This window comes from Macaca fascicularis, chromosome 4 (genome assembly GCF_037993035.2).
Source record: "Macaca fascicularis isolate 582-1 chromosome 4, T2T-MFA8v1.1".
Classification (NCBI taxonomy): Eukaryota; Metazoa; Chordata; class Mammalia; order Primates; family Cercopithecidae; genus Macaca; species Macaca fascicularis.
Genome location: NC_088378.1, coordinates 145,833,501 through 145,904,712, shown reverse-complemented (window position 1 = coordinate 145,904,712; position 71,212 = coordinate 145,833,501). Strand labels below are relative to the sequence as shown.

Here is a 71,212-nt window from a genome sequence, read left to right as displayed (position 1 = left end):
TCCTCGGGGGCGGGGGCAACCGCAGCCACTCCACGCCCTACTGCGGTCTTCGTCGGGCGGTGCAGGTGAGCACAAGGACCCAGGCGTCCACCCACTCTGACCACTGACTCCCAGGAGAACTCAGGAACTCACCCTTGTATTTCTGGCTTTTGACCTCTGGGGACATAGGCCCTTGGGCCCTGGCTTGCTGAGAAGAGAGGAGGAATTTATGTCTTATGTATGTACATTGTTCCCTAGATTGTCTTGCACAGCCTGGGCCAGAAGTGTTTAAGCTTTTCACGAGCAGAGACAGTGGCACAGCTGAGGAGCACAGAACCTCAACTGTCCGGTGTGGGTGACCGGCAGTGGTTGTACCAGACATGTACCGAGTTCGGCTTCTGTAAGTGACTGGCCTAACCCTAACTTTGTCCCCTCAAACAACCTTTTTACTGTGCCCAGAGAAGTCATCTTACAGGTGGTCTGGACTCATTTCGACCCAGCGGTCAGGATTTGTGTAACCTGCAGATGTTGGGCTGGAGAAGGTGGAAGCCATACTAGTGTGCGCATGTGCTTGGTCCTCACATGCCTCCTCACGCACACACCGAGGTCTCCACTTGAGTGATCTTCCCTTCAGCCTGTTCTTTCTCTGTGTCCCCATTCCAGGGATGCCCCCCTTTCCCCAGCCACCAGACTAGAAACTTGAGCCTTGTTTTAGTTGCTTCCTTCCCATTTTCTAGCTAGCCTGTCAATTACTGAGTCCTCCTCACTCTGCATGGACAACTCTGTAGTCCATCCCTTCTGCTTTCTGTGCCTACCTCTGCTGTCCTGCTAGGAACCTCCATCCTTTCTTGCCTGGATCCCTTCCCAGCCTCCTCTCTGGTCTCATGGTTTTCACTTCATCTCTACAATCCAACTTTCTCATAGCATCCACAGAGATCCTTGTAAGTATAAACTTGTCCCTCCTCTACTCAAAACCACAGCTCCTCAAAGACCCCAGGGTAAGGTTGCCAGATACAATACAGGATGCACAGTTAAATTTGAATTTCAGATATACAACAGATTTTTTTTTAGTATAAGCATCTCCCAAATACTACATATGGTAAAGTTAAATGTTCAAATTCCAGCTCCAGCTCCATTTTCTACTCGTGATCTTGGGCAAACTTGGGCAAGTGACTGACTTCTCTATGCCTGTTTCCACATCTATAAAGTGGGAATACAAACAGTACTTCTCTCATAGGGTTGTTTCAGGACTAAAAGAGGTAATATTTGTAACATTCTAAGAATAATGCAGGTCTACAGTAAGTATTCCATAAACCCTTGCTATTGTTATTATTATAAGGCTTTACATATTTTAACCCTCTTAATACATTAGTCTTCCTAACACCTTAGCATCTTTGTACATGCTGTTTACTTTGCTTAGATTATTCATCTTCAAGTCTCAACAGGATGTCCTCCCTCAGGAAGCCATGATCCCTCAAGATAAGTCAGCCTTCCCACCTCTGACTTCGATAGCTCTGTGTTCTCTTTAGCATTTTACACAGCCTGTCATCATACATTTTTTATTGCCTGTCTTCCCCCCTGGATTGAGTCCTGTGACAGCAGAACCTGGAGCTGTCTTGATTGCCACGGTGTGTCCAATAGTGTACAACATTTATCTGAGCACATGGTAGGTGGTCAACAAATAGGGAGGGAAGGGATGAATTAATCTGATGTTATGGGTTAGCTTTACCCTGAAAGCACAGTGAGCTACGGATTTTAAGCAGGGGAGACATAATACAATTTGAGCTCCGAGCATTCCAGACCTTTGCACATGCTATTTGTTATGCCTTCTCTCTCTATCTTTGTTTGGCTCAGTCCTACTCATTTCTCAAGGTCTTATCCTTTGCAGGATGCTTTCCCTGAGCCCATCTTGTTTCCTCTGGGATCCCTGCCTTCTGGCCTTTTTCCATTATAGCCCTGATCACTCTGGGCTGTCACTGTTGGGGGACTGTGTGAGTCTCTCTGCCAGGACTGTGAGCTCCTTGAAGGGAGTATTACAAATGTTCTGGTCATCACTGAGGAAAGCTCTGAAAATGATTATTAAAGGAGAGTGGTGGGCTGGCTGTATACCCACACTTACAGGTATCTCCCTACACAGATGTCACCTGTGGGAATCCCAGATGTCCTTTCTCCCAGCTCCCTGCACTACCCTCCCAGCTAGACCTATGTGAGAAGGTGTTTGGGCTCTCAGCCTTGTCAGTAGCCCAGGCTGTGGCTCAAACAAACTCCTACTACGGTGGCCAGACCCCTGGGGCTAACCAAGTGCTGTTTGTTAATGGTGAGCATGCTACCAAAACCTGGCTCCTAAACCTCCACCTAGCCCCAGCTCAACATAGCCCCATCCTCTCCCAGCCCCCATCTACCTAGCCCCATCCTCTCCCTTCTTTCCAGGGGACACAGACCCCTGGCATGTGCTAAGTGTAACGCAGGCTTTAGGATCCTCAGAATCAGCTCTTCTTATCCGCACTGGCTCCCACTGCTTGGACATGGCACCTGAGAGGCCCTCAGACTCCCCCAGCCTCCGCCTAGGGCGCCAGGTAAGAGAAAAACGTCTCTGAATAATTTGCATTCTCATTTGAATAATCACTTGCATGTTCCTTCCTTCTGCTGGTGCTGAAATCTGACTTTCAAAATTCTTCCCACCTCCCCACAGAACATCTTTCAGCAGCTACAGACCTGGCTCAAGCTGGCAAAGGAGAGCCAGGTTAAGGGTGAGGTCTGAATCTCATACCCTTTCCACTCCCTGCATGGTCACCTCGGTCCTGGACACACTTATTCACTGAACAAAAGAAAGCAGCTTGTTGTGAAAGAAGAAATTCCCAGGAATTGGGATTCAGCACCTGTTCTGCATGTAACCGGCATGTGTCTGCAAACATCTTTATTCCCAACTTCAAGTGCTTTATCTCAGAGAGTTATGGAAATATAAGTAGATGATTATTCTCATTGTAAATATTGGTATTTTGAATGTTAAATGTCAAACAAATGTGACTCCTCATGCTGGTGCCCTCCCCCTGCTGATCGGATTCTGGTTCAAATTCTGCCACTCCAGTTCCTGGGTTAGGGGCTTTGCTGTAAGTTTCTCTTTCTGGACTTTAGATCCTGAACCTGTCCTTGCTTCTCAGTTTCTCTCACTGTACCCCTTTCCCTCAGTCTCTTCCTCTCTCTTTGCCCTGTCACTATTTGTCTTTCTAGTTTCCTGTTTCTCTGAATATCTTCATTTCTATCTCTCTGTTTTTGTCTCTTTCTCTGTTTGTCTTTCTGTTCTTCAATCTGTGTTTTTGTCTCTGGCTCTCTGTCAGTGTCTTTGTCTCACCTCTCTCTCTTGCTCTGACCTGGCTATTTCCACTTTTCTATTTCTGACTGTCATTTTTGTTCTCTGTGTGTCTCCTATTCACTTTCTCTCTCACTCTATCTCTGTCTATATTTCCCTCTCTCCTCTGCTGTGTCCTCAATCTCTTTGTCTTCCTGAGGCTCTGTTTCTGTCTCTGATGCTCTTCTGTGTCTCTATTTATTTTCCTGTCACTTAATCTTTGTCCTTCTCTATCTCTCTCATTTAGTCTTCCTTCCACACCCTTCACTCACCATCTCTTCCCACAATCAAATATCACTCCCTGGTACTTCCAGCTTCCAACCCTAGGGATTCATCATTCTGGTGGAGACTCCTTCTTCCAGGGCCTGGGAGGACAGGGCTAATCCTAAGGGTGCCTGCTTAGGCTATGTTAACTGTGACAAGAACCTGCCATAGATTTGCACTGTTCTTTCCTAAAGAGCAATTGTTTTTAACAATAAATACTTCTCAGCTTTTTGTACATCTTTGTATGCACAGAGATGGTAGTTTTAGAGTTTTACCCAGTTTCATATTTCCTTGTTGGTAAGAGGCAACCTCCTCATGCTATCATACCAGAGTCAATCTCCACTACAGATTAGTTCTGCCTGTTCTCGATCTTTATATAAATGGAAACATGCAGTATATACTATATGTTTTTGTGTCTAGAAGTTTGAAATCAAGGTGTCAGCAGAGCCATTCTCTTTCTCACAGCTCTAGGAGAGAATCCTTCCTTGCCTTCTAATCCTTCCTTGACCAAAAATGAGAGGCAGAAATAGAGCAGTGGAAATAGCCAGGGCAGAGCAAGAGAGAGAGGGGAGACAAAGACACTGACAGAGAGCCAAAAACAAAATTACAGATTGAAGAACAGAAAGACAAACAGAGAAAGAGACAAAAACACAGAGATAGAAATGAAGATATTCAGAGAAACAGAAAGAGATTAGAAAGACAAATACAGAATGCTTCCGTGCCGCTTCCGTGCCTCTTCTGGCTTCTGGTGTTTGCCAGCACTCCTGTGTTCCTTGGCCTGTAGATGCATTACTCCAGTCACATGGCCATTTTCCCTGTGTGCCTTCACATCACCTTCCTTCTGCACGTGCCTATCCATATGTCCAAATTTCCCCTTTTATGAGAATACCAGCTATCTTGGGCTAGACCCAGCCTATTGATCTGATTTTAAGTTGGTTACCTCTGTGAAGACCCTGATTCCAAGGTTACCTCTGTGAAGACCCTGATTCCAAATATGGTCACAGACTGAGGTACTGGGGGTGAGGAGTTCATTGTATCTTTACTGGGGAGAAGGTGGGACACAGTTCAACCATAACGCCACCCAAATGATAACAAGTGAAGGCTATTTATTCGGAACTTGCTGTACCAAGACAATCCACCACCATTATTTGTGTTTGGCAGCAATTCACAACAGGCAGAGGAGTGGGAAAGCGCTATAGTGGAAAAAAGAGAGGATTCTTGGTATGCCTTAACTAGAGGCTATGGCATGGGGAAGCTGTGGGCAGGCTAACTAGAAGAGGGGCATCATATGTGATTGGTTGGGAGTACATGTATGGCTTTCCTTCATTGGTCCTAAGTTGAAAGCAAGGGCAAAAATTAGGGAATTCTGGCCGGGCGCCGTGGCTCAAGCCTGTAATCCCAGCACTTTGGGAGGCTGAGATGGGCAGATCACAAGGTCAGGAGATTGAGACCATCCTGGCTAACCCGGTGAAACCCCGTCTCTACTAAAAAAAATACAAAAAACTAGCCGGGCGAGGTGGCGGGCGCCTGTAGTCCCAGCTATTCTGGAGGCTGAGGCAGGAGAATGGCGTGAACCCGAGAGGCGGAGCTTGCAGTGAGCTGAGATCCGGCCACCGCACTCCAGCCTGGGCGACAGAGCGAGACTCCGTCTCAAAAAAAAAAAAAAATTAGGGAATTCTGAGTTATTATATTTACTAAGTGCTAGCCATTTGGAGCCAATCAGAACAGGGGTATGATTGTTTGTCTTCTCCTACTGTTTGCTACAGATAGTAGCTTGACTTCCTGGACTGGTTACTGTAATAGTAGGTTGGCTTTCTGTGCTGGTTACTGCAGGTTGTAGGTCAGAGGTCCATTTTTACTTTTAGTTTGGCCATTATCTGTTTGTATATTCAATCTCTCAAACTTTTTATCTTGGATTTCATGTGGCTTGAGGATTGCTCTCTAGTTCAGGGAGTTTACAAGTCTACTGTGCATTCAGCCAGAGACAGTATCCTTTCTGGTCTTTTCTGAGCAAGCCCACCCTTGTGCATGTGTACAGTCTTCCAGACCACCAGAGATGAGTGGGTGGTCTGTATGACTGTGCACTTGCACAAGGGTAGGGTGCCCTTCGGTCATCCCTAGATGTCATTTTTAAATTTCTGGTAGATTTCTAAATTGAATATATTAACTTGCATGCTTCTGTTAGTATCCTTGAGCTGTCAGTTTTCCCTGATTACTCTTCACTGTGACCTCTATTGTTTTCAACCTTGCCCTTGGGCCGGATTTTTCCATGTTCTACTCCAAATAAAGTCAACCCCTTCACACAGGGGCCCTGAGCAGCCAGTCATCAAGGTTTGCCATACCTACTAGGGCAGAACCTCTTTAACACAGAGTTGAAGCTTTAGGGAAGTGGGAATAGGAGCTTCCTTGCCAAGGAGTAGGAGTGGGGCTCACAGGAGCAATGGGAGTTACTGGTCCTCACAGATAACCCTTCATGTCTAGAGTGGGACTTCTACAACATGTTGGGAAGGGGAGAGATGAGCACAAACCCTGGCTTAAGTGCCACAGACTTTCATGGTCTCTACCAATACTCAGTAAGTGATTTTCAATATGCTGTAGAAATTTGGTCAATTTCCAGAGACTTTAAATGAAAATCCTACCTGTACCTGGGATAAGTGAGGTACTGCACTTGTAGAATGTGAGAAATTACTTTTAAGATAGAGTCTGGTGTATTTTTAAGTAAACAGCACAGTTAAAACAAGAAGATCTCAGCCAGGCATGGTAGCTCATGCCTGTAATCCCAACACTTTGGGAGGCCAAGGTGGGTGGACCACCTGACGTCAGGAGTTCAAGACCAGCCTGGCCAACATGGTGAAACCCCCTCTCTACTACAAATAGAAAATTAGCCAGGTGTAGTGGCCGGCTCTGTAATCCCAGCTACTTGGGAAGCTGAGGCAGGAGAATTGCTTGAACCCAGGAGGTGGAGGTTGCAGTGAGCTGAGACCGCACCACTGCATTCCAGCCTGGGCACCAAGAGTGAAACTCCTTCTCAAAAAAAAAAAAAAAAAATACAAAACTAGACTCTTATAGTTTGCAGATGAGAACAATGAAATCTCAAGAGATGATCGAGCATCTCACAGAAACAAAGGCAATAAAACTCATACTTAAACCTACTCATCTAAATTTATGTTCAAAGCTTTTATTTCACTACCAGGGCTATAATGTGGCCTGGAACACATGGCATGTATGTGTGTGCATATGTGTGTGTGTTGGCCAAAGAGGTTGGAGGAAGTTTTTGATACTGGATCAAGCACTCTCAAAAATTAAAATTCCTACTAATGCTTCTGCCAACCAAATTCAAGACTATCATTTTTCCTGAGGAAAACCTGCCTGGTGGTACATGCCTTTGTTAACATCAAATTCATTAAAATTAAAATTACACACACACACACACACACACACACGTCCCTCCTGAATTAAACAGTTTTCTGCAGTGACTGGGAGTCACCTCCAACCATCCCAGGGGGGCAGTTTTATTTTTGTTTTTTGAGACGGAGTCTCACTCTGTCACCCAGGCTGGAGGGCAGTAGTGGATCTCAGGTCACTGCAACCTCTGCCGCCCGGGTTCAAGCAATTCTCCTGCCTCAGCCTCCCGAGTAGCTGGGATTACAGGTGCCTGCCACCACGCCCAGGTAATTTTTGCATTTTTTAGTAGAGACGGGGTTTCACCTTGTTGCCCAGGCTGGTCTTGAACTCCTGGACCTCGTAATCCACCCGCCTCGGCCTCCCAAAGTGCTGGGATTACAGGCGTGAGCCACCGTGCCTGGCCCAGGGGCAGTTTTAAACATTATCTCCATAGTCAGTGAAAAAGGCCAGGCTGCTCCGCACCTGGCAGGGCCAAGGTGTCTCCTGCCTGCCGCCTGTGAATTTGCCCAACTTGAGTCTCAATGCCTACAGCTTTTCCCAAATTTTGATGTTTCTCTTAAGGGAAATGCCCCGACTCTGGATGCACCCTGGCCTCGAGTTCTTCGTGGCATTGATTTGGGAGTCTAGGTTGTGCCCGAAGATGGGGAGAACTCAGAGTTCTGGAGACAGGCCGTCCCACACAGTTTTTAAAACCCCACCTGCTGGATTACCTGAGGTCAGGAGTTCAGGACCAACCTGGCCAACATGGTGAAACCCCATCTCTACTAAAAATACAAAAATTAGCTGGTCGCAGTGGCGGACACCTGTAATCCCAGCTACTCGGGAGTCTGAGACGGGAGAATTGCTTGAACCCGCGAGGCAGAGATTGCAGTGAGCCAGATTGCACCATTGCACTCCAGCCTGGGCGACAAGAGCAAAAATCCGTCTCAAAAAATAAACACATAAATAAAAACAAAACCCACCCATGCAGGACCATTCAGGGTCGCGGTGCCTGGAGAACCACCCTGAGCCCAGGCAGCGAGAGGCTGCAAATTCCCTGGTTCTGAGGCCTCAGGGAAGAGCCCACCTGCCCGGTAAGGGTCTCCAAAAGTGAAAAGGAATCTGCACCCTGCCCTAGGGAGCCGAGTCCTTTGAACCCTGCAGTGGCTTCGTGGTTGCTTCCCTGATCCACTTGCCACAGTCTCAGGGTTGGAGCAGCTTGGCGTTTGCTCCCGGGCCTTCCCCAGATGGGAGAAGGAAGCGTGCGTGGGAACTTGAAGTTTTTCAGGTCAGAATCAGGTAGTGGTAGTGCTGGTGGTAGTGATAGTGGTAGTGGTAGTGGTAGTGGTAGTGGTAGTGGTAGTGGTAGTGGTAGTGGTAGTGGTAGTGGTTGTTTGAGACCAAGTGAGCCACCGTACCCAGTCAAGAATCGGCTGTTTAAGAAAGACTACTTTTCTACATAAGAAGTAGGGTTCTTTGGGCCAAATGTTGAGCTTTTCTCTTTCCTTTTTCCTATCTGCTTGATGAAGAGAATGCAATAGGAAGAATGTGAAGATTTTTAAAAATTGTTTTTGGTTGTTTCACGTTTGGGGATTTTTTTTCCCTGCAAGGAAAAGAAGAGTTAAAGGGAATAAAGAAAAAACTCGTTTTGTTTTCCTTTGCATATAGCAAAGGGGCCACAATTCTCATCCTGCCGGCTGGTTAGCTCGGTTGGTTAGTGTTGTGTTAATCATGCTAAAGGTTGTGGGTTTGATCGCCTTACGGGCCACATGAGGGAAATTAGTTCTTTACCACTTTTGTTGATCACATCTCCTGTGAATTCTGCTTACACTTTCTCTGAAAATAAGCTCTATATCGCCACTACTGAACTAGGAACACAGTCTTTTAAAAGAATAATGTGACCAAGGGCGGTGGCTCACGCCTGTAATCCCAGCCCTTTGGGAGGCCGAGGTGGGCGGATCACTTCAGTTCAGGAGTTCGAGATCAGCCTAGCTAACATGGTAAAACCCCGTCTCTACTAGAAATACAAAAATTAGCCAGACATGGGCAGGCGCCTGTAATCCCAGCTACTTGGGAAGCTGAGACAGGAGAATCGCTTGAACCCAGGAAGGAGAGGTTGCAGAGAGCCAACATTGCGCCATTGCATTCCAGCCTAGCTGATAAGAGTGAAACTCCATCTCAAAAAAAAAAAAAAAAAGAAACGAAAAGAAAAAAGAAAAGAAGAGGAAAAAAAGTAATGTGAGAGCTAAGATGGAGGCCTTCATTTTCGTTTTTAAGTAAAATTGAGTAAGGTAAGGCGTGTGTGCTAAGGGAAGGGGAAATAGCATTAAACAGTTTCCAGCTTTGTTTTAGACAAAACTTTTTGAAACATCGTTTCACGTTAAACTTGTGAAAGATGAAAAAAGATTCTATTTGTTGTGACTGGTTAGCTCAACTGGTTAGAATTCTGTCATAGATTCCCATTTGTCCCTGGCTAAGCACACTTCATGATCTTGCAAGTCCTCTCCAAGGTTTAACAAGATCCCCAATAAATCTGTAGAATCTGATGGCTGTTCCCTCACAATTTAAGTCTTTGCTTTTATTTCCATCTTCATATACAGAAAATTGGCCTGTGTGAATTGTCTACATCTGAGAAGAAATTGTAAAGTCATCTGCACTTCCAATCACTTCCACACCTGGGTTTTCACCGGATCACATGAAATAGGATTTTTAAATGACATATGTGAACAATTTTCATTAACATCAACACACTAGGAAAACAAAAAAAAAGCTAAAAGCTTCATTTTAAACTGAAATGACATATAAAAGACATTGTTGTTTAAACGTCTAATTAAAGTTTAATCTTAGGATAAGAAATATGGTGGGTGCAGTGGCTCATGCCTGTAATCCCAGCACTTTGGGAGGCCGAGGCGAGTGGAACACTTGAGGTCAGGAGTTCGAGACCACCCTAGCCAACATGGTGAAACCCCATCTCTAGTAAAGATACAAAAAGTAGCTGGGTGTGGTGGCACACGCCTGTAATCCCAACTACTCTGGAGGCTGGGGCTTGAGAATCGCTTGAACCGGGAGGCGGAGGTTGCAGTGAACCGAGATCGCAACACTGCACTTCAGCCTGGGTGACAGAGCAAGATTCTGTCTCAAAAAGTAAAGAAAAGAAATATATTCACATTTCAAAGTTAAAAAGCATAAAAAGATACAGTGAAAAGTCTGTTCTTATGGCTTATCCACCCATAAATCATTTCCAATGTCCATAGGTAAACTCTATGCATAGTTGCTTATGTATCCTTTCCAATATTTATACAAATTCTGGTTTTCTCTCGTTTTTTATTTATTTATTTAGAAAGAGTCTGGCTCTGTTGCCCAGACTGGTGTGCAGTGGCACTGTCTTGACTCACTGCAACCTCTGCCTCCTAGGTTCAAGCAATTCTTGTGCCTCAGCCTCCCGAGTAGCTGGGACTACAGGTATCTGCCATCATGCCCAGCTAATTTTTTGTATTTTTCGTAGAGATAGGGTTTCACCATGTTGGCCAAGCTGGTCTTGAACTCCTGGCCTCAAGTGATCCACGCACCTCGGCCTCCAAAATGCTGGAATTACAGGTGTTGAGTCACCATGTCTGACTGTCTCTTTTTATAAAAGAACACATCATGTTGCAATTTGCCTTCATCACTTCACAATGTAACTTGGAATCACTATTTTATCAGTATTTAAAGATCTAGCAAATAGCACTTTGCAGTTGGCAAAATCAGAGCTCATTTTCAAGAGTTGGCATATTCAGCAGAAGTTGAACCTGAAATGTTCTGTTTGCATCACTGAAGGAGGGAATGTACACAAGAAGGAGACTTTGAGAAACTTGAAAGTCGGAGAGATGATGACAGCTATAATGTTCTGCTACAAAGGAGGACAACACGTTTTCTGCCTAACAGCATAAAATAGTACAAGAATATGTATTAATTTAGCAAATATTTACTGATTTCTCCACTCTTTAGAATGCAATAATTAGTTGTTATTCTACGTCTGGTAGTTGCTGTTGAGATATTGTTATGTGGAAAAAACAGAATCCAAAACAGTTTTGCAAGATTATGATTTTTTTATTTAAAAAAAACTTTATTATGGGATGATTTACATATGATAAAGTATACAATTTGATGTTTTGGCATATTTATACATATATGTAACAACTACCACAATCAAAGTAGAGCACGTTTCCATGATCCCAAAACGTTCCCTTGTGGCCTGTGATAGTGAGAATAGTGGTCCCCCAACAATGTCCACATTCTTATCCTTGAAACCTGTGAATGGTATCTTTCACAGCAAAAGGAACTTTGCAGCTGTGATTAAATTAAGGATTATGAAATGAGGTGATTATCCTCAATTACCTGGATTGGGCATTATAATCACAAGGATCCTTTTAAGAGGGATCATTGTCAGAGAAGGAGATGTGACAGTGGAAGCAAAAGTTGGAGTGATGAGGCGGGGCACAGTGGCTCACGCCTATAATCCCAGCACTTTGGGAGGCTGAGGTGGCGGATCACCTGAGGTCAGGAGTTTGAAACCAGCCCGGCCAACATGGTGAAACCTCATCTCTACTAAAAATACAAAAATTAGCCAGGCATGGTGGCATGCGCCTGTAATCCTCCCTACTCAGCAGGCTGAGGCAGGAGAATTGCTTGAACCCGGGAGGCGGAGGTCACAGTGAGCAGAGATCGCGCCACTGCACTCCAGCTTGGGGAACAGAGTGAGACTCCATCTTAAAAAAAAAAAAAAAAAAAAAAAGGTTGGAGTGATGCAGGGCGATGAGCCAAGTAATGCCAGCAGCCTCTTCTAGCTGGCGAAGGTGAGGAAACAGATTCTGTAGAGCTTACAGAAGAAAGACAGCCCTGCTGACTCACTCTAGACTGCTGACATCCAGAGCCGTGAGATAAAAAATTTGTGTTGTTTTAAGCTATTAAGTTTGTGGTAATTTTTCACAGCAGTAATAGGAAACTAACACATGCCCTTTCCCAGTCAGTCACACTCCAACCACACAATTTCCAGTCAACTATAGGCCCTTTCCATTATGATGGTTTTGCCTTTTCTGGAATTTACATGGAATTATATGCTATGTACTCTAGTTTCTGGTTTTTGCTCAGAACATTTTTGAGATTCATTCATGTTGTTGCACATATCAGTAATTTATTCCATTTATTAGCACTTTATTGGTAAAATGTATTCTATTTGTACAGACATGCCACCATTTGTTTTTCCATTCATGTGTGGGTGAACATTTTTATTATTTTCACGTTCTAGCTATTATAAATAGGGCTGCTGTGCACATTTGTGTAACAAGTCTTTGTGTAGACATATATAAGCCAGAGTTCTTCAGAAACAGACAACCAATAGTATGTGTTTGTGTGTGTATGTGTGTGCACGCGTGCGTGTGTGTGTGATTTTAAGGAATGGACTTACATGATTGTAGAATCTGGCCAATTCAGATTCTGCACGGTATGCCAGTAGGCTGGAGATCCAGGAAAAGTTACTGTGGCAGCTAAAACTCAAAGGCAGTCTCCTGGCAAAAGTCCCTCTTCCTGGGGAAAGAAGTTAGTCTTTTTTCTCTTAAGTAGTTTTCAACTGGTAGGAAGCAATCTGCTTTACTCAAAGTGTACTGATTTAAATGTTAATCTCATCTAGAAGTACCTTCACATCAACGTCTAAACTAGTGTTCGATCAAATATCTGAGTACTATGAGCTAGCCATGTTGACATGAAAAATTAACCATTGCATATGTTTTCACTTCTTTTCCAGGAAATACCTAGAAGTGGAATTACTGGTCATTTAGTAAGTGGGTGTTTAACTTTATAAGAAGCTACCAGTGTTATCCAAAGTGGTGGTGCACTTTACATTCCAAAAAGCATTGTATGAGAGTTCCGGTTATACAACCTCCTCAGCATTTGTTGTCAGACTTAATGTTTGTGAAAGATATCCTATGACATCTTTGCCTATTTCATAATCATGATTTTCTCCTATATTTCCTTCTCAGAGATTTATAAATTAGCACTTTCGTTTAGGCCTATGATCTATTTTCAGTTAATTTTTTTGTGTATTCTAAAATAAGGGTCAAAGTTAATTTTTTTTCCATATGACTATCTCCTTGTATCTGCACCATTTTTTAAAAGACTATCCTTTCCTTATAAAGCACATAGGCACCTATGTTGAAAGCAAAGTTATTATACATGTACATCTATTTTTGTAGTCCCTATTTTATTCCATTAATCTATATGACTCTCATAAGTATACTTTAGAGTAATTTGTGGGCCAATTAGGATGGCTATTATCAAAAAACAGAAAATAAATTTGTAAGGATTTATTGGTAAGGAACCCTTGTGTATTGCTGGTGGAAATGAAAAGCGGTGCAGCCACCTTGGAAAACAGTAAGATTTCTCAAAATTCTCTTTTTTTTTTTTTTTTAGACAGAGTCTTGCTCTGACTCCCAGGCTAGAGTGCAGTGGTGTGATCTCGGCTCACTGCACCTTGCCTCTGCCTCCTGAGTTGAAGCAATTCTCCTGCCTCAGCCTCCCGAGTAGCTGGGACTACAGGGTCGCGTTGCCATGCCTGGCTAAGTTTTTTTTTGTATTTTAGTAGAGACCAAGTTTCACCATGTTGCCCAGGCTGGTCGTGAACTCCTGAGCTCAGGCAATCCGCCCATCTCAGCCTCCCAAAGTGCTTGGATTACAGGCGTCAGCCACAGCACCCGGCCAATCCTCAGTTAAGTGTAGAATTACCATATGATCCAGCACTTCCATTTTTGGGTATATATCCAAAAGAAATGAAAACAGGGGCTCAAACAGATTCATAGCAGTGTTATTCACGATATCCAAATATCCATCAACAGATTTATGGATAAACAAAACGTGGTATACACATACAATGGAATATTCAGCCTTGAAAGGAAATTCTGGCTGGGCGCAGTGGCTCATGGGAAATTACAATGGTGAAACTTTAGGAGTAGGCTGATTGAAATCTTATAAAACTTCATCATAATTGTAGTTTGCCAAGTTAACAGTTCACATGTTAAGTATTTCAAACAAATTATTGGACCATTTTGGGTGGAAACTTGATATTAATAACTAGTGTAGGGTTCTTTGCAGTTTGTTGAAAAAATTGTAGGCTAGGCACAGGGTTCATGTTTAGATTTTAAGCACCTTTATAACAATGAGAAGTTCTTTTTTGGAGATGGGGAACTGTCAACAGTTTGTTAACCTGACATCTCTGCTGATTTAGTTTCTGGGCAGAGTTCCTGTGTTAGCATTCTCCTCTTCTTTTGCATTTATCAAGTTGTTTGGTAGAGGTGGAATCTAAGTGGTTTTGTCTCAACCACTCGGGAAAATACTTGCAAGTTGACCACTGTCGGATTTACAGAATATAATTTCTCTAAATCCTCTCACATATTTCTTTCTTTCTTTCTTTTTGAGATGAAGTCTCGCTCTGTCGCCCAGGCTGGAATAGTGAAGTGCAGAGTAGAGTGGCCCTATCTCACTGCAACCTCCGCCTCCCGGGTTCAAGCAATTCTCCTGCCTCAGCCTTCCGAGTAGCTGGGACTACAGCCGCACACCACCATGACCCGGCTAATTTTTGTATTTTTAGTAGAGGTGGGGTTTCACCATGTTGGTCAGGCTGGCCTCGAACTCTGACCTTGTGATCCGCCTGCCTCGGCCTCTCGATTGTGCTAGTATTACAGGCGTGAGCCACCGCGCCCGGCCCACATATTTCTTATATAGATTTATTTCTGTTCTCTCTTTTTAAAATGATCACTGAAAAAAATGCAGGTGTGCTTGGAATATGGATTTGTATCTAAAAGAAACTTTTATATTAGTTCCAATAAATAAGATATATTAGCTACTTCATAGAGAAAACGGAAAAGACAAAAACAGTGAAAAATTATTATTATTTTTAAAGGGTAACTGATTTACAAAATCAGATACATGAAATGATTCTCAATGAAACTAAAGTAGTTCTCAGGGCATATAATAAAAATGCTAACTTCTATTTCTCCAAATACACTTTAAAGTTAGAACGTTAACTATTTGAAAAGGTGAAAAAAGCCTACTTATCTTGATACAATTGTAGGGTCACTAGGATTTTATAATTTTAGTATAAATACCATAAGATCTAATTGAATTAGTGGCTAAATATTTATGCCATAATAAAAGCAGCTAGGATACTCAATCTCCTGAGAATTTCAAAGAAAGCAGCTTTTAAAGATGTACAGAAGCAACTCTTTCTAACACCACCACCGATAGATGTAAAATGTAACTTTTGCAAGAAAGGTAATTTAAAGGTCGTCAGCTAACAACTTACCAAAAATCATCTAGTCCACAAGCGAGTTCACACAGATCTCTGGTCTCCGTACCCTCTGTTGTGGGGAAGGACAGGGACTGAGCGGACTCGCTGTGGGGAACTCAGGTTCTGGGCGGGTGGCATTCATCCACTCACAATCCCCTAGGCTGTGCCAGATGGCAACCACCCTTGGGGCCTCCTAGGTACAGACGCTGGGAGGACCGCCCAGATTCCCTTACCAGAAGACGCCCATAGAGTGCAGAGGCGAAGGTGTTCCAATTTCCTCAGGTGAAGGATATCTACTGGTGGCTACAGGGCACAAATAAAGAAAAAGTGTGTGGATCCCACCTACCAGTTGATGTCCAGCAGAGATCCGAATGCCTATTTTAGTTATATTTGACCCTCCGGACCCCTGGTCCCAGAACCTGCCCTCCCCCAAGCTCTCTCTCTACCTCTGTGCCCACTCCAATCAGTCAAACAGAGCATTTCGGGGCAAACCCAAAAGAAGAGCAGGCAATTTAGCCCCCCTGGGGCCTGTAGCCTGAACTCTTCAGACATGTTGTCCCAGTCAGAGCCTGGAGACGCAGCTCAGTATCTGCCTGCCCCAAGAATCCTGAGGCTGCAAGATCTCCGGACAGCCCTGGGAGACAGGCCGCTGCACTTACATAATAACAGGGTCCTCTCTGGTACCAAAAGCCTGCAACGCTTAGCAGAAAATAGCTCCTCCAGATAGCTCCTCATCCTCCAAATAACTGGGAGATGATTCTAGTCAAGTTGGAATAACAGGGATCAGATTTACATTCCTGCTGTAAAGAACCAAAACCTAACAAAAAAGATGAAATGACACTTTTCAAGACGTACAATATTTGGTAAGGAAGAATAATAACCCCGGAATCACAGGGGAAAAAATGAATGATTGGAGAGAGGGGGAGGTGAACACCAGGATTAGCCCCTAACTATGGCCTTGAGTTTCCAGGCCCCAATGCAGGAAGACAGAACCCAAGCAGAGCCGGTGGACTCCCAGAGTTGATGAGGAGTTGATAGACTGGGAGACTAGGGCAGCTACAGTTAATATGACAGCATACCAGAAAGAAGAGAGCTGTAATAAGAGATAACTCCAGAAAAAACTTCTGCAGTGTTCAGCTTAATACTCATGAGTATGTGCAGGTATGGAAACTATACAGGACAGAAAAGACTACCCAGAATCATCAGAGGTAATATGATATTGAATTGTCTAAAGTAACTAAGAAATTGTTTCTCCTTGTGAGACAAACAGGAATTATATTGCTGAATTTAATGCTTTCACCAAAAAAAGATAAGGGTCTAGATGAATGGGGTGGGAGGGGGAGGAAGAGACCCAAAACTTTGGCTGTTGGCCGGTTAGCTTAGCTGGTTAGAGCGTGGGGCTAATAACACAAAGCTCGCGGGTTCTATCCCCGTATGGGCCACATGTTTTCCTCAGTACTTCTGGGTAATTCTAGAGAAACTCGTCGGTTTTCAGCCACCGAAGAGCTAAGGGTAATTAACAATGCAACTCGTCGGTTTTTAGCCAGCGAAGAGCTGAGAGTAATTAACAGTGCTCTCAGACGGTCCAAATTCCCTGCCATCATTTCTTAATCTCTCTGAAACCTAACTCCGTTCCCGAATCCCCCAAATGTCTACATCTCCTCAGGTAAAGTTCTTATTCTTTTCCTCCAGGTGTAAGGGCTGGGGACAGAAAGCTGTTCAGGGCAAAGGGCCCAAAATCGGGAGTCCTGCCGAAGGGAAAAAAAAATTAAAAATTAGAATTTTACCGGCTTTTTAAAAATTATTTAAATAAACCTTAGTTGATTTCAAACTGTCCTTCCAAATTACTACTGAAACCAACCTTGTTTCTCAAATTTACAAGAGATACGAGATAACAGAGAAGAAATATTGAATTGCCCTTTCAAGTTGGAAGCAGTATGCAATATGCATGTTTATTAATCACAAGAGGCCAGCTTCGACTCCTGTCTAGTTCATCCTTTCCTAAAAACAAAACAAGAAACCAAACCAAAATAAACCAAACCAAGTCTGTGCTCCATGTTCAAAGCGATAGCTTCCTCTCAGGGCAATCTTTTCTGTCAGTTAAATCTGAAAGAGTCTTCAGAGACATATAATAACAATCTCCTAAGAATGTCTTCCCTTTATCTTGTATCTTTTGACAATTTGAGGAAGAAGGTTGGTTTCAGGAGTAATTTGGAAGGACAATCTGAGATCAAGTGAGCTTCATTTAAATAACTTTTTAAAAGCCAGTAATCTTCTAATTTTTTTTCTTTCTTAGGCAGTGCTCCCAGTCTTGGGTCGTCTGCCGTGAACAGCTTTCTGTCCCCAGCCCTTACACCCAGTGGAAAACAATAAGAACTTTACCTGAGAAGATGTAGAAATTTTGGGGATTCGGGAATGGAGTTAGGTTTCAGATGGATTAAGAAATGCCTGCGGCGAATTTGGACCGTCTGAGAGCACTTGTTTATTATCCTCAGTTCTTCGCTAGCTGAAAACCAACGCATTGCTTTGTTAGTTATCTGTAGCCCTCAGCTGGCTGAAAACCGACGAGTTTCTCTAGAACTGCTCCCTGAAAAACTGCTGAGGAAAACATCTGGCCCGTACGGGGATCGAACCCGCGACCTTGGCGTTATTAGCACCACGCTCTAACCAACTGAGCTAACCGGCCCTCGGTAATGCCGGTCTCTTTGTCTTGCATTTAATCTCGACCTTCATCCCTTTTTTGGGAAAGCATTAAATTTAGCAATATAATTCCCGTTTGTCTAACAAGAAGAGACAATTTCTTACTTGCTTTACACTCTTAATTTAAAAAAATGAGAAACTTTCTCTTAAAACAAAAGCAAAACAAGGAAAGAACATTTTTCATTTATTTATTTTTATTATTTTATTTTTTAAGCCATGTTCCTAGAGTTGAAAAAGGACGCTTAAAAATTCCAAACTGCTGCGAATAGTCCAGGAATCCATGGAAACATTTGTTGCTTTCTAAATGTCTGGTAATCAGTACGTGCAGACAGTGAATCAGACTCCGTGAAATATTAGTGAGTCCTTGTTTTTTAAGGGCCGTTCACTAACACAACCTAGAAATTGGCATCTGAAGGACATTCCCGACGAGTCTGTTTTCGATGGTCCCACCGTCGAGATCGTCCTAGGTTTCTTATGCCCGGAGCCTCCATTTGGAAGTTTCCCTACCTGTTGCCTCAGACTTCCAGAGTGATCTCAAATCAAAGCCCACTTTGAAGACCTTGGTATTGGAGAATTCTAGAAATGTGGCTCTACACCACTCAGGGACAGTTAAACCGATCTTTCTACCCAGCCATTGTCTCCCAAAAATATTATCATTGTTTTTTGTATCTTCTTTATTGTTTCAGAGATTTTGAACACATAGACAAAGTTAAACAAATGTTTTCTTTTTTCTCTTCACAAATAGTGGCATTTTATCCACTGTTGTGGGAAGTCAGGGACCCTGAATGGAGGGACTGGCTGAAGCTGCGGCAGAAGAATATAAATTGTGAAGATTTCATGGACATTTATCACTTCCCCAATCAGTACTCTTGTGATTTCCTATGCCTGTCTTTACTTTAATCTCGTCTTAGGACCCTGCGATGATTGCATTAACTGCACAAATTGTTTGTAGAGCATGTGTATTCAAACAATATGAAATCTGGGCACCTTAAGAACAGGATAACAGCGATTTTCAGGGAACAAAGGAGATAACTTTAAAGTCTGACTGTCTGGGCCAGGCAGAACAGAGTCATATTTCTCTTATTACTGAAAACAGGTGAGATAAATATCACTGACTTGTTTCCCCAGTAAGGAATATTAATAATTAACAGCCCTGGGAAAAGAATGCATTCCCAGGGCGGGGCCTCTAAAATGGCCGCCCTGGGAGTGTCTGCCTTTATGCAGAAGTAGATAGGAATGAAACACGCCCTGCAGCGCCCCCAGGCTTGCTAGGATTAGGAAATTCCAGCCTGGCAAATTATAGTAAGACCGGTTCTCTGCTCTTGAACCTTGTTTATCAATGACAATGCATGCACAAGTGGACATGGAAGTTCATTAATGATTCTAGTTTCACCCTGACTTTGTGATCTCGCCCTGACATCCTGCCTTGTGATCTTTTGTCGCCCTTAAAGCATGTGATCTCTGTGACCCACGCCCTATTCGTATACTCCCTCCCCTTTTGAAAATCGCTAATAACAACTTGCTGGTTTTACCGCTCAGGAAGCATCATGGAACCTGCCAACATGTGACATCTTCCCTGGACACCCAGCTTTAAAATTTCTCTCTTTTGTACTCTTTCCCTTTATTTCTCAGACCAGCCAACGCTTAGGGAATAGAAAAGAACCCACGTTGAATATTGGGGGTGGGGGTTTTCTCCGATAATCCACTTTTAAACCCTTTGCTTTTTTTTTAACTCAGAATATATTTTTGCAATTCTTTCATATCAGAACAGAAAATGTTCTTCATTCTCTTTTAAATATTCATAGGATTCAGTTATATGTGTTTATACCATAGTTCAACGGGCATAGCTTAGACTTCCATCCTCCTATTGCAAATTGTCCGTATCTATGAGCATACACTGTATCTGATGTATGCCATGATACTTTGCACATGTGGAAAGGCTGCATCAAAGAAAATTTACATTGGTAATTTTGATGGCCATTGTCCCCCTGTGCTTTAGAGGGTTGATCCCAACACTCTTTTTGCTTGCTTGTTTGTTTTAACTATGCTGAGCACAAATAGGATCCTGGACACATTTCTACACCTTCTTCCTGAATTCCCTGCTACAAATTCGAAGTGAAACTAGGCAATCAGTGTGTAGACTGTCTAGTTGGGACATATTATATTCTGGAATATTGTTTTGGGGTTACAAGTAGTGATGTAAAGGGACTGTGATAGAATCAGGTGGGAGAAGGAAGGGGCTGAGTGGAGAGCAGGGAGAAGGAGACAACAGTGGCCTTATTTTGTGAACCTCAGAGAGAACAACACGGGCAGAAACACCTGAGGGAGAGAAACTAAGACACCTCAGTCTGTCTGGAGATTAAGACTGAGCTGCAGAGTGGTACAGGGCGACTAGTAGGAGATGAAGTCTGAGGAGGAGAGAACATGTATTAATATATGATGCAAAACCCTCTAGTAGATTACTATAAATTAATCAGAATACTTGATGGTAAAGTGGATGTGGCACTAAAAATAAATTGGCAGGGTGCAGTGGCTCACGCCTGTAATCCCAGAACTTTGGGAGACTGAGGTGGGCGGATCACCTGAGGTCAGGAGTTTGAGACCAGCCTGGCTAACACGGTGAAACGCCATCTCTACTGAAAATGCAAAAATTAGCCAGGCGTGGTGGCAGAGGCCTGTAGTCCCAGCTACTCAGGAGGCTGAGGCAGGAGAATGGCGTGAACCTGGGAGGTGGAGCTTGTAGTGAGCCAAGATAGCACCACTGCACTCCAGCCTGGGCAACAGAGCAAGACTCCGTCTAAAATAAATAAATAAATAAAAATAAAAATAAATTATCAGGTGTTAATTGACCTACATTAAGTCTAAACTAAGAACTATGATCACTATAGGCCAAGTTAAGGATTTTTGAATTGGTCCTAACAACAATGGGAATCTATGCAAGGATTTTAGGCAGAAAAGTCACATGGACAGAGTCACATTTTAAAATTTAGTTTATTATTTATTTTTGAGACGGAGTCTGGCTCTATCCCCCAGGCTGGAGTACAGTGGCACAATTTTGTCTCACTGCAAGTTCCACCTCCCAGATTCAAGCGAGTCTCCTGCCTCAGGCTCCCTAGTACGGTACCCAGTAGCTGGGATTACAGGCATGTGCCACCACACCCAGCTAATTTTTTTTTTTTTTTTTTTTTTGTATTTTTAGTAGAGATGGAGTTTCGCCATGTTGGCCAGACTGGTCTGGAACTCCTGACTTCAAATGATCCACCCGCCTCGGCCTCCCAAAGTGCTGGGATTACAGGTGTGAGCCACTGTGCCCAGCCAGATTCACGTTTTAAAAAGATCTCTTTAACTTTGTGTAACAACTACACAGGTCCAGTTCTAGACACTTGACAGGCATCAGGGAACTATAGCAACGCATCAGTAGTACTGTGCCAATGAAATATCTGCCCTCATAGAGGATGGAAACAGAGATAAATAACAAACATAACAAAAACATAAATTATAAAATATGTAAGAAGGTGTTAAATGTGATTGGTAAATAGAGGCAGGTAGGAGGAATTGGAGTGATGGGAATAGGTTGGAATGCTAAACAGAGCTGTTAGTGCAGCCTTAGTAAGATTGTGACTGGAAGAAAATGAGCAATCAAGCCATCTGACATGTGAGGTGTTAGAAGCAGAGCACAACCACTATAAAAGTCTAAAGGTGGATACTCGCATGGAATGTTTGAGGAACAGTAAAAGGGTTCAGTGGCCAGAGCACAAGGGAGGAAGAGAGTCATAGAGATGAGATCAGAGAGAGATAGAGGATCGGAGTATGTAGGATCTTGTAGGAGGTCTTAGGACTTTGGCTTTAGTTCAAGTAAAATGGGAAGCTATTGTATAATTCTGATTTTAGGAGAGACAAATCTGATATATGCTTTAAAATGCTGTTTTTAGTAGGTCTTTTGTAAACAGACTCTAGGAGATTGTATTCGGTTTTATATTAAGATTGCATTAGCCAGGTGCGGTGGCTCACGCCTGTACTCCCAGCACTTTGGGATGCTGAGGCGGGCGGATCACGAGGTCAGGAGTTGAGACCATCCTGGCTAACATGGTGAAACCCCATCACTACTAAAAATACAAAAAATTAGCCGGGCGTGGTGGTGGGCGCCTGTAGTCCCAGCTACTGGGGAGGCTGAGGCAGGAGAATGGCCTGAACCCGGGAGGCGGAGCTTGCAGTGAGCCGAGATCTCTCCATTGCACTCCAGCCTGAGCGACAGAGCTAGACTCCGTCTCAACCAAAAAAAACAGAGTGCATTAGGTTTTTGTATTCCATGAGAAACAGGCTCCAGGATATAGTTTTCACGAAGGAAGTCTATTGTGTATCCAAGAATGATATACAAAAGAGGACTCAACCATTCCCATGGGGAGCTCTGGAGCTATAATGATCCTTTAGAATTGTCCCGAATTGGGGAAAAGGAGCTGGGTCATTGTATCCACTCATAGACGTGGCTTTAGATGTAGGCTGATCCCAGAGAAAAGGTATAACCTTAAACAGGGTAGCTTTCTTTAGCTTAGAACAATTCCTGGGAAGAGCTCAGCTTTGAGTTAGCAGCAAACAGCACACCAGGATGTTGGATGTCTGCGTACCTTGCCCCACAAAACATTGGGCAATGTAGAAAACCACTGGGTTCTAGGTAGAACACCATCATATCCATTACAGTCTACCACTTGCCCTACTCAGAGCCGCTTCCTTCATTAATGAATTCATCCCACCTGGGAATAACTTTTCTAGGATTCCAGTTGATCTCTTCGTGAATAAATCTGAAAAGAGGCGAGTGGCTGTTTGGCTCCTTCTATACCTAAAAAAAAAAAAGAAATCCACAAACGGGTCCATATATCCAGAGCCAGTAGGCTTCATTTACCCACAGGGGCTGGCCTTGGCCTGAGTGCAGTAATCTCCGAGCTGGACTCTTGAGTCTGGATGGGGAGGGAAACTCAGCGAGAACATCTGCCAGCCCAGGTTCCTTTCGAGGACCTCAGTACATGTACATATAGGAAAACACCCTAATCCCACTCCTAATCTTCCTGGAGCGTCCTGAGTCTAAGTGGAACCTTGTGATGATCCCATGGAGCGAAACTTAGGAGCAGCGAGTGAGCGACTGGAGCCCAGCCTGCACCTGGAGAGGCAAGTCTGGCCCAGTGCTCCCGGAAACTGTGGCTTTCAGCAAAATCTCGGCCTCGCATTGACTCTGCAGGAAAAATGTTCCTGAAATGAAAGATCGTTCAAGTTGCCTGCGAACCGAGTCCCTGAGGTCTTTTGGGGACCAGGCGATGAGAGCATCAATTATAATAATAATACTTTGCTCGGCAAAAAATTGCTTGGGACTGTTCGTGTCCACCTGAGAAGACATGGACTCTTGGCTTTGAAGAGGACTTTTTCCGTGTCGAAAACGGTAGGGGCTCTGGTGGGAGAAAGGCGGCAGGGGTACTTTGGTTTATATTCACACCACAGGTGACAAGGACAACCTTCTCTCCTAAACGGCTAAAGATGGTGCGGGGGTGCAATTCTAAAAACGTGCACTGAGAAATTCAGCTAAGGATTCCTCAAAAACGCAAGTTGTTTCTACCCGGTTTCGGACTGGGGACCTTTCGTGTGTGAGGTGAACGTGATAACCACTGCACTACAGAAACCCTCATGTTTGACAATTTTTCTCCCAGGGGGAGAAGAAAATTTTTCTGGGTATCCCAGATTTGGTAACATCGAATTGATCTTTTCTTTCAGGAAATTATCAAGGTTGATAAGCTTTTCTATTTATTAAAATCAGTAATATTGGAGTTCAGGAGTCACACAAAGAAAATACTACAACTTGTGAAAAATTTTCTTTTCAAACACAGCACAGAAATTTTACTTAGCCCCCCAGTAGAGTACATTTTTTTCTGTTTAAGTGCTCCCTCTGTTAGGCCTTCTCCAACAATAGAAGGCTCTGTGATCTCCATCTCTTGGGAGGCAGAAAATTACCCCAAGAAAATTACCAGGAGCCAGTGGATTGAACCCTGGAAACGGCCCACTCTTTGTGTTGGGCAGTGCTCCAAGGGAAGAAATTGAGGGCCCAGGAGTCGAGTGTGTCCAGTTGTCTGCCAGGCAGGATAAGGACTGGGAAAAATGAAAAAAAATTCCTAGACATACACAACCTACCAAGCCTGAATCATGAAGACATAGAAAATCTGAACAGACCAATAGTAGATAAGGAAATTGAATCAGTAATAAAAACGTCTCCCGTCAAAGAAAAGCCCAGGACCTGTAGCTTCTCTGGTGAATTCTATCAACTATTTAAAGAACTAATACCATTTATTATGGAAAACAGTATGGTGGTTCCTCAAAAAATTAAAAATAGGGATACCATATGATCCAGCAAACCCTCTAGTGGGTATATAGCTAAAGGAAGTGAAATCAGTATGTCCAAGAGATTATCTGCATACTACCAAGATATGGAAATTTTTTTTTTTTTTTTTTTTTTTTTTTTTTGGTGGCACAGAGTCTCCCTCTGTCGCCCAGGCTGCAGTGCAGCGGTGTGATTTTGACTCACTGAAACCTCTGCCTCCCGGGTTCAAACGATTCTTGTGCCTCAGCCTCCCGAGTAGCTGGGATTACAAGCCTACGTCAGTATACCCCGCAGATTTCTTTCTTTCTTTCTTTTTTTTTTTTTTTTGTATTTTTAGTAGCGACGGTTTTTCACCATGTTGCCCAGGCTGGTCTTGAACTCCTGAGCTCGCCTCGGCCTCCCAAAGTGCTGGGATTACAGGCGTGAACAACCGCGCCCAGCCAATATATGGAATTCTTGTGTTCACCATTGGATGAATGGATAAAGAAATGCATTTAGCCTCCCTGTGCCTTGGAAGTATAATTTCCAATTTATCATCTGTGTGTACATTTTTATTGGTGTACACACAGTAAATTTTATTTTTTATTGTTGGCTCATAACTAATTTTTGCAGTCTGTTAATCTACCATAGTTTCAGTTTTGTTGTATTTTCTTATATATTTATATTGTGTACTGACGATGTGTGCATGGATTAGTAATGAGTACTCTATTATTTTTAATTAAATGTCATAAAATACATGAAAATACATTTTTCTGTATAATCACATGATTTCCTCCTACTATGAATAAAGACATAACTCACTAAGGGGAAGAATCTTGGCCAAAATGTGTGATAAATCATGCAACAGTTAAAAGTGTGCAAAAACAAACAGTAAAGATGAAAGGCGGCACAAATTTAATAAAGTTACTCCATAAATCATAATTGACATTAAATGTTGGAATGTAGGAACTGATTTATTAACCTCATAAATTTAAAACAGACATGTTATCTTTTGACAAATTGTTTACCTATTTTAGTTTTCAAAGTGGGCAAAATTAACACCTCAAAACATAAAAGTGTTTTAAGAGAAGAATCAGAGAGAGAGAGAGAGAGAGAGTGTGTGTGTGTGTGTGTGTGTGTGTGTGTGTGTGTATAATGGTAATATGTAGACTTAACAGCACCTTTTTGCCTAAATGACTAAATGGCCTAGACCAAATCTGGCAGAGTCCTTTTTCTAGAAGAACTGGGAAAACCTTTCATATTTAAGTTTGGAACAACAGAGAGAACGGGAAGACTTTGGCATTTAGGGAATGTGATTATTTGTATTTCTCGATAAAGTGAGAAATCTTTTTGGAAAAGCTATTGTTTTCATCAGTTTCAAATCTGAGACCCCTTTCTTGTAGGCAGATGTGCTAACCAGTACACCCCAAAAAACTTTCTCTTCTGTGCAGCAATCCATAGCAGAATGAAAGGAGGATTCTTTGGATATACGCAAACCTAGTAACTTTTAATATGTTTTCCTTTTTAGCATATTTTTATCCACAGGGTGTTTCTTCCTTCATACTGTCTTTTTTTTTTTTTTTTTTTTTTTTTTTTTTTTTTTTTTTTTTTTGAGACGGAGTCTTGCTCTGTCACCCAGGCTGGAGTGCAGTGGCCAGATCTTAGCTCACTGCAAGCTCCGCCTCCCGGGTTTACGCCATTCTCCTGCCTCAGCCTCCCGAGTAGGTGGGACTACAGGCGCCCGCCACCTCGCCCAGCTAGTTTTTTGTATTTTTTAGTAGAGACGGGGTTTCACCGTGCTCGCCAGGATGGTCTCGATCTCCTGACCTCGTGATCCGCCCGTCTCGGCCTCCCAAAGTGCTGGGATTACAGGCTTGAGCCACCGCGCCCAGCCCCTTCATACTTTCAATTCGTTAAAATTAATATTTAGGTTGGTGCAAAAGTAATTGCAGTTTCGGACAGTGAATTTTTAAATCATTATGACTAGGCTCAAACACATCTTTTTTAGTCAAAATAGGAACCATTAAAATCAACACATTTTTGCCAACAAGAAATAAGTTTGTTTATCCCTGGAGGGTAAAAACCTGTGCTACGGGATTGGACAGTTAGAAAATGCTTGCATCCCGCTGGTTGTGGAAGCGTTTTACCTGCAAAAAGTTGTGGAGATGTTTGAAGAAGTGGTAGTCGGTTGGTGAGAGGTCAGATGAATATGATGGATTAGGAAAATCTTCGTAGCCTAATTCGCTCAACTTTAGAAGCGTTACTTGTGCGACTTGCAGTCGAGTGTTGTCGTGAATAATTGGGCCCTTCCTGTTAACCAATGCTGACTGCAGGCGTTGCAGTTTTCGGTGTATCTCATTGATTTGAGCATACTTCTCAGATGTAATGGTTTCACGAGTGTTCAGAAAGCTATAGTAAATCAGACAAGCAGCAGATCACCAAAAAGCGAATATGACCTTTTTTGGTACAAGTTTGGCTTTGGGAAGTGCTTTGGAGCTTCTTCTCGGTCCAATCCCTGAACTAATCGTCGCCGGTTGTATAAAATCCACTTTTCATCGCACGTCACAATCCGATGGAGAAATGGTTCGTTGTTGCGTGGAATAAAGGAAGATGACACTTCAGAACGGCGATTTTTAAAAAAAAATTTTTGCTCAGCTCATGAGCCACCCATTTACCAAGCTTTTTCACCTTTCCAATTTGCTTCAAATGCCGCATGGTAAAATGGTCGACGCTGAGTCGTTTGGCAACTTCTCTGGTAGTTGTAAGAGGATCAACTTCGCTGATTGCTCTCAATTGTCTTGCCACTACACTCTTCATCTTCAAGGCTCTCCTCACCTTCGCAAAACTTCTTCAACTACCACTGCATTGTACGTTCATTAGCAGTTCCTGGGCCAAATGCGTTGTTGATATTGCGAATTGTCTCCGCTGCTTTACGACCCATTTTGAACTCGAATAAGAAAATTGCTTGAGGCCGGGCGCGGTGGCTCACGCCTATAATCCCAGCAATTTGGGAGGCCGAGGCGAGCGGATCACCCGAGGTTGGGAGTTCCTAGACTGGCCTGACCAACAAGAAGAAACTCCGTCTCTACTGAAAATACAAAATTAGCCGGGCGTGGTGGTGCATGCCTGTAATCTCAGTTTCTCGGGAGGCTGAGGCAGGAGAATAGCTTGAACACGGGAGGCGGAGGTTGCGGTGAGCCGAGATCGCGTCATTGCACTCTAGCCTGGGCAACAAGAGCGACATTCCGTCTCAAAAAAAAAAAAAAAAAGGTGAAGAGAGAAAAAAATAGTTTTTTGTTTTGTTTGTTTTGGTTTTGGTTTTTTTTTGGGGGGGGAGGGGGGACGGAGTCTCGCTCTGTCACCCAGACTGGAGTGCAGAGGCGCAATCTCGGCTCACTGCAAGCTCCGCCTCCTGGGTTCACGCCATTCTCCTGCCACAGCCTCCCGAGTAGCTGGGACTACTGGCGCCCGCCAGCACACCCGGCTAATTTTTTGTATTTTTAGTAGAGACGGGGTTTCACCGTGTTAGCCAGGGTGGTCTCGATATTCTGACCTCGTGATCCTCCCGCCTCGGCCTCCCAAAGTGCTGGGATTACAGGCGTGAGCCACTGCGCCCGGCCTTTTTTTTTTTTTTTTTTTTAAACATATATGTATCTTGTTAAGAGGGAAGTGAACTTCGCGTCACGACCGGTTAACTTAATTGGTTCGACCGTTGTGCTAATAATGCCAAGGTTGCGGGCTGGATCCCCGAACGGGCCACAGTGGGTGTTAGCTTTTCATCATTTATATCGATCATCTATGAACGCTGTGAACGCAACCAATATGTCTGAATACAAACTATAGATTGTCACTGCTGAATCCAAGCACAGTCATCAAGATAATTTCACCTGCCAGAGGGGGTATTAAGTAACACTTAATACCTTAATTTGAAGAAACGATATCGTTTAGTTGTCGTCATATATATACATATATATATATATATATTGTTTGTTTGTTTGTTTTTGAGACAGAGTCTCTCTCACTGTCCAGGCTGGAGTGCAATAGCACAACTCGGCTCACGGCAACTTCCACCTCCTGAGTTCAAGCGATTCTCCAGACTCAGCCTCCCGATTTATTTTCCATAATCTTGATTCTTGAAGATTAGCTTAGCTTGTTATATAATTCTTGGTTCACACTTTATTTCTATTTTTTAATGCTGATCTAATTTTTTATATTACTGTTCAGAAGTCTGATACTAGGCTTCTATTTATAGAAATTTCCTTGGATAATCGTTTCAATGATTACATCTACTCTATTGACTCTTTTCTTTCTTTCAGGTAATCCAATTAAAGTATAAATTTTCTGAGGCCTTACCTTAAGGTATGCAGAAAAGCTTTCCTTGCTCCTTTGTCTCCATATTTGGTCCCCTAAATTTCTCATTTGCATAGCAGCCATTGAGACTTTAGCTTGAAAGGAAAATATAACTTTTCTTCTTCAAACTTTCCTAACTCTCCACAGCACATCACACTAAAGTGTTAAGTGAAAGATACTCCTCTTTCTTCCTGCTCTAACCCTTATTTTCTCATTTTGTCTTATTTGCTCCTACTCCCTGCCTCAAATTTAGAATTCCTTGGAGTCTCCGCAAACACTGACTTATTTCTCCATGCTGCCTCTAATGACAGATTCCCCTAACCCCTCCATCTCTCATCAGCCAATTTCTTACTTTTCATCTATTAAGTCTTGGATCAGTTATCACTTCTTCTGAAAGCTTTTCCTCATTATTTGGAGTGACAGAGTTTCCCCTTCTCTATGTTTCTGTGATAGTGCATGAGTATTTATCTCCGAGGTTTCATTTGTCAATTTAAAATATAACCACCCTGTTTTGGGTAATTTTATAATGAAAATCAGGGCTTGAGCCCTTTGTTACCTCGGGCACGTCCATTTTTTTCAGGTTATCTGTTACCTCTAGAGCCTAGCTCAGGATGGGGCATATTGTAGGCTACTCATTAATTTCTTTGAAATAAATGTCTAATCAAATTGTTGAAAATAATAAACTCATGCCATTTATACTTCAGATTTAATGTCAGAAAAAAATCATAAGACTCCAGATCTTGCTAACTGGGAAATACTGTCTTTCTTCTCTGTTTCCTGAAACATTGTGATCAATCCAAGTTTTAGCTGCCAAGAGCAGGAGTTTTCCACTTTGCTATTTGTCAGAGATTCATAAGTGGCACTGTCCTGTCATGTCAACAGATTTGGAGGAAGAGCACCATCTCACTGTTGAGCATCTTCCAGATACCCGGGAAATGCTGGAAAAGGAAAAAAGACAGTGACAAATGTCAGTTGAAATAGGAAAAGAAATAAAGAATAGACGAATGTTGTACATCATCTGTCCATTAAACAGATTGACGTAATCACTGAGCATATGCTTTCCAGAGCAGTATGAGTGACACAAACAATAGAATGACTGATGACTCCTAGACACACTCACCACACATGAACTCCCAGTCACATGAATTCGCAGATACCACCTCTTTTTTCATCACCTTCTGACAGTCAACTGGGCACAGCCCACCCCTCCCCCATCACATCCCCTGCTCAGCAGTGTCCTCCAGACAAGCATTGACTTTGCAGAAGCTTGAGTGGTCTCCAGATCTTAGTGTGTTGGATCCTCCTGGCTCCTCAAGGTCAAGAAGAGAGTTGGAAATCAAAGCCATAGGAAAACATTGAAGAGTTCCTTGAAATCAAATCCCTGTGTTTATTCTGCCTAGCTTTGGGGGAGAAATTTAGACTCCAGGTATGAGCTGTATTTGGTTATGAATCATGGAGTTTCTATAGCATTAATTTTAACAAATAGAAAGTATGAAGGAAAGGGCCAGGTGCGGCAGCTCACGCCCGTAATCCTAGCACTTTGGGAGGCCGAGGCCAGCGGATCACGAGGTCAGGAGTTTGAGACTAGCCTGGCCAACATGGCGAAACCTTGTCTCTACTAAAAATACAAAAATTAGCCAGGCATGGTGGCGCACGCCTGTAATCCCAGTACTCAGGAGGCTGAGGCATGAGAATTGCTTGAACCTGGGAGGTGGATGTTGCAGTGAGCTGAGATCGTGCCACTGCATTACAGCCAGGGAGAGAGTGAGACCCCATCTCGGGGGGTGGGGGGAAGAAAAAGAAAAAAAAAAAAAGCATGAAGGAAAGAAACACACGTGGGTAAAAATATAAAGAAAAAACGTGGCTGGGCACAGTGGCTCATGCCTGTAATCCCAACACTTTGTGAGGCCAAGACGGGTGGATCATCTGAGGTCAGGTATTCGAGACCAGCCTTACCAACATGGTGAAACCCTGTTTCTACTAAAAATACAAAATTAACCAGGTGTGTCAGCATCTGCCTGTAATCCCAGCTACTTGGGAGACTGAGGCGGGAGACTGAGGCAGGAGACTTGCTTGAATCAGGAGAGAGAGGTTGCAGTGAGCTGAGATCGCCGCAGCACTGCACTTCAGCCTGGGCAACAAGAGCGAAACTCCGTCTCAAAAAAAAAAAAAAAAAAAAAAAAAAAGAAAGAAAGAAAGTAAGAAAAAGAAAAAAGAGAAACATTAAAAGTTATTAGGTTTCAGTATATCCAAAGAATCACCATCTCATTCTGCTGTGAAAGGCCTGATTGTAGCAGGGAATTTCTGTAATGTAATAATTAGCATGTCCGCCTAGCCTGTGAAAGGATTCTGGTTTTTAAATCCAGTGGAAACAACAGCTTTTCCAAAAAATTTGTCTCACGAATACCTTCTTCCAGTCTGAGGCTGGCGTTTTCTCTCTCAATAGCCTTTTAATGAAAATAACGTTTAGTTTGGATGAAGTCCATAGTTTCAATCTTTTTAAAAATGCTTACTTGTTTTGTCAAATCTACAAAACATTTGACTATCACAAAGGCAAAAAGGATTTTTCTAAATTTTCTTTAATAGGCTTTGTTTTCATTTGCACTTTAAGGTGTATGGTTAAACAATTTGAACACGAGCTTCACAAAGACAGCCAAATGGCTACTGAACAATTTGCAATTAGTCAAAAAAAAAAAAAAAAAAAAAAAAAAGAGAGAGAGAGAGAGAAGAGGGTCTAAACAAGTAAACAAACGAAAAATGAGAGACGACGCTACCAGGTGTCATCCATCTCTGGCAAACATTTATTGTTGTTTTTTCCTTTACAGAATTATTTTCAGAAACCTTCCGCAGGAGATTTGTGCGTGGAGGGGATGGGGTGGAAAGTAGTAGGGGATAGAGAAGATTACTAAGAAAAGTTTCCTGTTTGGAACTGCGGCAGATCTCTTTGGATAGAGATGACTACTTAACCTCACTCTGCTTTCCTTCGCCGCGGTTGCCGCCGCGACCCTGCTCTTACCACCAGCAATTCCTTCAGGGACTTGGTCAGCAGCCCAACTTGATCTGCGTCTCTCTGCTAAGGTGTTTCCGCAACAGGGTCAACTCCGAGCCTCACCTTTCTAGGAATCCCGGGAGACGCGCAGGGGTCTGGAGTCCAGGCAGAGGCTTCCCTGGGTTCGGCGGCCACTCTGCCAGAGGTTGTCAGTTATCTAACTGTCACTAGAGTCACCGCTCTAGCGAGTTTAATTTAGGCACGGAATAGTCCTGCCTGGGTTGAGGTTGGCTTAGGATGAGTTTACTTGAGTGTGTGATTTAGAAATAGGTCTATGGAACAGACAGACATGAAATCCGGCACTGGGGCCCTCGCAGGCAGGGTATCTAGACTGGCAGCAGCTGGTGCAGGATATTGCCAAGGACTCGACATCCAGCTCAGCTCAAGGTGGGGATGAAGACGTCCTGGTTGCAAGGAGGGAGCCCTACTCCGCCCGGAATCAGAACTGTGCACAGCGGGCTCTGGATTTGCCAGGATGTTTGAGGGAATTTGAAATGAGAAAGGAGAGGAGGAAATGGTTTAATGGTGTATTGAGTTACTGGAGTGTATTTCAGTCACAGATTTTGGTTTTAAAAAAAAGAGAACTATGGAGTGCAGGATTTCTGCTTGATTGAGTACAAGACTAGAAAATAAGTGCTACTACCTCCCTAGTCCACCTACACTTCAATGTCTTAAATCCTAGTGCATCTGCAGAGCCCAGCACCGGATGGGGTAGGGGAATTGGGGCGGAGAGAACACAGAACTGGAATTCTAGGCAGGGGAGTCAAATTTGCTGGGCTCTCAACTGAAACCATCGCCTTTGTTCTTAGTTGGCTAAGGGTATACATATGATCTGAATTCCTCTGAGTATTCCCAAATTATTTGGGGGAAATTTTAGCTGGTTTTAACTTAGAGATTAGGTCACACTAGGTCTCACATCCTATGTACTTTGAGAGAACGAAAGGATAAAGGGCAGAAACTGGCATTTTAAAAGAGCCGATTATCACACATTTTATAGCTATTTAATAATGTAATCCTTAATATTATGACCTGAAATTCTCTCCACGGCTGACTCTCATGTGTTCAGCTTTATTTCATACCCCACTGCCCCTTTCTCTCCAACCACACTGTCCTACTTGCAAATCAGTCCCTCTTATTTACCATGGGTTTGGGTACATATGATTTCTTTTACCTTTAACACTCTTTTAAACCTAGTTAACATCTCCCCAACCTTCAAACTTGAGCAGAATCATTATTTTCTGAGAGAAATCTTCCCCTAAACTTTCTAAATTAATCTTCATATATTAAATGAGAGCACTATATGTCCCTCTTTTCTTGGACATGATGCATTAATTTGGATGACAACTTGATTACTGTCTGTCTCTCACAAGAACATAATTTCCAAGAAGACAGGTGCAGTGCCTGGTTTCGTTTACTAATAAAACCCTACTGTCCATTGCAATGCCCATATATGCAATGGGCACACAATAAACACGATTTGAATAATATGTGAACCCATACCATTCTATAAAGTAACGTTAATCTTGAGACAAGGAACTGAGGTTAATAGTTAATTGTCCAAATTGCAGAATTAGTAAAAGAGTAATTTCCTATTTTTCTCAGATTTGGGACTCAATTGCAGAAACTGTGTAATCAGTAGGGAAAGAGGAGTTGAATTCTTCCCTTTAAAAAAGACAGATAATAACAATGGCCTTCATGGTCAGCATCTTTAAGGAAAAATGCAGACTGGTGTATTTGAACAGGATTTTCACAATCACCCCAGTGAGACACTAATTAACTACACAAATTGAATGCTGTATAGAGAGGTATTTGATAGACAATAGAACCTTTCCACTTTCCTGATAGTCCTCTGCCCTTACCAAATTCTGTAAACATGCTTACCTTCGTGATATATGCAGAACAATATGAAGATCTCCAGACAGGAAACGCAGACATCTGGTCATCAAGATAGGAGATACATTCACTTTGAGCCTCAACTTAAGTTCGCAATATTCTGGCCACCACAACCCTTCCTTTTACACTATGTAGAATCTTGTTTACTACATTACATCTCCTTATATTTTTTTCCATAAACATCAACAACAACGAAATCACACTCTTCTGAATTCCTGCCTCTGCCCCGTGAAAAGAAAAAAAAAAAGAAAAAGAAAAAAAATCAACGTCTACAGTAAGGAGCCTCGCATCTCAGGGGAAATTTTCTTAAATTCTCCAGTCACGTCTGAAAAAAAAGAAAAAAGTTTTAATGAAGGACTTTGTAGTAAAGAAAAGCATAGTAAACTTGATAATTTACTGAAAGGAAAGGCCAATCAACTCGACGTTACCAAAGTTGAAAGAGAAAAATTTATTTCTCCCTTAACGAAGGAAGCCAATGGTGCACATCGGTTTCCGTAGTGTAGTGGTTATCACGTTCGCCTTACACGCGAAAGGTCCTCGGGTCGAAACCGAGCGGAAACAGCTTGTAATTTTTCGGGGTGTTTCTGTTTTTCAAGATTCCCTTAGCTTACCTTGTCAGTGGACGTCCTTACAAAGGCACCATTGCACGATCTCTCGAACACTCTCAGCTTTCAAAAAGCTTTAATACTGTTCTATTAGGTATTTCTCTCTGCATGTTGTCAGCAGTGTTCTGAATAGGAGGAGGTTCCTGCCTTTAAAGGGGGCGAGATTGGGGGTGGAGGGGTCTCTGCTCTCTTCCTAATGCGAACTGTTGCCTGCCGGCTTTATTCAAAGAGAGGCTCTTGGGGATTTCCATAAGTAAAAGTCTCTGCTTCTAGACCAAGAGTCCCTGACCACTTGAGTGAACATTACCAGTCTCCAGCAATTCATTTATTGTCAGACAATATTTTCAAACATCACATGACTTTTAGGGAAGAAAAGAAGAGAGAATGGGGAGGGAATACGTATAAGACAAGATTCTGCAGGGAGAGCTCAATTAGGGCAGAGGCTACTGCGTCGCCTGTTTCTCCACGATCCTTTCCCTTGATGGTCCCATCTCCCGATCGCCACAAAGACCTCAGGGATTACGTTCGCAGGAGCCTTGTTTAAGGGCCTTTTGGCTCGGAGCATTTCCACTGCGGGATCAATGCCTAGTAGCACTTTTGCTGGAAGATAGCGTTGCATGGAACATTGGGCCGGACATGCCTCTCCAGGTCCAGGCTGGGCTCTGGTTGCTCACTCGCTGCTGGGAACCTGGCTCCCACCGGGGCATGGCAAAGTTCCACTTAAGGACGCTCCAGGTGGATATGGGGTAAAGTTAGGGTGTTTCCCTACATGTACATACACTGGGGTCCTCGAAAGGAACCTAGGTGGGGAGATGTGTGGACACAAAGCGTGAAGATATTTGTGTCACAAGTTAAGTTAACCAGAGTGCGTCCACCACAGAACTAAACAAGTAACTAACTGGAATGATTCTACCAGTTTTTGTCAGCTAGCCTTAATAATTAGCCTCTACAGTGCTGGCAGATTGATTACATGAATTGAATAGCCTAATGTCAGTGATGGAAGCTAAGCATGGGCCCGGTAACAATGGGCTTGTCTGTTACAGGAGCTTAAAAAGATCTTTTCAAAATGCAAATCTGTTCATGAGACTTCTCTGCCTAAAATCCTTCCATGGATTCCCATTGTTGGTAGGGCCAATTCAAAAATCCTTAACTTGGCCTATACAGAGTAATCATAGTTCTTAGTTTAGACTCAATATAGATCAATTAACGCCTGTTAATTTTAGTGCCCCATCCTCTTCACCATCAAGTAAAGTATCCTGATTTATTTATAATAATCTACTAGAGGGTCCTGCAGCATGCACATGTTCTCTCCTCCTCAGGTCTCATCTCCTACTGCTTGCACATCACTCTGCAACTCAGTCTTAATCACCAGACACACTGACACTGTCTTAGCTGCTCTCCCATCAGGTGTTTTTGCCATGTTATTCTCTCTGAGGTGCACAAAGGAAGGCCTCTGCTGGCCCTTCTCCTTGCTCTCCATTCAGCCCCTTCCTTCTCCCACCTGATTCTGTCACATTCCCAAAGTCTTGCCTAACTGAGAGAAGGTGATATTCCAGAAACAAACATTCCCCAGTATGAATTTCTCTACATTTTCACTGACTGTAATTCAGGAAGAAAGAGGGGTAGAAATGTGCCCAGCGTCCTATTTGTGCTCAATATAGTTAAAACAAACAAGCAAGGAAAAAGAATATTGGGATCAACCCTCTAAAGCACAGGGGGACAATGGCCGTCAAAATTGCCAATATACGTATTCTTTGATGCAGCTTTTCCACATGAATGCGTGGTATCATGGCAGATTATCAGAGATGGTGTATGTTCATAGACATAGTTTGCAATAGCAGGATGGAAAACTAAACTAACTGCTCATTAAACTATGATATATACTAACATAATTGAATACTATACCTTTTTTTTTTTTTTGAGATGAAGTCTCACTCTGTCACCCAGGCTGGAGTGCAGTGGCACAGTCTCCACTCACTGCAACTTCCACCTCCCAAGTTCAAGTGATTCTCCTGTCTCAGCCTCCTGAGTAGCTGAGATTACAGGCGTGTGCCACCATGCCTGGATAATTTTTGTATTTTTAGTAGAGATGGGGTTTCACCATGTTGGCCAGGCTGGTCTCCAACTCCTGACCCAGATGATCTGCCCACCTCAGCCTCCCAAAGTGTGGTGATTACAGGCGTGAGCCACTGCTCCTGGCCAACTACTACTCGTATATTTTTTAAATTATTATACTTTAAATTCTGGGGTACATATGCAGAATGTGCAGGTTTGTTACATAGGTATACACGTGTATAGTATATATAATACTATACATATTTTTAAAAGAATGGAGAACACTTGTCTATTCTGATATGGAAAGGTTGCAAAAATACATTGTAAGTAAAAATTTAAAAAGGCAAGGGATTTAAAAAGTGTATAAAATGCTACTATTCGTAAAGAGAAAAAAAGAAAACACTTGGGTAACATTGTCTATGTATTCAAAATCTCTGGAACGATAAACAAGATATTAAAAACAATGGTAATGCTTTTGGGAAACAATGGCTGAGTAGACAACGATTCGGTTTAACGGCCCCTGGAATGGTGACTAGAACCACATTTCTAGCATTTTCCAATACCAAGGTCTTCGAAGCGACCTTTGATTTGAGGTCACTTTGGGAATCTAAGGGAACACATAGGAAGACTCCCAAATTGAGGATCTGGACATAAGAAACCTGGGACGATCTTGATTGTGGGACCATCGAGAATCAGACTCGTTGGGAAAATCCTTCAGGTACCAATTTGTATGTTGTTTTAGTGAACGGCTTTTACGAGGCAAAGATTCGTTAATATTTCACCGAATCTGATTCATTGTCTGCATGTATTGACTAGACATTCAGAAGGCAGCAAATATTTCCATAAATTCTTGGGCCATTAGCCACAGTTTGAAAGGTTTAAGCGTCCTCTTTCAAGTCTACGAATACAGCTATTTTGTTCTGTTTTTGCATTGAGAGGAAATTTCTCGTTTCTATTAAGACTCTAAAGCAACTGACAAATTGTTCCTCCCTGTAAGACAAACAGGAATTACATTAAAGAATTTAATACTTTAGTGGAGCAGTGGCGGGGATGCGGGTGAGAAGAATAACAAAGCGGGATAATCGGGAGCGGCCGGTTAGCTCAGTTGGTTAGAGCGTGGTGCTAATAACGCCAAGGTCGCGGGTTCAATCCCCGTACGGGCCACTCGCTTTCTTTTACCCTCCTCCGAGAAATTTGGTTTTCATGCTCTAAGATGATTCAAATTCACTGTCCCCATTTCTTAATGAACCTAGAACCTAAGTTTGTTTCCGAATCATCTGAAATGCTACATCTCCCCAGGTAATGATGTTCTTTTTTTTTGTTTTAAATGTTCTTTCTGTTTCCTCTAGGAATAAGGACTGGGGACAGAAAGTTGTTCAGAGCAGAGACCTCCAAGATTGGGAGCCTGCTTAATGAAAGTGGGGGTGGGGGGCGCGGAAAGAGTTCAAGGAGTGGAAAGATAACTGGCATTTTTTTTAAAAAATAAAGCTTATTTGACTTCACATTTTCCTTCCAAATTAGTCCTGAAACCTACCTTCTTTCTCAAATTGTCGAGACACAAGATAAAGAATAAATTCTTAGAATGTTGTGGATGTGTGTCTCTGAAAACCCTTTCGAATTTAACTGAGACAAAATTGCCCTGTGAGGAAGCTATCACTTTAAACAAGGAACACAGACTTTGTTTTGTTTTGTTCACAGAAACCGATTGTGTGTGGGGTGTGTGTGTGTGTGTGTGTGTGTGTGTGTGTGTGTGTGTGTGTGTGTGTGTTTTCACATGGTCTTCTGTGTGTATCACAAAAGGATATGCGAGGGAGAAGCAGGGAGTTTTCTTTGTGTCCGTTTGGAAGTCTACCCTGTACATATTTCCCATTGGTGAAGGGCAGTGGAAGGACCAGGGGAGCTGTGCACTGTCCTGGGAGACTCCAGAGGGACCTTTGTCTACTCTTCCCCTTCTTTCCCTGAGTTGCTATCCTAGGGTTGCTGGGATCGTCCTCTAACCCTGTAGTTCAAATGCATTTATTTCAGTTTTCTGTAAACAGCAACGTGGCTCCCCTGTGACTTCGGTAAAATCTTTCCATAACGTGTCCTCAAAAACGCTACATGTTACCCTGGTAAAAATGATTTTTGAGAAAACAATTCGATCTATAACGAAAAGGAGTAAAGCATCTCAGGTATCTGACTCAAATTTCTCACCTGTAAAATAGAAATTATGGGTCCCATCTCACAGCGTGGTTGTGAGCCTCACAGGTGAGGTAACAATAGAAAACACTTGTCACAAAACCTGGCACACGGTAACCTGGTATACTGTGTGCCTGGCACCTGGCACACAGTCTTGTTTAACAATCTCACTTGTTTTCCACTGATGAAATAGAGAGACCCGAGGACGGGGCGCCAAGCTCTTAAACCACTTGAAAGGAAATACAAGGATGAGAGGACTCCGGACATTTGGAAGTCAACGTTTTCCATTAAGACTCTGGTGTAAAAAGTGTTGAATGTAGGCATGTGGCAGGTAAGCGTCTTTTTGACTTAATCCTCCAAGAGGAAAAGCAGAGTGTACCCATCACCCAAACTTCGGGGCAGAGGGAAGCAACCTAAGGTGGCGAAATAGGTCACCTATGACTTTAGGAAAGACTGTCGCAGATGTAGGTTCCATGGTTTAATGGTTAGCACTCTGGACTCTGAATCCAGTAATCCGAGTTCAAGTCTCGGTGGAACCTTAGTATTTTGTCCTCTGCTAAAACTGAGGCTGATGAGAAGAGGAAAGGAAGTTGGGTGATAGTCACGGACAGAGAAAAATTGGGATGGAAACTAAGGAAAGGATTTACCCACGTAATGGGTCTGGAAGAGCTGACAGTCGCCGAAGCCGAGAGAAAACTGTCCTCAGACAAGACCACAAGGGGATACAAGCTCAACTTCTGAGGGCTGGGCCGATAGAACAGGTGACGGGAAGATACAACTGGCGACAGTCAATAGTCAATAAAGATAGATGCTGCTTCGAGTTTGCACAAGCAAGTTTTGCTTGGACAGAGAAGAGGAGGAAATGAGCTGAAAAGACTCCCTGTCCCAGCATAACAGTGTTTACTCTACGCCCCCTCCCCGCCCACTCTCCCCAACCCGCAAAGTCCCTCAGCGTTTCCTAGTAAGGGTTCCCTGAGCGCATTGCTGGGCGCGCAGCAACTCGGCTTTCTTGGCATTTCCACGTCTGGGCATGGACCAGCTCCTGAAGAAGGGATTTCAGAGCTCGGACCCTCTTAGACAGATTGGAGAAGTTCGATCACCCGGAAATTGCTGGGGCGTTTCGGTTTTGGAGAGAGGCGGGGACGAAAGAAGAAAGCGGTAAGCCAGGAGAGAAGGCAGGGAATGTGATCAGGAAAAAGTTCTTGCGCTTTTTCTTCTCTGAAAAAGGAATGTCAGAGAAGCCAGCGCCCGGTGCAGCAGAGAAGCTTAGCGACAGGGTTGCTGGACCGGAGACCACGAGATCCTAGAGGCTACAAAGAAACATTTCCCCAAATGTGTCTCCCCTACCGCGCATTAACTCCCTGTGGGATGTGAATGCTCCCTACTTCCGTCTTCCCCTGCGAATCATTCTCGCCTTTTAGATAACATCTTACTGTGACAGAACAATTGGAAATGCTGGTGTCTCCAAAGTCTTCTGTAAACAAGACACAGGGTTGCGTGTCTCAATTGCGTATTTTACATGATTTTATGAAGGAACTGACAAATTCCTCATTTACTTCCGACTAATAACATTCCATTTTTAACAAATCGGAACGTACATATTGGGCCGTGGAAAGTTAGTGTTTTCATTTTTTTTACAATTATTGAGACTACTAGGAAAATTCTTTGACTTTTATCAAATATGAATATCCGTAAAGTTATATGTTTTGTGTGGTCCCAAGTTTCCTGCTAGGTTTCACTTTTATTTACTACTACCATTTATTTATTAAACTAGATAAACGTAATGGGAATGTGTTGAAGGTTCCACTTTAAATAATGCACCTTAAATAATCATAAAAACACCTTTTGGAAGCCTCGGACTTATTCAAAACCACAATCTACTGATCTTTTAGTTGTTAATTCCACCGAACCTTTCTTATTCCAGCTATAAGAAGTATTTATCCGCGGACACATGAATTGATGGAGAAAAAACATGTTAACAGCCATTGCACTAAAAGATGCATTTCCAATGCAACTCTACTTTTCATATATACTAAATTACTTACCAAAATTGTTGATTTGTGTTTGTTATTGTGTGCCACCATTGAATATAAAGGTAATTCAAACCAGAAGAAAAACGGTGAAACTCTTGGGGATTATTAATGGAAATAAAAAAAAATTAGAGGTTTCAATTTATATAAGTATTTTCCGTTGCTGCGCGTTATGACAGGGTCTTTACGCATAAAAATACGTAATATTGGGATAAAATTCTGTGGCAGAAACAGAACAGAAATACATTTGCAACAGAAAAAGAGTCCCCCCCATCCTCCCCCTCCACCCCCAATTTTCAGCGGCTTAGCCTTCAGTAAGAAGGGCTGTAAGGCCTAACTTGAGATCTGAGAAATGAGTGATGAACTAAGGCAGGTGAAGTGAGGGCAGAGAGAAGAGTTAGGAGTGCTGCGGTTAGAAAATGAGAAGGAGAGCATGGAGCTTGGGGAGAAAAAAAATTCACTGTAGTTGGAAAGTGAGAATGGATACGGAGGAACGATGACACTCAAGACTGGACACACAGGCGTTGGGCAGGATCATCAAACTGTAAAAGGTTCTCCATACGAAGGTGGAAAGAACTTGTTTTGTGTAAGAATTCTTTAAGGAGACCACAAGTTGAAGGACATCACAATCCATATCAACACATCACCAAAATCAAGCTGCAAAGCTTCGTCAAAAACAAGCCTTAAAGGAGTATCCCAAAAACGGCCTGCGGCCCGAAGGACGAGGTGGCCGAGTGGTTAAGGCGATGGACTGCTAATCCATTGTGCTCTGCACGCGTGGGTTCGAATCCCACCTTCGTCGACTCTTTTCTTTAAGAGGGTAACCAGGTTTCTGTCGCAGGTCTGAGTTGTTCTCAGAAACGTTATATACATTATCTACAGCTTTCCTCCTTTTGCTTCCTCTTATTTCTCTCGACCATGTATCAGTTTTATTTCCTCCTGAGGTTCCACAGAATTCCTGCGGATCTGAGTGGAATTACTCTCCATTCTTAGATTACAGTTTACTACATCCAGCACGCACCTGAAGGGCTCTCAGCCAAGATGTCCGCATGGTGCAACCGATCCCTTGCTCCACTCACATAGTGCTTCATGTTGCAAAGCCAAAGAACCAAAGGCATTGGTCAGACCCTGACTACCCTCTCCTCCGAACAATTAACAGAAGTTTGTGTGTCACCTTCCTCTCTGTTTACATATGAACGAGTAATCTGTACCTTTGCTTATTGTCAAAGTAAAGTGCTTTGGAATCTCCAGTCTTGGATTTTCTTCAAAATACTAGCTGATGTTGGGGAGCAATAGAGAAAACATTGACAAAATATTGTTAATTGTTTAAGCTGGTTGATGGGAAGTTGAATGTTCGTTATACTAATATTTTCACTTCCTCAAATTTTTATTAAAATGTTTTTTATTTTTTATTTATTTTTTATTTTTTGGACAGAGTCTTACTCTGTCGACCAGGCTGGAGTGCAGCGGCACGATCTCAGCTCACTGCAACCTCCGCCTCCCGGGTTCAAGCGATTCTTCTGCCTCAGCCTTCCGAGTAGCTGGGACTACAGGCGCCCGCCACCACGCCCAGCTAATTTTTGCATTTTTAGTAGAGATGAGGGTCTCACCTTCTTGGCCAGACTGGTCTCGAACTCCTGACCTCAGGTGATTCACCCGCCTCGGCCTCCCACAGTGCTGGGATTACAGGCGTGAGCCATGGCGCTCGGCCTTTTAAAACTTTTTATCCAGAAATAATTTTAAACTTAAGGAAAGAAATTAAGAATAAGAATAGTATAAAGACCACCCATATTCCTTTTATCAGGATTCACCTATTAACGTTAATTCTCTCTCTCTCCGTATATGTTTATATCTGTGTATGTTTGTGTGTATGTGTCCCAGAACATTTAAGAGTAAATTATATATATTATGTTCCTTTGCCCTTAAATATTTCAGTGAGTTTTCCTAAAGGAGTAGTTTCTTGTGCTATAGCCATAATATAGTTACCAATTCAGTATATTTAACATTGATATAAGTTTTTAGGAATTTTCTAACCTGTATTCCATTTTTTTCAATTGACCAATAATATCCTTTGTAGTCTTTACTCCCTCCGATTCAGGAGTCAGTCTAGAATTGGGTGTTTTCCGTACCCCTTTAGTCTCCTTTAACCTGGAACATTTTCACAACCTTTCTTTGTATTTTATGATGTTGACTTTTTGAAGAACATGGTAACTGCTCACATTTTTAAAACATAGAACATTTCTTATTTGGGCTTTGCGTGATTTTCTCCCCTTATAATTGGGTTCACGTTTTGCATCCCAGAGAATAGAATGTATGTGACATGTCGTTCTCAGGACTATTAAATCTGGAGACATGCAATGTTCATTGCCCCTCATTACTGAGGTTAATTCCAATCACATAGTCAAGTTGATATGTATGTATAGTTTCCTCCTTGCAACTAATAAGCAATCTGCGGGAGATGCTTAAAGATCATACAAATAACTTGCTCCCCATCAAAATTTTCCTCTAGAGTTAGCGTCTATTGATAATTCCTACGTGGACCATATTTACTATGATGGTTGCAAAATGATGTGTTCTTTTAACTCCAGAATTTTCTTCACATTTACCAGTTTTTACTTTGGCATTCTACTGTAATCAAGAATCCCCCTTGGCCGGGCGCTGTGGCTCACGCCTCTAATCCCAACACTTTGGGAGGTCGAGGAGGGCGGAACTCAAGGTCAGGAGTTCAAGACCAGCTTGGCCAATATGGTGAAACCCCATCTCTACTTAAAAAAAAAAAAAAAAAAAAAAAAAGCCGGGTATGGTGTCGGGCGCCTGTTGTCCCAGCTACTTGGGAAGCTGAAGTAGGGGAATCGCTTGAACCCGGGAGGCGGAGGTTGCAGTGAGCCGAGATTGTGCCACTGCACTCCAGCCTGGGTGACAGAGTGAGACTCTGTCTCAAAAAATAAAAAATAAAAAAAGAGTCCCCCTTTAACATCCATTTATGTATTTATTATCAGTATGGGCTCATAAAATCTTATTTCTCAGTGGTTTACAATTCCATTATTGCCTTTTTAATAACTTTGGTAGTCCATGTATCCCAGATTTTGTCAGAGGCAGACCCTTCAAGCTAAGTACTCTGTCCTTGTGACATTCCTCCACCATATTTCTTAAAACTTTCTTAATTTCTGGCATGACAAATTGTTCTAGGCTCTACTACATTTACCCTGTCCCCGTCCTGAAGTCTCCTATTTCTCAGAGGTGATCTTTTAGTGAGGAATATATTAGAGACCAATATCCAGGGTCTAGGTGTACTTACTGTTTCTAAGACACCTTTGCTTCTAGATTATCAACAATATCTAGGAAATACATGTGTATACTCACATATACAAAATATGCAAATAGACGCACACATATGTACGTGTGCACATATACATGCGTGTGCACATACATATGAATATTTTAATAATTATGAGTACCCAACGATATTTACTTTTTTTTTTCACCAGTTGTCAAATGATCCTTTATTGAAATACTTTCCTTTGTGCTTAACTGGCTGGGCATTCCACGGAACCACTGTTGATGTCATCTATGATGTCATGAGGGTGGCTGCCATCAACATTACAGCCCACAGACTGGGCAGTCCCCAGGATCTCTTTAATGGTTCCAGAGAGTTCTCTGGCTAAGGATCGGTGCCGCATCTGTCGAGCAATGTTGATGATCTCATCAAAAGTGATATTCCCACTGTGTTTAATGTTTTTCTGTTTCTTTCTGTCTCTTGGTGGTTCCTTGAGGGCTTTGATGATCAGGGCAGAGGCAGAAGGCACCACCTCAATCTGGGCCTGTCTGTTCTGAATGGTCCGTTTCACTGTAATCCTTAGGCCCTTCCAGTCACCCGTTGCCTTGGCAATGTCATCACCAACCTTTTTCGGAGACAGACCCAGGGGGCCGATCTTGGGGGCCAGCGCAGAAGTGGCACCGACTTCACCTCAGGTGCACCTCAGGTATACGACTTTGATCTGGTTGGGGTCGAACTTCGTCGGCTGGTGTCGGATGAACCCGGATTCCGGACGACCGAAGAAAGTTGCACCTTTGCCCCCTCCGAAAGCCGAGAGGTTTTTTTTGTTTGTTTGTTTTTTGTTTTTGTTTTTGTTTTTGTTTTTGTTTGAGCCAGAGTTTTTCTCTTGTTGCCCAGGCTGGAGTGCAGTGGCGTGGTATCGGCTCACTGCAACCTCCACCTTCCGGGTTCAAGCGATTCTCCTGATTCAGCCTCCCGAGTAGCTAGGACTGCAGGCATGTGCCACTACCCCCCCAGCTAATTTTGTATTTTTAGTAGAGATGGGGTTTCTCCATATTGGTCAGGCTGGTCTTGAACCGCCGACCTCAGGTGATCATCTGGCCTCGTCCTCCCAAAGTGCTGGAATTACCGGCACCTGCGTGAGCCACCGTGCCCGTCCAGATATTTACAATTCTAATGTATCTCCTGAGGGGCTTTTAAAAAATTTTTTTTAATTTTAAATTTTTGTTTGCCTTCCCACCATCTATTTGTATGATCCTCTTCTGCAATTAGAATAGTGGCTGAAATGATTTACTCAAATGAGTAAATCAACACATTTACTCACGTGCCCTATCCTATAATACACCTAAAATTGCTTCAAAATTGCTTTGTCCACATTACAACAGAAAACAAAATCAATTAAAAAGAGTCCAAGATTTGTTTGTAATTCTCGTCCTGCCCCAAGTTAAAAGTAACTTGGTCTGGTTCTTTCTTTTCCTACACCGTGATTTGGTATCCTCTTGAATATCAGCCCAGGCTGGAATGTAGGGCCGTGATCTCAGCTCACTGCAACCTCCACCTCCCGGAGGCTCAAACCACCCTCTCACCTCTCCAGAATAGCTCGTGTTTTTTTTGTTTTGTTTTGTTTTGTTTTTGTTTTTGTAGAGACAGGATTTTGCCCTTTCTCTCAGGCTGGTCTCCTGATCTCTTGATCTCAAGGACCCGCCCGCCCCGGTCTCCCACAGGGCTGGGATTAAAAGTGTGAGCCACAGTCTGGCAACCACTACACTTCTAGGTAATTGATAATTGACTTCATTGCTTCCTGATTTATCCTTCTGCATGTCTGTCTTATTTTTCCTTTCTTCTTGCACTTCAGAAAGTAATATAGTACTATAAATAGTCCTTTGCATTTTGCTTTTTCTTCACTTAACAATGTCTTCTAGAAATTGTTCCATAGAAGTTAATAGATATCGTCCCTATTCACTCTGTTTCACACTATCCCAATGTGTACACGCACTGTAGGTATAAACTAGTCTCCTATGACTGGACATTTAGTCAAAATGCTTTTTGGAGTCAGTGGGTAAAAATAAATTGAAGATTGTAGGCCTAGGGGGTCAAGAACATCTTCAAAGCAGCAAGAGTAAAGGAACAAAACGTGCTCTCCTCATCATCTTATTTCCGTTTGTCCGATTCATTTTTTTGTGTGTAAATTCTCATTAATTAGGGTGCTCATTGTTTAGAATAATTTATATACTTTTTTTTTTTCCATATGTAACGACTCACTAAAGAGGGCTTTAATTTAAATTTTTTTCTCACGGCTGGGTGTGGGGGTTTATTCTTGTAATTGCCAGCACTTTGAGAGACGGAGGCGGGCGGATCGCTTGAGTCCATGAGTTCGAGACCAATATAGCGAAGCCCTGTCTCTACTAAAAACACGAAACATAGGCCGGGAGCGGTGGCTCACGCCTATAATCCCAGCACTTTGGTAGTCCAAGGTAGGCGGATCACCTAAGGTCGGGAGTTGGAGACTAGCCTGACCAACATGGTGAAACTCCGTCTCTACCAAAAATACAAAATTAGCCAGGAGTGGTGGCGCATGCCTGTAATCCCATCTACTCGGGAGGCTGAGGCAGGAGAATTGCTTAAACCCGGGAGGCGGAGGTTGCAGTGAGCCGAGGTCGCGCCATTGCACTCCAGCCTAAGCAACAAGAGCTAAACTCCGTCTAAAAAAAAAAAAAAAAAAAAGTTAGGTGGGCGTGGTAGTGCGCGCCTGTAGTCAAAAAAAAAAAAAAAAAAAAAAATTTCCTCATCAACAACAACAAAAATTGCAAATATCGTACTAAGACTCCCCTCCCCGATTTTGCTATTGAATCCTGATGCATAAACTTAAAAAACATTTAATGCATTCCATTTCCCCCACTAGCATTTCAGATTTAACTTATTTGTTTCTGTTTTCCCCATAAAGTCCAAATGACTCTAGTTTATGTATGTGGGGATAAAAATTGTGTCTTTTTGGGCCGGTCGCGGTAGCTCACGCCTATAATCCCAGCACTTTGGAAGGCCGAGGCGGGCGGATTACCTGAAGTCGGGAGTTTCAGACCAGCCTGACCAACATGGAGAAACCCCGTCTCTACTAAAAATACAAAATTAGCTGGGCGTGGTGGTACATGCCTGTAATCCCAGCTACTAGGGAGGCTGAGTCAGGAGAATCGCTTGAATCTGGGAGGCGGAGGTTGCGGTGAGCCGAGTTCGTGCCATTGCACTCCAGCCTAGGCAACAAGAGCGAAACTCCGTCTCAAAAAAAAAAAAAAAAAGAAGGTGTCTTCGTGATTAACATATATTGCTTTAGAGAAGAATTCACAAAGCATTCTCGTTAACTTTATCTGAAGTTTACAAATCATGTGTGAAAGCGTACAAAGGAGTGACAGTGAGCAGGAGAGTCTAACCCAAGTAAAAATGCGAAACAGCTGGCCCTTCGTAACCATGGGTTCTGCATGCAATGGATTCAACCTACCGCGGATCTAAAATACTTAAAAAAACCCTGCGTCTATACTGAACATGTACAGAAATTTTCTTGTCATTATTCCCTATGCAGTGCGATATAACAACTATTTACATAGTATTCGCATCATGTAAGACAGCGATCCACAACCTTTTTGGCAGTAGGGACCGATTTAGTAGAAGACAATTTTTCCACGGACCGGACCGGTACCGCTTCGCGGCCAAGAGGTTTGGGACCCCTGATATAAGGTGCAATAAATAATCTAGAAATGGTTTAAAGTATGCCGGAAGGTGTACATAGGTTATATGCAAATACTCGGTCATTTTACATTAAGGGCTTGAGCATTGGTAGATTTTACTATTCGCGGGAGGTGCTGAAACCAACCTTTCACGGATACCAAAGGACGACTGTATAGTTACTGAGCAGAAGTAAAAAATGCTTTTCCTTCTCGTGTACGAAAATTATAAAACCATAACATACCAAAGATAGGTGTGTATTATATTCACTGGAAGACAGAACGCGAATCCGCTAGAAATTAAAGTTAAATTTGTCATCTCTCTTTTGAAATGACTGATAAGGGAAGAAGGTATTGCAAGAACAGATGAGAAAAGAAAACGATTAACGCCTTTATAAAAGTTGGGCGATGGAGTAATAATTAATTTTAAGACGTTAAGTAAGGAGACGTTGAGTATCTGATTTTCTTTATTATATCAAGCTACCCACGATCCCGGGAAATAGTGATCATTAACATAAACACCCTAGCAGAGAATGGTTTACGATTCGTCGATCTCTAGGTTATGGGCCCAGCACGCTGCCGCTGCGCCACTCTGCTAGCAGGCTGAAAAGACCTTTTACTTTCCTTTGCTAAGATGATAATCAGTAAGTTTATATTTACTCGTACCAACAAATTCTGGTTTATTTATAAAATGGAATCCTATTTAGCTCTAAGAATGAATTTCTGTGACAACACAAGTACTCTTTAAATACACATAAATGTTTTTATTTATTATTATTATTATTTTTTTTTTTGAGACATGGCCTCTCTCACCCAGGCTGGAGGGCAGCTAGGCGATCTAGGCTCACTGCAACCTCTCCTCTGCTTCCCAGGTTCAAGCAATCCTCCCGCTTCAGCCTCCTGAGTGGCTGGGGCTACAGGCGCGCTCCACCACACCCGGCTAATTTTTTTTTTTTTTCAGGTTTTGTATTTTTTGTAGAGAGGGGCTTTCTCTATGTTGCCCATGCTGGTCTTGAACTCCTGAGCTCAAGCAATCCTCCCGTCTCGGCCTCCAAACATGCTGGGATTACAGGCATGAGTCACCACACCCAACTCAAATAAATCTTAAAATGACATAAATACATCTCAAAACCATAACGTTGTGCAAAAATGCCACACTATGGGATATACTCTATGATTTCACTTCTATCGAGTTCCGGAACAGGCAAACTAACATCTGGTGATAGAAGTCAGAATACAACTTCGCTTGCAGGATGCATTATTGACTTGATAAGGGAACCCAATGCAATTTGGATATTTTCTCAATCTTAATCTGGATGGTGTAATTTCAAAATTACATGAAATTATACATATATAAAATTCATTGAGGTCTATGTATACTTTTTTTTTACATTTTATTGTATGTATGTAAAGTATACTTCAATAAAGTACTGAAAAAAGTGAAAGCAGAAATGAAGAAAGGAAAGAAAGAAGGCAAGAAAAAGGAAAGTATGTTCTATATACACTTCAGGGAGCTAAGGCAAATTGACCAGAGGACAACTTCCTAAATGGAGTTGTAGAGCCATGAAGTGGTCCGTAGGAGCAGAAGGAAATTTCTAGCACTATCTGGAAAAAGTACCTGAGCTGTGCCTCCCACAGATAACACCCTCTCAATGCAAAACTATTTTGCTGAGCTTTGCTCTCCTCCCAGGAAGGTAGGATTGTTTATAAAAGGCCTTAATGTATGACAGAATGGTGGACCTAATAGGGGTACTGGCTCTGATAGATTTTGAAAGCCTTCTCCTAAATAGGAAGAAAGTTTCCTTTTAATGTATTAATTCCAAAAGAAAAAAAAAAAAAAAAAACAGAAATTAAATGGAGCTCCAGAAAACTAAGAAATACTTATTGTTTAACTGAGGTGCTCATTCATTCAATATTCAGGAAAATGTGTCTGTTTGGACCATGGATCTGGACTTCAGAGGCAAAGAAAGATCTCCTGAGTAGGGACAGGTCTCTTCTGTGGCTGGCTGCAATTACTACATGAAGACCATATGCTTTTCTATTGTTTTCTTTTTGGCTTCCTTTTATGCATTGTCGTGAGTGGTTGGGCATGTGCAGTACTAACTATGCCAGTCCAGGAGTGGAGCAGAGGGTATATCCTGAGGTCCCTGGAAAATGAGTGAAGAGAGTCAGGCTATTTCTGTGGCAATGGTGGGGAAGTCAGTTAAAACTACTGGTGGGGAAATCAACACATACAGGGCAGCTGCTCACACACAAACCCACAGATAGATAGACATATAGACACACATACAAAGGCACCAAACAATTTATAGCTATTCTTTAACCAGTCCTTTAATTTCATTAAATTCCAGCATTCTCTCTTTTAGAGAATCCAGTCATATCTTGCATGAAAGTTTCACTTGAAGTAAACACAACAACATTCAAGAGGAGTTATTCTGTTTCCTTAAGCTAGAGTACTAGCCAGTAAGAAGACTTGTAATATAATTGTTGAATACAGAGTCTTTGGGGATTGAACCTGGGGTGCCCTCCTTAAGGGAGAAAGCTGTAAGTCTTGCCATATTCTTATGCTGTGTTGATGAAGGATAAGAAGCAACTCTAAAACGTTTTAGACCTGCACTATTCATGTACTTGTTATCTACAGTGGCTATTGAGCACATGAAATGTGGCTAGACTTAGCCTGGGCAGCATGGTGAAACCTCGTTTCCATAAAAAATTAGTTGTGCATGGTGGAGCGTGCCTGTAATCCCAGTTACTTGGAAGGCTGAGGTGGGAGGATCACCTGAGCACGGGAGGTCGAGGCTGCAGTGAGCCGAGATCACACCACTGCACTCCAGCCTGGATGACAAAGTGAGACCTTGTCTCTAACAAAAAAAAAAAAAAAAAAAAGAAGGAAAGAAATGTGACTGAACTTGAGATGGATGTAAATGTAAAATACACAACAGATTTTGTACACTTTATGTGAAAAAACTCTAATTTTTTTCAAATTAATTAAATGTTAAAATAATATTTTGAGTATATTAAATAATACATATCACCACCCATTTAATGTGGCTTCTAGACTATTTAAAATTATATACCTGGCTCACATTTGTGGCTTGTGTTATATTTTGTTGGACTATGGCTGATGTAGCCAGTCCGCATCTTGTATACCATAAATTTTTATCATGACCTCTTTTCAATGTCCATTGATTAATATATCACTAATTTTACAGTTGTAAACACAGTTTTGACATTCTTTAGACTAACCAGCATGGTGTCTGCTATCGATCCAGAAAAGAGAGCTGAAGCAATTTGACCATTCCTAGATTATTAACTCTTGACTAAGGAAAATGACTGCCTTCCAGGGGTAGATTGAAAATAACCCACATTTATATCATACTTTCTACACTGAGGAAAGTTGAAGACATCGTAGGTGTTGGGTGTCCGGAAAGAGGACTATGGAATGTACTATCAGCTAAGAGGCATTGTTTCCTCCCTGTATTCAAGTACTAGTCTAAGGGCTTAAGATGCTTAATTTTCCTTTGAGTTATTCTCTATTAATTAGGTAAAAGGCACAGAGTGATTGAGAAACTTTTCTATGTGAGGTGAGCCACGTGTCAGCCTAGATTTGGACTATATTATACTTTTACCACTACCCTTTACTCCAGGAAAGTCCCATAATGAGGGGTGAGGAGCACAGTCTTTGGAGCCAAACTACCTAGCAACAATTTTTTAAAATTTAAAATTATTTTTCATCGACAAATCATAATTGTCTACATTTATGAGGTACAGTGTGATGTTTTGATGTTTCCATATATGTATACAGTGTGGAATGATTAAATCAAGCTAGTTAATTAAATTAAATCAGGTGCTGGATATGTTCCCTTGCCTATCTTTTATTTTTTCATACCCAGAGGAGCTGAATTACCTATCATTTTTTATGGTGGGACATTTGAAATTTACTCTCTTATTTTGAAATAGGCAATTCATTTTTGTTGACTTATAGTCACCTTGCTGTGCAATATATTTCAAAACTTATTCCTCCTATCTATCTGAAACTTTGTACCCTTTGACCAATAGCTCATTCCCTTCTTCTCCCCCAACCCCAGTAACCACATTCTACTCTTTAGTTCTATGAGTTCAACTATATTAGATTCCACAAATAAATGAGATCATGTGGTATTTGCTTTCTGTGCTTGTCTTATTTCACTTAGCATGATGTTCTCCAGGTTCATCTTACACATTTGCAAATGACAGAATTTCCTTCTTGTTAAGGCTGAATAATATTTCATTGTGTATCTATGCCACATTTTCTTTATCCATTCAGTCATTGATGGACAGACATTTAGGTTGATGCCATATCCTGGCTGTTGTGAATAATGCCGCAATAAACATGGGAGTGCAGATATCCCTTCAACACATTGACTTCAATTTCCTTGAATATACATCCAGAAGTGAGATTGGGGCATCATATGGCAGTTCTATTTTTAGTTTTTTGAGGAACTTTCATACCATTTACCATAATGGCTGTACTAATTTACATTTCTACCACCAACGTACAATGTTTTCTCTGCATCCTGGCCAACACCCCAGACGCAATTCATGCCTTTGTCACTTTCTCACTGTGTGTCGTTAGACAAACTACTTGGCTTCCTCATTGTTCTGTCCCCATCTGCAAAATAATGACTGAAACAGTGCCTACTCATAGGATTCTCATTAACTCAATAGTTTGACAGTTTCTCATAAGGTTAAATATACACTTATCATATGACCCAGCAATACCACTCCCAGAAATTTTCCTAGAGAAATGAAAACATGTTCACACAAAAACCTGAACATGAATGTTTATGGTGACTTTACTTATTATCGAGAAAAAATGGAAATAAATGTTCTTCAACAGGTAAATGGATAAATGAACTGTGGTATACTCATACAATTGAATACAATTAAAAATGGATTTTTAATCATCAATAAAAGAAATAAATGATTGATATAAGTAACAACTTGGATAAATCTCAGTGGAATTATGCTGAGTGAAGGAAGCCAGTCTCCAAAGGTTGCATACTGTTTGATTCCATTTAAGTGACACTCTCAAAAAGACAATGTATAGTGACTGACAGAGAACATGTTAGCGTTTACCAGCAGTAGGGATGGTGGGATGTATGAAAAAATGTTCTTACTGATAGACATTCAACTTGTTTGGAAAGTCTGGATATTATAGATCCTGCTGATGTGCATGCTGCACACCTGACACAGAGAGGAGTGGACAGGAAGGGGAAGGCGAGGTTCTGTTCAAGTCCAACGGAACACCTGGCCTCAATCTGCAATCACCACTAGATGCTTTAGTCCTTCACGTTCTTCAAGGATGTAGATTAGTACACACAGTGTGAACATCTAAAGCTCCAGCTTTAGATCTGAAGTATGTTTACTTTAGAAAATTGGAAGACACTGAGGTTTTTCAAAAACAATACTGAGGTCCAAATCAGGGTGCAAGTGACAGGGAACACAAGCTACTTCTTGTAGGCATGATGCCTTCGGGAATGCCCTTGTTCCCGATTCTTTGAGGTTTTTGATTTTGTACCCATGGAAAATGAAGAGGCTGATGATCTAAAAGGTCCTCTCCCAACAGAGCCCTGGGCAGGTGGAAAAGGCATCCCAAAGTCAACACTGCTGCCTGCCTTAGCTTGTCCAGGGACTGGGGTGCTTTGAGCAATGGGGGCCATAGTCTTTCTTGCAGAAATGCTGGCTCTCCCCAAGGCAAAAGCTGTGCTGTGGCTGGGCAGGCCTTGAGTGTTCTGGCTCCAGCCTTTTCCATATGGGATCATGGTACTGGTGGTCCCACTAGGCAATGCTCCAATGCTGAAAGCTCCGGAGGTGGAGCTCATGTCTGGGCCAGTCATTCTAATCCCAGACTCATCACAGTCCATAGGGGTCACGAATCCCCCAAAAGCGAAAGGTCGTGGGGCTCTGCTGCCAAACACTGAGCCAAAAGCCCCACTTTGGTGGGTCTGAATTACAATTCTAAACCCAGTTGTACTAGCTTGACTAATGGGAAAACCTGCTGGAATGCTGCCAATGCCTGGCCAGGTGCTGGCAGGGGTTTGAGAGGTGGAGGCTGAGGGTATCAAACACCCCAAGGCTGACTGTGTGGTACTGATGAAGGCTGGCTGAGCTGGAGTTGGCACTGGGGTTGGCAATGCCACTGCTGAGCTCCCAAAAAGAAAAGAGCTACTGACACTTGGAGTAAGGGCTGGCTGGGAAGGCCCTTGTTTCTGTCCATCTGTGGCACCAAATGCAGGCTGGGGATTAGCTCCTTGGGATAGTGGGAAAGGTGGCCTTGAGCTTGATCCCAAGGGACTTGTGATTGCTGGAGTCAGGCTGGAGACGCTGGGGGATGATGCAGGCCAGTTCGTGGATACTAGGGCTGAGGCGGGCAGAGGGCTGCCCACACTCCTGAAATTAGCAGTGCTGCTTCTAGGGGATATTTGGACAGCACTGGAAAGGACCTGGGTAAAGATGGTGACTGTGTGCACAGTAGGAATGGTAGGACGGTGGTGTGGTGGGAAAATGAATCCTGTGGCTGGGGTGAAGTCGGCTCTGAAGGCCTGAGCAGTCCTAAGCAGGAAAGTGTCGCAAGTGGAAGGGACAGAATAAGTGTTGCCTATGGCACCTGTAACATTCACTACACCAAAATCCAAAGGTGGCTTAAAAACAGAGTCTTTAGATGTGCTGGCTAGGGTGGTGGGCATGACCACAGTGGTGGCCTTGACCAGGCCATGGAAATGATGGGTAGAAGCATGAGTAAATGGAGGAGGGGTCTGCTTGGAGGAGAAAGGAGCTATCATGGGCATAGTTTTAAGTGGATCTATGCTGCCAAAGATAGGCTTGAAGGTAGGAGTTAAGGTGCCCTGAGTTGAGAGGGAAGAGCTTAAAGACGCTGCAGCTGTGACTGAAATTTTGGAATATGAGGAGCCTCCAATCTCGCTATTGTGCAGGGGCCCCAAAACCGGTTTTAACATGAGGTGAGCAGAAGTTGCATCAGGAGGTGCAGATGTGGAAAGATGGGGAGTTGGGCTACTCACCATTCCAAGCAAAGTACTTTGGATGGTGGGTGGTGCAGGTGGGTCTGGGGGCATGGGAGACCTGTCAGCCTGAAAGGTTGAAGGCAGCCAGATGGTGTCAGTAACTGGTGATGTGGGAGAGGTGGGGGTCAGCACGATGAAAGTAGCTGTGGGCTTTGAGTCTGGAGAGGTGCCTGGAAGGAGCTCTGACTGTGAGCACCCTGGTGGGGTTGGTAGGCTGGGTGTCTTCAAAGGAGAATGGGCCACACTGGTTACCTCTCCTGTGGACTGTGGGGAGGTCAGTGGACCTAGAGACTTCTGCATTTTTGTTAAGTTTTGCAACTGAGGATTCGCCCCCTGGGTTAGATCTGTTTCCGAAGAAGGCAGAGTGAGAGATAGGGAAGGCTGAATAGCAAGCCATGTCTCAGGGACAGGGTCTGTGGTGACCTCAGTTGTATCTTCTCTCGCGTTGTTGCTCCGCTGTAGTTCAGTTTTCTTCCCCAAGGTCAAGTCCTCATCAGAGACTGCATAACCAAGCTGGGGAAGTGGGATCTCCAACAGCAGGTTCTCAGGGCTAGACGGCAGCTGTGGAATCTTTTGATTTTGCTGCCCAGAACTTCCAGATGCTCCTGAGGACTCAAAATCTGATACCAGTGAGACTGAAGAGTAAGGCCGATGATCAATTTTTTTCTTTTTTATTGGCCACTCTGGTGTCTCGAATGATACACTGGGAATACTTCTTTTCCAAGGGTCTGAGAAATTTCTGGAAGAGCTGTAAGAGCTGGAAATAGCATTCCTTTTGGAGCTGAGGGGGCCACCTCTGTATATGCTGGCCAAGGAGCTCATGGAGGAGCAACTGGGTCTCTTAGTCAAGCTGTGATCCGAGCTCCAGGAATGGAGACTTCTCTTCAGCGGCCCAGGCCTGGGCACAAAAGAAGTGAGGGTTCCATTTTTCATCAGAGGCTTAAATGCAGATGGTCTGGTCTCTGGACTCCTTCTCTTACTGTCCAAGCCCTCAGGGAATAGTGGTTCTTCCAACCTCCCTTTCCCTTTTCTGCACTCTCTGAGGGCCCTCAACACTGTCTCCTTTGAACACGGATCTGAGGGCTCCTCAGAGGGTGGGGGTTCTGCAAGGGCAATTACATCTTCAGGAGAAGTGGAAGGGGACACCCTCTCGTCAGGAGGAGTGATCTTGATGGTCACTGGGCTCCAAATTGGCCTAGGATGTCGAAGAGACCAAATAGTCCGCTTTAAGTAAGTTTCCCACCAGTCTGAAGGGAGAGGCCCCAGGGTGGAATTCTGGGACTTCTTCATGGGAAAGCGCCTCCAAGCCTCGTTGGCCAGCCACGTGGTTGGATTGGCAGGATCCAGGTTTGGCGACCTCCTCACAGGTCTATACCGTGGGGCAGGGTGGGCGCGGTGGACGAACTGAACCCGATGAACTTGGTGAAGGGGCTGAGTTGGCCGGCGTTTCGTGGGCCTCTCGGGCAAGTCGGCGCGCACCTGGGCTGGGGACGAGGGCGAAAGTCCCAGCTTGCTCAGGAAACTGCCCATGAGGAGATATGAGGCGGGGTCAGTGGCTTCAAGCAAGGTTTTGGCTTCCGAGGTTTCGGACATCTGCACAATCGGACCGAGTCGAAGAGCGCAGTGTTCGGTTGACCGTTGGGATTCACGCGCGAGGAAAGCGCGAGTCTCAGGGCGCTTGCCACTCTCCAGACCCGGCACCCGCGGGAACGGGGGACGCGCGGGACTTCAGCAGTCCCAGTAACTTGCTTAGCTGTTTTGAGACCTCAGCGGGGCGGTCAGACGTTTTGCTCTCTCTGCAGCGAGTTACAGTACTTGGCGCGGGGAGAGGAACTCGAGAGGAAGCGCACGGCCCCTCGCCCCTGGCGTCGGCAGCGGCTGTCTGGGACCCTGTGGTCCGGATTCACCAAGTGGCGCGGAGCTGGAATCGAGTGGGTGCACAGTTTCCAGGCTGCGACTATTATGGGCCTCGAAGGTACAGGCTCAGGGGGCTCAGGGCCCCGGCGCAGATCTGTCTGCCCGCGGGATCCCCTGAGTCTGAGTGGGGAGCACTATCCGCGCCCCGCGGGGTGAGTGCGGGCGGCTTTCGCAGGTGCGCAGGACTGGAGGTCTGGACCGGTGTACCTGTGCCGTCCGGATGGCATTTGTGGCACTAGCAGTCGGGAAGGCCCCTGATAGAAGATCCCCGCGCTTCTCCCTTTCTGCAGCTCTTGACGCTGCCAGTAGATGTCAGTCATTTGCCGCACAGCCACCTTTGAGGTCCACCTGTGTCTCCCAGCGGCCGAATCCAGGTTTCCTTCCTGTTCGCACTTGGAAAACTCATGGCGATTGCCATCAGGAGTGGCCTCAGAGATCCGGAGTGAACGAACGGGAAATCGCGTCTTACGGCCCAGAACCTGAGCCCTCCACAAACACTCGGCTCAGTCCCTTGCTCAGGCCACCTCCTGTTCTCTTCTGCTCTGTGAAAGGCACTGTTAAGAGAGTGAAAAGACACGCCACAGACTGGAGAAAATATTTGCATAATACGTATGTATCTGCTGAAGCACTGGTATACAAAACATACATAGAATGTTAAAACTCATAATAAGGTAAAAAATTAATGGGCAAAATATCTGAACAGAAACCCCGCCAAAGAAGATATACAGATGTTAAACAGTGTAAAAGGATGCTAAACATATGCTATATGTCAATGTTTAGCTATATATAACTAAACATCAGTAAATACTACTGATTGCAATTTAAACATCAGTAAGATACTATAATTAAAAATTGAACATCAGTAAGATATTACTACACACCTATTCAATTGGCTAAAATTCAAAACACCACATGCTAAGGAGGAGGTGGAGCAACAGGTACTCTCATTCATTACTGATGATAATGCAAAATGGTACATCCACGTTGGAGGACACTGTGGCAATTTCTTACAAAGCTAAAACACAGTCCTACAATACAATTCAACCACCACAATCCATATGTTCATCCAAATGAGCTTAAAGTGAGTGTCCACATAAGGACCTGCACATGAATGTTTATAGAAGTTTTATTCATAATTGCAAAAATTGGAAGCAACCAAGAAGTCCTTCAACAGGCAAATGAATAAACTATGGCATAACCATACAGTGGAATATTATTCAACATTAAAAAGAAATGCACTGTCAAGTCATGAAAAGATATAGAGGAACCTAAAACCCACATTGCTAAGTGAATGGAACCATCTGAAAAGGCTACATATGACTTCAAATACATGACAGTCTGGAAAAGGCAAAACAATAGAGATAGCAAAGAGAATGCAACAGTGGTTTCAGGAGAGGAGGTAAAGAAATGTGGGATACCATTAAGCACACCAACATACACAAAATGAAAGCACTAGGAAAGGAGACAGAGAAAGGAGTAGAAAAAATTGTCAAAGAGAGTGGCCGAAAACTTCCCAATCTAATTGAAAAACATTAATCTACACATCCAGAAAGCTCAACAAATTCTACATAGGATTATACAAAGAGTTCCACAAAGAGACATGTCACGTAAAAGCACTGAAAGACAAAGACGAAGAGAAAATCTTGAAAGTAGTAAGAGAAAAATGACTCATCACTTACAGAAGAACCCTAAACAAATTAATGACTGACTTCTCATGTGAAACAATGGAGGCCAGAGGCAGTGGGATAAGATATTCTTATTCTTTTTTTTTTTTTTTTTTTGAGATGGAGTCTCACTCTGTTGTCCAGACTGGAGTGCAGTGGCGCAATCTTGGCTCACTGCAAACTCTGCCTCCCAGGTTCACACCATTCTCCTGCCTCAGCCTCCCGAGAGTAGCTGGGACTACAGGCACCTGCCACCACGCCTGGCTAATATTTTTGTATTTTTAGTAGAGATGGGGTTTCACTGTGTTAGCCACGATGGTCTCGATCTCCTGACCTCGTGATCCACCCACCTCAGCCTCCAAAAGTGCTGGGATTACAGGCGTGAGCCACCGCACCCGGCAGGATAAGATATTCAAAGTGTTCAACAAAAAATACTGTCAGCCCAAAGTTCTATATCTAGCAAAGCTACCTTTCAAAAATGAAAGCAAAATAGACATTCCCACATAAACAAAAACTGAATTTGTTGTTAGAAGATCTGTCTTAGAAATACTAAATGAAATTCTTCAGACTGAAGGTGACACTATATGGTAATTCAAATACACATTTAAAACAAGAGCACTGGTAAAGGTAATCACGTAATTATAAAAGACAGTATAAATGTGTACTTAACTGATTCAAAAAGTAATTGTACAAAACAATATGCATATTATGCATCTGGGAGCCTATAGCATATAGAAATGTAATATATATGCTAATTTATTTGGATTTGTTTTATGCAAAAGGAGGTGGGTGAGAAGAAAGCTGCACTGGGCTAAGGAAATAACTTAAGACAAATTTATAGGAATAAACAAAGAAACCAGAAATGATAAACAAGAAGATTAATATAGAATAAGCTCTCTCTTTATATATATATATACACACACACACATATTTTTTCTCCTCTTGTTTCTCTCAGCTTATTTAAAACACATAAAATTACATAAAGTAATAATTGTAATAATGTTAGGTTTGTAATATTTATAGTTGTAATATGTATAACAATAATATGATTAAAAGGGAGAAATAGGAGAAGAGCTATATGGGAGTGAGATTTTTATATCTCACTGAAATTAAGTTAGTATAAATCTGAAGAAATAATTCAAAATTTATAGTGGAAAAATCATCAAAGAGATTAAATGCTACAGTATAAAATATTTACTTAATGCAAAAATGGAATATAGGAGGAATAGAAGAACCAAAAGGCATGAGACATACAGAAAATAAAAAGTAAATACCAGACAAATCCAAATATAGCAGTAATATAATTGTAATAATAATATTACATGTACATATATTAAGCAATTCAATCAAAAGGCAGAGATTGTCAGGGTGGATAAAGAAACAGTATTCAACTATCTTTTGTCTAGAGAAGACACCATTTACATTTAAAGATACAAGTAAATTGAAAGTAAAAGGATGTAAAACATATGTCATGCAACTTCATCCAAAAAAAGCTGTAATGGCTATACTAATAGAAAAAGTAGACTTTAAAACAAATAATGCTACTAGGGACAAGTAAGGACAAAAAGGGCTAATCCATCAGGAAGATATCATAATTATAAACATCTATGCAATTAATAAGAACACCAAAATACATAAGACAAAAGTGACAGAAATGAAGAAAAAAATAGACAATGCAAAAATAATAGTTGGAATCCTCAGCCCCACTTTCAATAATGAATAGAACAACTACAAAATAGATCAGTAGGGAAACACAAGACCTGAAGAATGCTATAAACCCAACTAGACCTAACAAATATTTATAGAATCTCCATTAAACAGCAGCAGAATGTACATTCTTCTCAAGAGCATATGGAACATTCTCTGAGATAGATCCTATGCTAGGTCATAAAACAAATCCAAATAAATTGAAATGGATAGAAATAATGCAAATTATGTTGTCTGATCATGATGGAATGAAATCAGAAATCAAACACAGAGAAATTTAAAAATCCACAAATATGTGGAAATTAAATTTCTAAATAGCCAGTGGGTTAAAGAAGAAATATTAAGGTAAATTAGAAAATACTTCAGATAAATGAAAATAAAGAAACAACATACCAAAACTTATGGGATTCAGGTAAATTAGGGTTTAGAGGAAAATTTATAGCTATAAATGCCCATATTAAAAAAGAAGAAAGATATCAAATGAGTAAACTAAGTTTTCACGTTAAGACACTGGAAAAAGACCAAACTAAACAGAAGCAAAATTCAGGATAACAGTGAAATTAATGGAATTAGTAATAGAAAAATGTAAAGAAAATCAATGAAATGAAAAACTAGCTCTTCAAAAAGATCAACAAAATTAGCAAACCTTTAGCTAGACTGTCCAAGAAAAAAAGAGAACCAAAATTATTGGAACCCAAAAATGAAAGAGTGAACATTACTACTAACCATATAGAAACAAAAAGACTATAAAGGAATGCTGTGAAAAACTGTATGCCAAAACATTAGATAACTTAGATGGAACAGACAAATCCCTGTAATAATGCAAACTACTGAAACTGACTCCAGAAGAAATAGACAATCTGAATAGATCTATAATAAATAAAGAGATAAATTAGTAATAAAAAACTATATACAAATAAATGTCCAGACCTAGATGGCTTCAGTGTTGAATTCTACCAAACACTTAAAAGAATTAATACCAACTCTTCACAAACTCTTCCAAAAAACAGAAAAGGAGGGAACACTTCTCAACTCATTCTACGAGGCCAGTACCAGTATCCTTATACCAAAACCAGGCAAAGCCATCACAAGAAAACTACAGACCAATATTTCTTATGAATACAGACATAAAAATACTCAACAAAACACCAGCAATATGAATCCAACAACATGTAAAAAGAATTAGATATCATCACCAAGTGGGATTTATCCCAGAAGTGCAAGATAGTTTTAAATTCTGAAAATTAGGTAATGTGATACACCATGTCAACAGAATAAAACCCAAAAACCACATGATCATCTCAAAAGATGAAGAAACGCATCTGACAAAAATTAAATACTCTTTCATGATAAAAAGTCTCAACAAACTAGAAATAGAAGGGAATTTCTTCAACCCCAAAAATGCATCTACAATTGCATGGAACCCTTGAAAAACTAGAACGAAGTTGAAAGACTCACACTTCCTGATTTCAAAATTTACTATAGAGCAACAGTAATTAAAACAATGTTGCACTGCCATAAGAATAAACATATAGACGAATGGAATCTGCAGTTGAGAAGTCAGAAATAAACCCTTATGTCTATGGTCAACTGACTTTTTCCAAGAGTCCAAGACTATTCAATGGGAAAAGAACAGTCTTTCCAACAAATGGTGCCGGAACAAATTGATAGATATGTGCAAAAGAATAAAGTTTGACACTTACCTCACACCATATACAAACATTGACTCAATGGATTAAAGAGCTAAATACAAGAGCTAAAATTATAAAACCCAATATTTGGGAAACCACTGCCTTATAGAAAGCTTATACATTTGTACTACAAGGCAAATACAGGAATGTTTATAGCAGTATTATTTAGAATATTAAAAATCTGGAAGGTATCTGAATGTGTATTCACAAAAACAAACGCCAGAAAATAAATAAATTAATTGTGATATACCTGTGCAGGGGAATACAATACCACAATGTAAAGTGAATGGTCTCCAGGTACATTCAATAATATGGATGAATATCACAAACCAAAAGTTGTGGAAAAGAAGGCAGACAAAGAATAAAAAGACAATATAGATATAAAGTTCAAAAACTGGAAAATAAATTTTGTCTTTTGATTCATACACATGAGGTGTATTAGTATCAAGTAAGGAAAACAGAGAGCACACTGATTATTTTAACAGGATGTATTAGGTGGAATTGGTAAAATGGGTATTGGAAGACTAAAAAGGCAAAAAGGAACAGTAGTAACATCATGAAACAGCTACCACCCCAAGAGCTGAGGAAATACATGTGCAAGAGGTGGGGTTATTAGAAGCTCGAAGCTTGGAGAAAGGGACTCAGTGCTGAAGCCAGATCTCTGAGGAGGGGTCACTGGCCAGCTGGTGCTGTGATCTCCGAGAGGATATGATGAGGTTGGTTCTGGGAGTGTGGAAAACAACACTGAAAACGTGAACTAATTGCTGCTGGAACTTACTGCTGCTACAGAGTGAAGTGCTGCTGGGATGATGCTAACAGGAAGAGAACAACAGAATTGAGAGTTTATTCTCTCTTTTCCAGCTTTCCATTGTCCTTCTAGAGTCCTCCACTGCTAGATTCTGAGAGAGGGTATAGGGTGAGGTTTGCAGTCCCAGCCCTAGCTTCACAAAGCAGAATGTAGAAGTGTGAATAACATTAATATAAAGTTCAGAAACATGCAAACTTAACATATTCTCTCATAATGCATATATATGTGGCAAATCAATTGAGAACAGTAAAAAGAATAATAAATATAAAATAATTATTCTGCAGAGGAAGAAAGGAAGATGAGATTGAGAAGGGCAGATTTATGGCTTCAAAGTATTGGCAATATTTTATTTCTTCAGTTTTATTGGGTAAATTTGTATTTGCAAAAAAGTATTTTAACTTTTATATATTGCATTTTTGTGTGTATGTCAATATGAATGTACATTCAAATTTTCACAGTAAAATATACTTTATAATATTTAACACTTAAGTTGTTAGAAGCAATTAAAATACAGTAAAAATTTTAAAATCTTAGGAAAATCACTTTGTACATACCAATTAATATAGGTACTGAGAATTCAATTAAAAATTGAATTGACTCATTAAACAAAACAGTATTAAGTTTGCTTTTTAAGGAAACTTCAGAAATATAAACCTGCTCCAAATGAAAAAAGTCATAGCAGCATCTTAAGGGAAAAAACATTCTCTGGGAAGATGCAACAAGGCCCAAGCAATAGTAAAACTCGTGGTAATTTTATTGGCTGAGTGAAATTAAACCGATTAATTTCTCCCATCACAGTCCTAGAGCCTTGGGGAATGCAGCAGAATATTCTATTGCATTGTTCAGGCAGGAAAAAGTGTGTGTTTCCAGGTGGTGGCTTTGCACCTTCAGTTAATAATTCTAATAAATTCACCATGATGATACTTGGCGTCTGGAAGAGCTATTTGCAGCTTCTCTGGATGCATCAGAGCAATCCACCCTCCACAAAAGGCATGTGCACTAAGGATGACAAGTCAAAATGCAGATGAGCCCTCCCTAAAAAGGAAGGAGCCAACCTTGGCCTCTCTGCACAGCGCGAGAGTATCTGCCTGCAGTTGTGGGCAGCAGCAATCTCCTGTGGTAAATATTCTTCAAAGGCCCCTGCTCTGAGAATTCAAAGGCAGTTTAAGGATTCTTGAAAGCTTTTCCTTGTCTTATTTCTCCATGTACAGAAGGGCCCCATACGTGATTTAATGTTCTGCTGTCATTGTCTTGAAATTCTTAGTAATTTATTAACAAGAGGCCCCTTGTGTTTTCGTTTTGCTTTGGTTCCCCCAAATTTAACAGCCAGTACAACTCCTATTCTTTCTCTTCCAAAATTAATGTAATTCAAGCTTTCTATTTTCCTTCCTCTATTTCAGTCTTACTTCATTAATTTTGGTTACCAAGTTCTGACTCTTTACATTTTTGTTCTTTTTTAAACTTTTCTCTCTCTTCCTTCATTTCTCTTTTTCTTCTCTGCTACTTATTTTCTCAGTAGTGGTTAACAGAATGGGCTCCACTGCCTGGGTCAAGTACAATTTTGCAACATATGAGCTGTGAGAACCTGGGCAAGTTACTCAATCTCTTCTTGTCCTCATCTGTAAATTTGGAATAATAATTTTACCTACCTTACAGGATTTTGTGAGGGTTAGTTATGTTAAGTATCTGCAAAGTGTTAGAACATTGCTTACACATAAGTGCTCAGCAAGTATTTATTAAATAAGTAACCTTATCTTTATATTCTTTCTCTATATATTTCATTTTCTACTTTGATATTCTTTATTTTTAAAATTCTCCCCATACTTTATATACTATTTTGATATTATTTAATCAAGCTTTAGTTAATTTCATGTATTATATCTCCTCAGTATTTTTATTCTTCCTATACTTTATACCTTAAGTAATTTTTTAAAAATCCAATTATGGATTTCTTTTTACTGCTCCTTTCTGGATAACCTCTTCTTCTGTACTGTTGTAACTTCCCTTATTTTTCTCTATATTGTTTTGGTCCATGTTTTCACATTTGAAATGCTTTGCATCGTTTCCAGATAATTTATATTTTTTTCTTACAACCACTTCTCTATAAAGCTCTTCTCTTTCAATGATTAAAGCTCACAACATTCCTCAGATGGTTTTGCTTTTCTCTGACTTCAGAAGTGGATTTGTAAAACTTTTATTCTTTTGCTGTCCTTTTACAATTTTTTACACACAACTCTCCAAATTCTAGCATTCTTTTTTTTTCTTTCTTTCTTTCTTTCTTTCTTTTTTTTTTTGAGACCGAGTCTCGCTCTGTCGCCCAGGCTGGAATGCAGTGGCGCGATCTCGGCTCACTGAAAGCTCCGCCTCCCGGATTCTCCTGCCTCAGCCTCCCCAGCTGCTGCGACTACAGGTCCCCGCTGCCAGGCCCGGCTAAGTTTTTTTTTTTTTTTGTATTTTTAGTAGAGATGGGGTTTCACCGTGTTAGCCAGGGTGGTCTCTATTTCCTGACCTCGTGATCCTCCCGCCTTGGCCTCCCAAAGTGCTGGGATTACAGGCATGAGCCACCGCGCCCGGTCGCATTCATTTTTTCTCATTCTGTATCTTCTTTTAGTATTGTTTCCTTCATTACTACAGTGTCTATTTCTTATCGTCCACTTTCTTTTCACTGATTTTCATATCTTATTTTTCTTTTTTCTCTCTCTTCATTCTTTTTATCTTTATACTGTTCCCCCTCAATTTCTATTCCCTCTCTATTCATACTGTCTTATTTTATTAAATGTTTTATATTCTTTTACAAATCATCTTTATATTTAAGTTGAAAATGTTTTATATTCTTTTTATATTTTATTTTATTTTATTTTTTGAGATGGAGTCTTGCTCTTGTTGCCCAGGTTGGAGTGCAGTGGTGCGATCTTGGCTCACTGCAACCTCTGCCTCCTGGGTTCAAACGATTCTCCTGCCTTAGCCTCTGGAGTAGCTGGAATTACAGGCATGTGCCACCACGCCTGGCTAATTTTTGTGTTTTTAGTAAAGACGGAGTTTCATCATGTTGGCCAGGCTGGTCTTGAACTCCTGACCTCAGGTTTGTATTCTTTTTAAATCATCTTCTGTTAAACAATATTTCTGATTTTATTTTAACACTGCTTTTAATTATTCTTTTAATTTTTAGTATTGATAATTTAGAAATATATTTAACAATTCAGGTATTATTTTAAAATATATTTTCCCTCCTTGACGTCTTTGCTTAATTTTTCGTTTTTTTTTTAAACTCTTTGATATTTCAGATTGTCTTAAAGTAAAATCATTTTCCTTTTGTAAACATTGCTATTTTCATATTGGTTTATTACTTTACTTTCTTCTTCCCAAACTTTCCTTTGTAGGATTTTACATAACATGCTGTAAATAAAATGCCATAATAATTATATATTTGTGTTCTCTTTCCTCTTTCCCTGCATATCTGGATATTAATTCATAACCTTTGTCTCCTTTTCAAGCACTTTCTCTGACTCACTTATTGGTTGCTGTTTATTCTAAAAGTGTGTTCGCAACTTTTCTATATTTTAGCCATCACCAATACTTTTTTTATCTTTTGGTAATTTAATTATGTTTCTTTTTAATATTTCCTCTTTTTGATTTTCTTTTTATTGATACTAATTCTTCATTTTATTCCTTCTTTACCTACTTTTTCTCTCTTCCCTTTTTGTTGTTTATTGCATCTAATATATTTTTAATCTTCTTTCTATTTAATTCAATATACTCTGAATTTTCTACCTTACTAATCCTGTTTTTCTTGTTTTGTGTGTGCATAAACTTTATTGAGGTATGACTTATGTACAGAAGAGTCATTTTAAGTTGTACAGTTTCATCATTTTGACACACACACACACACAATGTCACAACCACCTCAATCAGAACATTTTCTTCTCTCCAAATTTCCCACATGTTCTTTTGCAATCAGTGCACCCTCGACCTGGGCCCAGTCAACCAACGGCTCTAATTTCTATTACATTAGTTGTGACTCATAAGATTTATTACAAATGGAGTAATAGAGTATCTCTTCTTTACTGTCTGGCTTCTTTTTTCTTTTTGAGACAGAGTCTCACTCCGTCACCAAGGCTGGAGTGCAGTGGCATGATCTCGGCTCACAGCAACCTCTGCCTCCTGAGTTCAAGTGATTCTCCTGCCTTAGCCTCCTAAGTAGCTGGGATTACAGGTGCGCACCACCATGCCTGGCTAATTTTTTAATTTTCAGTAGAGATGGGTGTTTCACTATGTTGGCCAGCCTGGTCTCGAACTCCTGACCTCAAGTGATTCCCCCACCTCAGCCTCCCAAAGTGCTGGGATTACAGGCATCAGCCGCTGAACTGGTTCTGCCTGGCTTCTTTTATTCAGAGTAATGTTCTTCAGATTCATCCACATTGTTGTATGTATCAGTGGTGCATTTCATTTTATTGCTGAGTAATAGTCCATTATATGAATATATAATTGTTTGTTTGTTCATTCACATATTAATGGACATTTAGGTTTTTTCCAGTTTTCAACTATTTCATAAAAAGCTGCTACGAAAATTAGGATACAGTTCTTTGGGCATGTCTTTAAATAGATAAAAACTGTCCGATGATTTCCAAACTATTTGAACAACTTTACATTCTCACCAGGAACTTAAAAGTTTTAGTTGCTACACATCCTTGCCAACACTTGGTATTTTCAGTATGTTAACTTTAATAACTTTAGCCAGTCTAGTGGGTGTGTAGTGGAATCTCACAATGGTTTTCATTTACATTAGCCTAGTGAATAAAGATGTTGAGCATTCATTATTGAATGCTTTATTGGCCATTCATTAATCTTATTTTATGAAGTATTTATTGAAACCTTTTGCTCCTCCTCTTCCTCTTCCTCTTCTTCTTCTTGACTGAGTCTTCCTCTTTCACCAGGCTGGAGTGCAGTGGCACAATCACAGCTCACTGCAACATCTGCCTCCCAGGTTCAAGCGATTCTCCTGCCTCAGCCTCCCAAGTAGCTGGGACTATAGGCACACGCCACCATGGGCAGCTAATTTTTGTATTTTTAGTAGAGACGGGGTTTCACCATGTTGGCCAGGATGATCTTGATTTCTTGACCTTGTAATCCACCTGCCTTGGCCTCCCAAAGTGCTGGGATTACAGATGTGAGCCACCGTGCTCAGCTGCTCCTTATTTAATAGGTATTATGTTGTTGTGAGGTTGTGAGGTAAATTATATAGCCTAGATACAGGTTCATTGTCAGATATATGTATTACAGATATTTTCTAACAATTTTTGGCTATCCTTTTTCATCTTATTAATGGTGTTTTTTGAAGAGCAGATTTTAATTTTAGTGAAATTGTATTTAAAATTTTTTGTTGTTAGTGTTTTCTATATCCTAAGAAAATTTTTCTTACCACAAGATTGTGAAGATTTTTTTTTTTTTTTTTTTTTTTGAGATGGAGTCTCACTGTCGCCCAGGCTGGAGTGCAGAGGCATGATCTTGGCACACTGCAACTTCCATCTCCCTAGTTCAGACGATTCTCCTGCCTCAGCCACCCAAGTAGCTGGGACTACAGGCATGTGCCACCACGCCTGGCTAATTTTTGTATTTTTAGTAGAGACGGGGTTTCACCATGTTGGCCAGGCTGGTCTCGAACTCCTGGGCTCAAACGATCTGCCTTCCTCAGTCTCCCAAAGTTCTGGGATTGCAGGCATGAGCAGACTGGATATTTTCAATTGTCCTATCTTCAAGCTCAGTGGTTCCTTCTTTCACATCCTCAAATCTGCTGTTGAGCACCTCTAGTAAATTTTTAAACTATTACACTTTTCAACTCTATAATTTCTATTTGGTTCCATTTTATCATTCTATCTTTTTGTTCTCTTTATATGTTTATATTCTCTTTACTTGTTTATACACCATTCTTTTGGTTTCATTCAGTTCTTTGTTCATGGTTTCCTTTAGCTCTTTAAGACAGTTGATTTAAAGTCTTTATCTAGCAAACCCAATGTCTGGGCTTCCTCAGGGATAGTTTCTGTCCATTTCTTTTTTTCCCTGTGAATGAGCCACATATTTCTGTTTCTTTATGTCCTGTAGTTTTTTGTTGAAAGTGGACATTTTGAATATTATAATCTGGAAACTCTGGATATCAGATGTTTTCGCCTCCACAGGGTTTGCTATAGTTGATTTTTGATGTTTGAGGATTTCAGTCATCTGTTTCTTTAGTGAGTTTCCCAAACTATTTTTGCAAAGACTATATTGCTTGTCATGTGTTGTCACTGAAGTTATGTTACCTTAGCAGTCAGCCAGTGACTTGACAAAGATTTTCATAAATATCTGGAGGGAGAAAAAAACCAACACTCTGGTCTTTGCAGATGGGCTCTGAGCTGGCGTACTCCTTATCTCTAAGCCAAGCCACCTGCAACTCTGCCTTAGCTATCATCTTCTGCTTGCACGGACTCCAAAGATCAATCAGAGGTACAAGCCAAAGGTTCTCTTAGGACTTTTTGGAGCTTGCATCTGGCCCTGGGCATGCAGGTTGCATTTCTGCTTCCTAAGTCTGAGGTCTCCAGAGAAACAGAATCAATAGGATGTGTGTGCATGTGTACAGTATTCTGAATACTGCAGGGCAAGCTGGAGACCAAGCTGTAAGGAAACATAGAAAGTTATGTAATAACTAGATGGTAATTCAGTGTCAGGAGAAGGGCTGTTTATCCATTAAATGAAAAGGACTTCATCAACCCTGTTGGCTAACTGGAAAGTAAATTTATTTAATACCTTATTACATTTCATCACTTTGTCAACTTCAATTAAACCTTTACTACATTTGTAAAAATATTAAATATGCTTCCTAAGCAAAGAAAGTTTTTCAGAACAAGCAAATTTAGCATTTAATGACATAAATTACTCAGTAGTTAACCATATTCTATAAATACATTTTATTATTCATAAAATAACAGTGTTGTACAATTAGTGCTCTGAAAAGTGGATTCATATTTATATATTGCTATTTATAGGTTATAAATATTACCTGTGTATAAAAAGTACAAAATATTTCAAGTTATAAGTTTACAATTAAAATACAATATTAGAATTTGAAATAAGATTGTTTTTTATTACATGGGAAACTGTCTTTAAAATAGAACAGACTAATCCTGAAAAATGGGCTAGAACAAATGGTAAAAATGTGTATGCAAAGCCCAACTGCCACGTAAACTTAATCTGCTCTGTAGATATTTGAACAATACATGGCATCCAGCCTCTGGAAATCCCACAAAAATGTAATGAATTCATGTATAGTTGAGTATTTGTCCCTCTTTCATGATAGATTTGTCCCTCGTTCATGATAATTTCCATGTCAAAATTGAAATTTCTTTCTAAGAATTCAGTGATTGCTAAACTTTCATATGTGGAATATATTTATGCTGCTGTTTAGGCTGCGCTGTCTTCAATCAAAAGATCCAAGAAAATCGTGAATATTTTGTATTCAAGTGACACAACACTGGGAATCTTACCTGTCTTTCAAACTGGCATTGGGCTCATGGGGAACTCATTGCTATTCATTATACGTATGTACATCATCTTATTTCGGCCCCATCAGAAGAACCCCTTAGATGTGATTCTTATGCACCTAACTTTGGCTAACGTTATAACAGTTATCATCAGGGTGTTCCATATATAATGTCATCCTTCGGAATTAGAAGTACTTTTGTTGATACTTGTTGTAAAACAGGGCTATACATTTATAAAATGACACGGGACATTTGTGTATGTACTTCTTCTCTCCTGAGTATATTTCAGGCTGTTATTATCAGTCCTTGTCATTCCAAATGGGCATGGCTCAAACCTCAAATCTCCCCATAATTTTTTCCCTTATTGATTTATTCCTAAATAAACAACATGCTAATCAATATGTGGGTCATTATAAGCACCATAGCCACCAGCAAATCCACTAATGTTGGACTTGGATATTCTCTGATATACTGTAAAACAAACATTTTATATACTACCATGCAACGATATTTCAAAGTGCCATGTTTACTCAAGGTTTCCTCTTTTTGTTCCTCATGATTTAGAGTAGTTTCTACATGGTGACTATTTTCTTAAGGCATCAAAAGACGGTCTTTCATATTCACAGTATCAGTCTCTCTCCACAATCTTTTCCTGAAACAGAAGCCACTCGTGTTGTCTTCTTGCTGGTGAGCTGCTTTGTTTTCTTTTATGGGACTAACATGTGTCTTTCCACTTATATTAGCTCTACATATGAGAACAGCCTAATCCTGGAGAACAGTACTAGCTTTGTTTCATCTTCCTACCCAATTATCTGCACTTTGATGTTGATTAATTATGATAATAGAGTTTCCAGATTAACCTGTGCCATTTTAAATATGATTACTTCCCCCTGCTTACCACACAGCTTTCTATTGCATCAAAGGAATCCTGATAAAAATTATTTTAACTACAAGAGAATGCATATTTAAATTTTTCTGAGTTTAGAAATTTAGTCCTTTGGCCTGGGAGCTCCAGGCTGCAATGAGCCAAGACCACGCCACTGAACTCCAGCCTGGGAGACAGCAAGACCCTGTCTGAAAAAAAAAAAAAAGAAAAGAAAAGGAAAGGAAAGAAGGCTGGGCGCGGTGGCTCACGCCTGTAATCCCAGCACTTTGGGAGGCCGAGGCGGGCGGATCACAAAGTCAGGAGATCGAGACCAACCTGGCTAACACGGTGAAACCCGTCTCTACTAAATACACAAAAAATCAGCCGGGCCCAGCTACTCGGGAGGCTGAGGCAGGAGAAAGGCGTGAACCTGGGAGGTGGAGTTTGCATTGAGCCGAGATCGCGCCACTGCACTCCAGCCTGGGCGACAGAG

General features: G+C 41.6%; 2 protein-coding genes, 5 non-coding genes and 3 pseudogenes across 9 annotated transcripts in view; 6 read left to right on the top strand and 4 right to left on the bottom strand.

Moving 5' to 3' along the window:
- PRSS16 (serine protease 16) overlaps window positions 1-3,827 on the top strand; it is an 8,090-nt gene extending 4,263 nt beyond the window's left edge. For 2 of the 3 annotated variants that reach the window (XM_074039081.1, XM_005553785.3), the window contains 5 exons: window positions 1-65; window positions 238-379; window positions 2,117-2,296; window positions 2,410-2,555; window positions 2,672-3,827. The exon at window positions 1-65 is cut by the window's left edge and continues 226 nt beyond it. In XM_074039081.1, the coding sequence (XP_073895182.1) occupies window positions 1-65; window positions 238-379; window positions 2,117-2,296; window positions 2,410-2,555; window positions 2,672-2,740 (602 nt within the window). In that variant the 3' untranslated portion in view covers window positions 2,741-3,827. The remainder of the gene's footprint in view (window positions 66-237; window positions 380-2,116; window positions 2,297-2,409; window positions 2,556-2,671) is intronic. The other variant, XM_015449754.3, reaches the window with a different exon arrangement.
- Window positions 3,828-17,908: 14,081 nt separating this feature from the next.
- TRNAI-AAU (transfer RNA isoleucine (anticodon AAU)) lies at window positions 17,909-17,982 on the bottom strand. The gene has a single exon. It is a non-coding gene; the product is annotated as a tRNA-Ile (tRNA).
- Window positions 17,983-25,909: 7,927 nt separating this feature from the next.
- LOC141410249 (histone-lysine N-methyltransferase SETMAR-like) lies at window positions 25,910-28,770 on the bottom strand (annotated as a pseudogene).
- A 5,346-nt stretch (window positions 28,771-34,116) lies between these two features.
- On the top strand, window positions 34,117-34,189 carry TRNAV-UAC (transfer RNA valine (anticodon UAC)). The gene has a single exon. It is a non-coding gene; the product is annotated as a tRNA-Val (tRNA).
- Window positions 34,190-37,378: 3,189 nt separating this feature from the next.
- Window positions 37,379-37,452, top strand: TRNAI-AAU (transfer RNA isoleucine (anticodon AAU)). Its single transcript has one exon. It is a non-coding gene; the product is annotated as a tRNA-Ile (tRNA).
- Window positions 37,453-38,933: 1,481 nt separating this feature from the next.
- TRNAQ-CUG (transfer RNA glutamine (anticodon CUG)) lies at window positions 38,934-39,005 on the top strand. Its single transcript has one exon. It is a non-coding gene; the product is annotated as a tRNA-Gln (tRNA).
- Window positions 39,006-41,216: 2,211 nt separating this feature from the next.
- On the top strand, window positions 41,217-41,298 carry TRNAS-GCU (transfer RNA serine (anticodon GCU)). The gene has a single exon. It is a non-coding gene; the product is annotated as a tRNA-Ser (tRNA).
- Window positions 41,299-43,963: 2,665 nt separating this feature from the next.
- On the bottom strand, window positions 43,964-50,630 carry LOC102119600 (large ribosomal subunit protein uL11-like; annotated as a pseudogene).
- A 1,670-nt stretch (window positions 50,631-52,300) lies between these two features.
- Window positions 52,301-56,307, bottom strand: POM121L2 (POM121 transmembrane nucleoporin like 2). Its single transcript, XM_005553784.4, has one exon. It carries the CDS (start codon window positions 56,144-56,146, stop codon window positions 52,979-52,981), a length of 3,168 nt encoding a protein of 1,055 aa, XP_005553841.3. The 5' UTR covers window positions 56,147-56,307; the 3' UTR covers window positions 52,301-52,978.
- Window positions 56,308-69,749: 13,442 nt separating this feature from the next.
- LOC135970447 (vomeronasal type-1 receptor 3-like) lies at window positions 69,750-71,014 on the top strand (annotated as a pseudogene).
- Window positions 71,015-71,212: the final 198 nt, after the last annotated feature.

Coding starts and splice junctions, on each gene's coding strand:
- POM121L2 (XM_005553784.4), bottom strand. CDS start 56,146: ATGTCCGAAACCTCGGAAGCCAAAACCTTGCTTGAAGCCACTGACCCC.